The sequence below is a fragment of the Fringilla coelebs genome, assembly GCF_963513975.1.
Source record: "Fringilla coelebs genome assembly, chromosome: 15".
NCBI lineage: Eukaryota > Metazoa > Chordata > Aves > Passeriformes > Fringillidae > Fringilla > Fringilla coelebs.
In genome coordinates, this window is record NC_140041.1 from 16,447,394 (window position 1) to 16,518,351 (window position 70,958).

The 70,958-nt window shown below is 46.3% G+C and overlaps 1 protein-coding gene across 1 annotated transcript; it reads right to left on the reverse strand.

Moving 5' to 3' along the window:
- Nucleotides 1–30,088: 30,088 nt before the first annotated feature.
- NSG2 (neuronal vesicle trafficking associated 2) lies at nt 30,089–58,462 on the reverse strand (the record flags this gene model as incomplete). Its single annotated transcript, XM_084215727.1, has 4 exons — nt 30,089–30,280; nt 31,731–31,841; nt 46,102–46,221; nt 58,334–58,462. 4 exons carry the CDS (start codon nt 58,460–58,462, stop codon nt 30,089–30,091), a joined length of 552 nt encoding a protein of 183 aa, XP_084071853.1.
- Nucleotides 58,463–70,958: the final 12,496 nt, after the last annotated feature.

Here is a 70,958-nt window from a genome sequence, read left to right on the forward strand (position 1 = left end):
CCCACACACGTGGAAACCCCAGGCACTGACAGTGGCAGGAGTTAATAAAGCCAGTGCTGCAGCAGGAAATATCAACAAGCTGCAGGGCAGGGAGGAGAGCAGGGCCTCCCCAGTGCTCAGTGATGCTTTCATTCAGGCTGGAGCTGCAGAAAGCAGGGCAGGGACATTTGCAGTCCCCTGTTACCTCCCTCTGGTTTGTTGTACATCCCCAGGGCTCCCCACACACACTGCAAGGTGCTGACAAGGGGGTATTAGAGCTGACATGGTGAGGAGAAAAAGATGAGCAAGAGAGAGCAAAGCAGGCATTTAATTTTCTGAGTGGCTGCTCTTCATCTGGCTGTACACAGCTCTGAGAGGCAGCAGCTTTGCTCCCCCATCAGTGCCCAGGTCAGGGCTGTGTCCTCTCACCACCCTGGAATTCAGCTGCCTGAAATCTGCTGCTCCTGGAGAAACCCCTCCTGGGAGGGGGGAAAAGTGGGGGCTGCAGAGGCAGGAGTGGGTGAGCTCACCTGAGAGCCCCACACCAAGGGAAGGGGGGCACACAACCCTCTGTGGGCGTCTCTGCACACCAGCAGCAGCCTTGTCTCGCCTGGGCAGTCTCCTTTTCCCTCCTGATCAATCCCCAGCCACCCAGCCACTCAGGGAGGGATGATAAATCAGAGCTGAGCAGGGATGCAGGGCTGGCTCTGCTCCTTTGAACAGAGCACGGTACCAGAGCTGAGATTAAAGCCAGCTGCAGTCACTGCAGCATCCCCTGCCTGCCTCCTTTCCACCTCTAAATGTTCATTTAAGCACTGAGTGTGTGCACACAGGAAGACAAAAGCTTTTAAGAGATATCCTGAGAGTGAGAGCTGTCAATACTGCTCAGGAAAAAAAATAAAATTAAAAAAAAATTATATATGGAGTTGCTGCACCTGAAACAGAGCTCTGAAAGCAGCCCCCAGATGATGGGATTGGAGTAATGGGGTGGGATAAAGCAGGTGGGTGGCAGGACAGACCCCCAGATGAAAGGATGAACCAGGCTCTGTGCCTCCAGCTGCAGCCAGGCAATGAGCCCTCAGAGAAACAAAAAGCAGCAATTCCAATTGCCTCGGAGAATGGAAGTTTCTGTCCACAGGAAGAGCTGATTGTGGGATTCTGGGAAGCACAGGGAGCTCTGGCAGGGATTGCTCACCTCCTTCAGGACAGCCCAGCTCCCTGTTCTGAGGTGCTCAGCTGGGCACTGGCTGGGCATCCCCAGCTCTGCCCAAATGGATTGGCATGGCCCATCTGGGATTGCCAGGATTTCCAAGGAATGAAATCTCCTCCTTGGAGACAGGGAGCAGACTGCTCATCACAGCCCTGCTGGAGGGGATGGGGATGCTCCAAAACCTGACCACAAGTGACACCAGGGAAGCAGCTGGTGGCTGGCCACTTAAAATGGGATTCTAACCCTTGCAAAAACAACTGGATTAGGCATTTGAGAGGGTCTGCAATCATCATCATCTGTTGGTTTGGGATTTTGCGGTTTTTTTGCACGTCACCACAAAGAAATATCTTCTCTGCGTTTAGTTTTTGACAGCAGAGCCTCCCTGCCCACCTCACAGACTGCAGTGGGGCTCTGTTCTCACCCCCATCCCAGTGAAAATAACAGGGCTGCTTGCAAGAAAAGCCTTTGAGCTCTGTGATTTCACCCATTTGCAATGCAGGGAACCCGTGGGTATCTCAGATGAAGCCTTAACCCCAAATAAATCCGATTGTTTCTTTCCCCAAATTACTGGTTTGCACAGAGGAAGGAAAATTTACATGGAGAGAAAAAATAGGAGCAGGTTATTGGGGGTGGGAGGGAGAAGGGAAGGCAAGCTAGGCACGGAACAGGCCAGCTATTTTTCCTCCTTTCTTTCACAAATCCCTGCCAATATGCTCGCTGTGCCATCTGGCACCCGTGATAAATTTGCCTGTGTGTAATTGCAAGCTGCAGAGAATTTCAGAGGGCTTGGAAATTTCTCTGTCTAGGTCCTTGTGTAGCCATTATCATTTTAATCGTTGAATACAGGAAAGGGAAATTTTCTCCCTCCTCTCTCCTGAAATGCAAAAAGCTCCTCAGTCATTCCCTGTCCTCCTCATTTCAGTTTGTTTAATTTCAGCAGCAAAGCCAAGGTGATGTTAGTTCCCCCCTCCCCATCCTCCATGAATATTTCATGTAATTTCAAAACTATAATTTTAGTGAGACAGAGAACATAACATTAATCTATTTCTAAACAAATTCCCCACCATTACAATTCCCCATTTGAAAATGAGGCGAGAATTTTAAACTTTGAATTTACATTTCAACTTTTCTCCCTTTCTTTTGCTCCGTGTTTTCTTTACCCATTTCATTCTGAGTGATGAACCTTCATCAAGCAGCTTCACTCCTAACTATTTAAGCTACTTTCTGCTATTCATGTATTCTTTTTGCATTTCTGGCACAAGAGATTTTCTTCCCTCTGAGAAGTACAGCAGAAGCAGAGAACAGGGATTCAAAGGAGGCCTCACCAAATCCTTTTTCAGATGGATGCTTGCTGAGATGTTTTTCCATCCTAGAATTTACCCAGATGAAAGATAAAGATTTTATTAATCATTAGGTCAGGTGAAGGAGGCAGATGGGATGCAATTTAGGGATTTTTCTGCCCTGGAGAAGAGCTGGACCTCACAAAGCTCTTCTGGGGGTGCTCCATCTCTCAGTGTTTGGCCTCAATCCCCCTCTTGTTGTTCTCTCTCCAGCCCACGGGGTTTGTGCTCCTGGCCTGAGATTTGGGTCATTTGTCCTTGGTGCCCAGCTGGAGCAGGAATTGTTTTGTCTCCTGCTCTGTGATCAGAGCTCACCATCCCCTGATGTGAACCCAGACCCACACACTAAAGCAGCACAGAATGTGAAAAATAGAAAAGCTCAAACCTGAGGCATCAGTGGCACAAACCCTGTGCCACCAGCAGGTCACAGCAGCCTCCCCCTCTGCCTGCCTGGGCTCACCTGGCTGCTCTTTGGGCTGTTCCAGCCAAGATGAGCTCATTTAAATGGCAGATCCCAGCTAAATTAATGTGTTTTAACTGAAGGTCATTAGGCAGTGACCCACCAGCAGCTCAGCCACAGCCAAGGGGCAGTGGGGAGCAGGTGGCAGATGGTGGGGACACTTTCCAGCCCTCACCTGTGTCCAGCAGGGTCAGCCCCAGCTGCTCAGGGAGGTGCTGCAGATCCAGGGCTGCTTTTGCTCAAATCCTTCCCCCAATGTCTGACTGCATCAACCCTTTCCTGCTTTCTCAGAGAAACAAACCCTAAACAAAAGTGTTCTTCTGAAAGCCTTCCTGCAAAAGGGTTTTGGTGCTGAGGAGGAAAAAACCTGGGCAGGAGGGAGGGTTGGATTCTGCAGGGAAGCCAAGGCTGTGAGCCTGGAGAAAGGGAGGGGAAAAGAGAGAGGAAAAGGTGTGAGAATTGTGTGGGTGCACAGGGCAAAGGGCCCTGGGCAGTGCAGGGAGCTCCCCTTCCTGGGATCCTGTTTGAAGTGAAGCATCTCCCCTGCTCCTGATCTCTCCCAGCAAAGGCTGAGCCTCGGGGAACAGGCTCAGGAATCATCACCCAGCCTCTGTGGGGGAAAAGTCAGCATCGAGTTCAAACAATGTCCCTGCCTCCCTGCTGATAAAACAGCCACAGAAGTCAGGGATGGCTTAACAGCCTCCTTCCTCACAAGTTCCCGACCATCAAATTTCAAGGGTTGCTCCTTTGATCTCAGAAGTACCAGAAGGATGGTTTTCTTTCCTTTTTTTGCCTTCCTTTCCACATTTTTATTTAAATTTCACCAGCATGGCGTGGCTCAGTACCTGATCCTGCATAGCCCAGAAGTCTTCTGCTGCTCTGGTCAGGTTTTGTGTCCTGTCCCTCATTATTTGGGTCTTGCAGAAGAGGAAAGGGAAAGGAAAGATGGGAAGGAAGTTTGGGCAGTAAGTGAAAAGGAGAAAGCTCAGAGGGGAAAAAAAAAAAAGAAAATGGTACAGTTTGTATTTTTTTTTTTTTTTGTTCTTCAATCACTCAGGAAATAAATTGCTGTAGGGGGAAAAAAAAAGGAAAGAAGTGTCTTTGAACCTCCAAAGCAGAAGAGAGCCAATAAAGGCACTGCATTGCTTTGAAAGGCAGCCCCCTCTCCTCAGCCCATATGCACTCCTCCTCATTAGTTCAGATAACTCTCAGAACACTAATTCATCAGGCTCTTCCAGGATGATTTCCCTTCAAACAGCTGCTGAGAAAATAGAAATGATCTCCCTGTGGCTGGTGCAGCCCAGGACTGCAGCTCCAAGTGAACACCTGCCTGGGCAGTGCCAGGGCCAGCCCTGGGGTGCTGGATGAGCAGAAGAACAGAGGGAAGGAGGGCAGGAAACCTGGTTTGGGCTCAGCTTTGTGCTGGGATTGATCTCACTCCTAACTGGTGTTTCAGGGAGAATCCCTCCCTGGCTGAGAGTGGGAATGGTCTGGGAAGGGCTCCTGGAGGGGGAGGTTTAAATGGATCCTAAGCAATGTTGGGGGATCCCTTTTTCTTTTTTCCTCTTTGAACAGCACCTCAGGAGCTGTGAGTGGATTTTGCTCCCTGGGAATGGCCATTTCCCAGGGGCTCCTTCTGCATCCTTGGGGACCAGGGGAGGTCACCTGGGCTGCACCCACCTCCCACCTGAGGACCCCACTTAATGCAAAACAGGGGGAAATGGGGATTTAAAACTCCCCTTTTAAAGCCCTTTTCTTTCTCTTCTGAACCTGAAAACTGAGTTAAAGAGGCTTTTTGGTAACCCAGCACAGAGCAATGAGAGAGAAGGGGAGTGAAGTTGTTTCTCACCTCGTGTGACTGCAGCACATTTTATGGGAAGAAAAGGGACAGAGAAAACCATAAAGCAACTCCATTTTCTGGCAGTTTATTGCTGGTCTGTATAGAAACCCTCAATCCTGGCAGCAACACAGAAGAAATGAGGTGATTTATATATTTATATAAGAAATGAAGTGATTTATATATTTATATAAGAAATGAGGTGATTTATATATTTCTATAAGAAATGAGGTGATTTGTTCAATGGGTTTTTCTAATTCAAGGGGACCTGGCCCATGGTGGGATCCAGTTGGGGTTTTCCTCAGCCAGGCTCTGCCTGCCTCAGCTCCACCACCTGTGGAAGAAAAGCAGAGGGAAAAACCTGAAGTTGTGAGTTAGCAGAGGCCTGGATAAGGCCCTTGGAAAGGGAAAAGTGCTGCTCATGGGTTTCCTCTTGCACCTGCTGGGTTCCCCATGTGCAGGAACCCCCTGGTGACACAGGGGGCTCAGGACAAGGGACTAAAACCTTGTGTTCCATGGGGGGATGGCAATCATTCCTCTGCAGCTCTTTTTCACTTCTCCACCCCCTTTTCTTGCCTTCTCCCTGGTGAGATCATCCAAACCCAGGCCACAGGGAAAGGTCTCGTGGCTGTGCAAATGCCAGGAGCTTTTTATCCCACACTTGCCAGCCCTTCACGGGGTTGCTGGTGCTTCTGTGCATTCTGTGAAGCTGTTCCCAGCTCTTTTCTGGCTGGAAAGACAAATTATCACACCAGACAAATTATCAAGGATCCAAAATAGCACAAAAGGTGACACTTGATATTCATTAGCCAGCCAGATATTTCATCATGATCCCACATATCTTCTACCTATTTAAGGAAGCAGAAACACACATGTTCATATTTCCAGGCTTTTCTGGTCATAACCCAACAGCCAGAGCATCCTGGAACTGGAATATCTTCCTTCTCCCTCCCTTCCAGTGTCCATTGATCCCCCCTCTTCCCAAAAAGATAAAAATAACCCAGCATGCGAGCTGCAATTTGCTGTGAGCTTTCCAGCAGCTCTGGGATGTGTGGAAGGCAGCCAGGTAGCCTAGCAACAGGGTGCAGCTATTTGAGGCTGGTCCAGACAAAAAGGAGAGAAGGATTGATTTTCCTGGGGGTGTGGGCATCAGGACAGGCAGAGGTCTCTCCATCCATGCCCAAAAATCAGGATTTACCCAGGGCTGCTGTTTTGTTTCTGTCTCCATCCTGCTGCCAGTTTTCTGTGGAACAGAGGGGTTTTCATCTCCTTCTCAGGAATTTTGGGGTGCTGATGTGCCACTGGCACTGGAGGGGTGGGAAGCAAGACCTGAAAGGTGTCAGGGCTGGGGAGGAGAGGGTTACAGGGACAGAAACGTGCCTGTGCTGTCACACACCTTGTCACCTGTGTGCTCTGTGTCACTCGGTCTCAAACCCATCCCTCACACACACAAAGATTCAGGGATGACCAGCAGGAACCTCCTGCACTGTGTGCTCCTTGCAGGGTGGAAAATATCCACGGAAGCCTCAGTGGGGCTCCATCCTTGCCTGGCTCCCTGGTGGGGCTGCTCCTGCAGCTCCTCCCAAGTGCTCAGCTCTTCCAGCCTGCCCTCCCTCAGCCCCAGCAGGGATCAAGGCTCACCCTGTGCTCTCTGACCCTCACCTGGAGGTTCACCTGGTTTCACCTCCCCTGCTGCCCCTTCTGCCGTTTTTCAGGAGGAGCAGTGAGATCTCCCTTGTTCCTGAGCCGTTCTGTGAGCCAGACATGAGGAACACCTCTCAAGATGCAAAGCGTGGCTGTGATTTATTGAGCAGCCTCTCCAGCCCAGCCTCAGCCTCCTCATTCCCCAGACTGACAGCTGTGCTGGGTGCAATTCCTGGAACAGCCTGAGCTGCCCTGCCTGGGGAGCAGAGCCTGGCCCAGGGAGGAGTTCTGGCACTTTAGGAAAGGGTTGGCTCTGGAAAAGGAGGAACCTTTGTGCAGGGTGTGATCTGCACCCTGGGAGAGGCTGGTGCTGGCACAGCCCTTCCCTTGCACAGCCCAAATCTGCTCCAGGAGGGACAGAGGGACATGGACAAAGCAGCACAAACCCTGACATGGCCCAGGAGTCCAAACCCAGGGGTTTGATCCCTTTTCTAGACAGATTGGGCCGTTTTTTGTGTTTGCTGTCCATTAAAACAGCCTGGCTGAGGGGAAGGCTCCACTAAAGGAGCCTCTTCCCTCCTGTCCCTGCTGTGCCCAGCTTTACTCCCATCTAAAGGCACATCTACTTCCAGCCTGTGAATGAGTCTGGAATAAAAATGCCAGGAGGAGTGCATGGATGAGTGCAGGTGATTCCCTAATGCCAGTGACATTAATAACCCTCCCCAGACAGGGCACTCAGGGGCTGGATCCCAGTGAACAGGATGAGGAATCTTTTAAATGATCCCTGCACTCCCCAGCAGGGACTCCCTGCATTGTTCTGCAAAGTTGGGCATTTCATTCCCATCATTTGCCTGGGTTTCCCTCCAGGTTTCTCTAGATGTGCTTGCAGGCAGCTCTCATCTGTGCTCTGGTGTTCTGAGCTGCTCCTCAGCCCAGAGAGGAGAATTTGAAGCAGGTTTATTTTTGTGTGTGCACAGCTTCAGCCTGAATCTCTCAGTGCAGGCTGCTGGTTCAGAGATAAGTACAAACTGCAGCTGGAGAAAGGCTAAATCTCTTTTCTCCACATTGCTGTTGCTACAGCAGACAGGTCCTTGTGGACAGGTGACATCCCCTGGGACAAGTGAGTGACACAGAGACCCAGCACTTAGCTCCCTTTGTCTCCTTCCTCCTCAACTCCTCCTCTCTGCCACTGCTGAATAAAAATGCTGCAGTTCTGCACATAAATACCCAGTGCTGTGCCCTCCTCTTGTGAGCAGCCCCCTGAACAGGCAGATTCACCTCTCCTGACCTGTGGGATGGCCTCACATATTTCATAAGAAGAGCCCCCCCCAAAAAAAGCACTGAAGCAAACAAGCCTTCAATCTGTTTCACCCTGATTTCACATCAGATTTTAGGTCTGAAATGTCATCAAGTTAAGCATATAATGGTAAAACCAGCTCCCAAGGCAGCAAAGCATTTAAGCATGAGCTCTCATTTAAGTATCTGAGGAATCTCACTGGCTGTGTGCAGAAACAGACTTTTGGTGGGGAAATATTACATTGTTCTTGGAGTTGGTAGCCCAAAGTGTTCCTGTGTCAACCAGGTAGGGCAATTCAGGCATAAATCATCACCTTCAAACCTTTAGAGGGGAAATTATTCAAGTTTATGACTGTATTAGCACTTTGCTGCTGCCAATAGGTTTGAAAGTGCCCCAAATCCAGGAGTTTTATCTTTTTGCTCTTTGTGCCAACACCAACAGCCAGCACTGTCCCCTCCTGTACACCTCCTGTACCTGCTGGCTGCTCCATTCTGCAGCAGATCCCTTAGTCAATTTGCACCTTGCTCCCCAGGGGATGGAGGCTGAGATGCATTTCATGCTTTGCCTTTTCCATATTTCTTGCTCTGTCTGCAGAGTGCCTGCAAGGCTGGCCTGGCATTGGCTCCACTCAGGGAAGATTTTGAGGCTCTCTGCCTCAGCCTCCTCCCCCAAAAAAGGAGGACAGAGCTGCCTGGGTGGCCCAGGGGGGTTTTCCTGAGCATTTCAGGGCCATTTCCATAATTCACTTTTGACACACTGCTGCTTTTGCAGTGGATTTTCCTCCTTTGGGTGGTGTGTTGCTGTCTGGGTTTGAACAGACAGGTGTCTGCTAGGGAAGGCAGGAGCCTCCCTTGAAATGGAGATTGTAATCCCCCTCCCTCTGAGTTGTTATCATTTTGAAATTAAGGGGGATATCAGGCAAAGATATGGGAGCAGGAATAACAGGTTTGACATCCCCCTGCCACCTCCACCGGGCAGATTTGGGTTTGCTGAGCCCTTGGGAGCGGGGCTGCTCCTGCCTGAGCCCTTCTGTCACCCAGAGCCCCGTGGCCACCCCAGGTCCCTGTCACACATTGGCCACCAGCTACAAACAGAGGCACCAGCTCTGCTTCTCTGGAAGGGATTCATGTGCTTCCAGAAAAATGTCAAACCCACGAGCTGCTCCCTTTGTTCTGCTCCACTTCATGCACATGGTGTTTTTGCAGGGCTTTATGTTTTAAAAAAATCCCAAGAAATTAAAAAACCACAAAAACCAAACAACAAACAAACAAACAAAGAGGAAAAAAACCAAAACAAAACCTCAAAAAACCCCAAACCAACCAAACAAAAAAAGCAAAAAAACCCCCAAAACCAAAAAAAAACCCGACAAACCAGCAGGGGAGGGGGAGGAAAAGAGGCAGATTGCTCTGCTGTTGCCTGGAATTATCTCTCCTCGACTTTCTGGAGGGTGGAGTGGAGGCAGCAGTGTCAGAGCAGCAGTGGATTCCGTGGCTGGTGCAGCCTCAGCCTGCCTGAGTCAGATGTTAATAATTATTTAGCAGTTGAGTGTGCAGAGAAAGGAGTTGGGGAGGGGGAGATTGAATTTACATGCATCACTACAGTGGCCTTTAAAAGCCTTAGCATGAAAAATGCATGGCTGCCCATGCATTATTTATTCAGCAATGAATAGAATTTCCCCCGGATCAGACTGGCAGGTCAAGACTGACAAATTTGGCAGGATGAAGCCCCTGTGTGTCAGCCCAGCAGCAGGCAAGGGGGGAATGGGGCTTCAGGAAGGCACTGCTGCATAAATCTGGCTGGGGAAGGACAGGCAGGGTTTGTCCCGAGCAGCACTCCCTTGCCAGCCTGTGTTTAGCAGGAAGGAGTTCTGTTTTCCCTTCATTCCCCATTGGAATCCCTCCCTTTTTCCACAATGAAAAGCCTTTTGCTGCTGGGTCTGTGGCAGGATCCTGTGCCTTTGATCCAGGAGCATCATTTGTTTCAGCTTTTCTTGTCTTTGCTCTGTCATCAGCTTGAGCACGACCTTGAGGCTCTCAGCTGACAAATGCCTCCAAAATTCTCTCCATCTCCCTCATTTTGCCTTGCCAATGGTAATTCCTGTTTGAAAATAATTTGGTGCAGTCTCTAGCCTGGCTGCCTCCAGAATACCTGTGAAGCACATCTGAGGCAGCAGCTCCTGCCCTCATCCCCATTTGGAGACTCTTCCAAAGCCTTGTTCCCCTCCCCATCCTCTCAGGAATGCTCTCATCCCTCCTGGAATCCACTTCCCCTCCAGACCAAGCTTCCCAGCAGGAAGCTGGGGATGAGGGGATGGTTTTGGAGCTCCAAACTCCAGCCCAGCACTGCCAAACCCCCTCAGCCAATAACTGGGAGAACTCTCACCCTGGAAAGACACATCAGAAATGCTGGGAATTCTTTCCCAGCTCGGTTTTCCACCCCTCTTAGCAGCTGGTTATGAACAAGCAGGTTTAACTTGTGTGAGGGTCTCATTACAGAGTCACTTTTTAACCCTTTTTCCTTTGAGCTCTGCTGGGGAGACCCTTGATGTAGGAGAGCTCAGCTGCAGCTTTGGAAGTCTAACAAACAGCTGCCCATTGCTGGAGAGAGGAGCAGATCTGCAGGCATGGTGTTGCCCTGCCTGAACAGGGTTTTGAGGGAGAATTTCCCCTCCTGGAGCTGCTCCAGGGAGTCTGTCCCAGCAGGACCCACTGGACAGGACAGACAGACCCTGCCCCACCAGCAGGACCCAGTGCAGGAAAATGTTCTGGGGATGTGAGATGGGAAAAGGGTGTGGAAGGGCATGACTTGGATGGAAATCATCACCATTTCTAGGGCATGAGGCCAGCAGGACAGAGAAGCTGAGAGGGCAGGAAGGGACTGAAAGGGTGGCAAGGAAATCTGGGGGAAAAGGGCTGAGAAATGCTGCTGGGAGCAGGGCAGGCTGCAGCTCCTCAGGCTGTCCCATGTGCTGCTGCTCACAGAGGACAAGGGGAGAGATGAGAATCTTGATTTCAGAAATCTGATTTATTATTTTATGATATATATTATAATAAAAGAAAATGATATATTAAAACTACACTAAAAGAATAGAAGAAAGGAGTTCATCAGAAGGATGGCAAGGAATGGAAAGGAATGATAACAAAATCTTGTGGCTGCTCACAGCCTTGACACAGGTGGCTGTCATTGGTCACCAAGTAAAAACAATTTCACATGCTGGGTGAACAATTCTCCAAATCACATTCCAAAGCAGCAGAACATGGAGAAGCTGAAGCTTCTCAGGAAAAAAGATCCTAATGAAAGGATTTTTCATAAAATATGTCTGTGACATTCCCACGGGGACACAGGGCCCAGGGGCAGCTGTGTGACAGGAGGGGACAGCAAACACCCTGTGTCCTGCCACTGCGCCCCTCCTTTGTGCAGAGGGGTCTGTGCAGGAGCCCTGGCTCTGCACTCTGGAAGGAAATGAAAAATGAGGCTGTGTGGGGCACACACAGTCCCTGCACACTCTGAGGAAGTGCAGGGTTTATTAGCCTGGCACTCTGTGATTCCTGGGTAAGGCCAGTGACATTTTCCCCAGCACCACCCCTCTCACAAGTGCCATAAGTGCATAATAGCCATCCTCCAAGCACAGGAGCATCTCAGTAGCAACTTGCTCTGCAGCTTGCTTGAAAATTGCTGTTTGCTGTAACGGGGCCCAGGGGAGCTCTGCTCTCTAATATTTGTTTAAAGCAGACTGGTAAAAGTAAAGTAATGCCCTGGCTCACTTCTCAAGGCAGGCTGTTCCCCCTGACATTGGGCAGAATTGAATTGCTGGGAGAACAGCAGCAAAGGGCTCTGCTCTGGAGTGGGGGCTCCTGATCCAACCCAAACGTGCCTCTGGAGGAGCAGAGCCTCTGGAGGAGGCAAAGAACAGCTGGCATCTGCAGGGTGCTGATAGCAGGGCTGCCTGCCTGAACGTGAGCTCAGTCTCAGCTGGTTCTGTGCCTGGCTAGGATTTGGGGTTTCAAACACACTCGTGGGGTTATGAGAGCCTCAGCAGAGGGGGAAGGTGATCAGGGGAGGCTCAGCTTGTGAATGCCAGCGGGAAAGGCCAGGGGGAGGCCGCAGGGCTTGCAGGGATTTCCACAGGGAAGCTGCAGGAGAAGCAGGAATGGGATTTCCTGGGAAGAGCCAGAGGCACTGAGCGCCCCATCCCCAGAGCAGTGGGTTCCCACACCCCACTGAGAGGGTGAGGGGATGGAGGGGCTGCTCCAGCACTCACACCTCCCAGGGAAGGGCTGGGAAAGCCTGGGCAGTCCCTGCTGCCCTTTACCCACCCCCCCAGCTGCATCCAGAAAATAATAGATATATTAATTAATTAATTAAAAATAAAAATAAAAATAAAAATAAAAATAAAAATAAAAATAAAAATAAAAATAAAAATAAATATAAAATAAACATATAATATTATTGTTGCTAATAACAATTATTATTAAAATAAAATAAAATAAAATAAAATAAAATAAAATAAAATAAAATAAAATAAAAATAATACTAATACTACTACTAATAATAATAGCAGCAGCAATCCCCCATGCCTAGAACCCCCGGTGTCATGCTGAGGCTGCTGCTGCTTTCCCACTTCCCAGCCCATCTGATGGAGGTGACAGCTCCTGGCCCAGCAGTGGCTGCTCCTGGCCTTGAGTCAGCCTGTCCTTCTGTCCAGCTGCACACACTGATGCCTTTTGGGGCTACCTGACAACACAGGCCAGACAAAATTAAGGGAATAAAAAGCATTTCTATTCATTGAAGGGCCTCCAGGTACATTTTGGGCAGGTGAAGCTCCCCAGGGGTTCCCCCAAAAATGGGTGATGGGTCACAGGTTTTCACACTTTTATAAGTTTGGGCCATTTGCATACCAGGGGTTCATCTTCCAATTCCAGCTCCAGGTAATGAAGTCATTGACCCCAAGTTTGCTCCCCCCAGCTCCCTTTTGTTTCCATCTCTCAGGCTGAGGCAGTGAGGTGTCCTTGACTGCCTGGAGAGGAATGGTTGTGTCTGCCCAGAGTGGGGAAGCAGCAGCTCCCACTGCACATGGAGTTTAGAGTTACACACAAAAGAACTGCAGGATTGCAAATAGATGGAAAATAGAGAAGCTAAAATCCTGAGGCATAGCAGACCTCTCACTGAGGCTTGGTGAGATTCTCCCTCTCTGCTATCACATCCTCCCTCTCTGATATGATGTCCCCCCTCTCTGATATGATGTCCCCCCTCTCTGCTATCACATTCCCCCTCTCTGCTGCCATGCCCACCCTCTCTCCTGTCATGTTCCCCCTCTCTGATCCCAAGTGTGCCTCTCACAAGGTCCCTCAGCCCCTCTCTGCCTCTGGAACATCCTCAGCACTCATCCCTGGCACTCCCCACAACCCCGGTGCCTCTCCGCATTAATGTTTGCCCAGTGCTCAGGGATCCCAGCAGGTAAATTGCATTCCAGTGAAATATTAAACTACACAGATCCCTACAACCTTGCAGGTAATCACTCAGTGACCTGGGAGGTTTTGGTCCCTCCCCAGCCTCCTGGTTTCTCTGTACAAGCCACGCTTCGCTGGGCCCAGGATCATCTGCAGTTCAGGTGTAAGGAATACCTCCACTCCACTTCCAGGCAGGGACAGGGCAGATAATAGAATGTAATGCAAAATCTTTTCCTTGCTCTGGCTGTATTTATCATCAATTCAACTCCTATTTGCAGATGCAAAGAGAGAACTAAAATTACTCTCTTTAAAAAACAGATATTGGTGGAAACAAATCTGGGCGTTGTTATTGCCATTGCTCTCTGCTGTGTTCTTGTTCCCCAAATGTTTCTGTGGAGCTGCTGTGGCTGTTCAGGGCCATTTCCATAATTCACTTTTGACACACTGCTGCTTCTGCTGTGGATTTTCCTCCTTTGGGTGGTGAGTTGCTGTCTGGGTTTGAACAGACAGGTGTCTGCTGAGGAAGGCAGGAGCCTCCCTTGAAATGGAGATTGTAAACCCCCTCCCTCTGAATTGTTATCATTTTGAAATTAAGGGGGGCTCTCAGGCAAAAATATGGGAGCAGGAATAACAGTTCTGCTCTTTATTAGGGGGGAAAAAACCCTAAAATAAAAATGCAGCAATACAAAATAACCCAGATGGAGTCAGACTGGACCCTGGCACCCTGTGGGTCAGGGTGGTGGCAGCACTGCCATTAAATGGTGGCTGCAGCCCTCCTGCAAAATAGGAAAAACAGTTCTTTATTTGGAAAATTAAAAGTACAAATGCAATAGTACAAAAAAAAAAAAAAAAAAAAGAAAACAAACCACTGCCAGAGTCAGAATACACCTGACACCCCAGGGTGGCTCAGCCCTCCTGCAGTGCCAGCTGTGGTTCCAGGCAGCTGTGGGCTCAGGAATTCTCAAGGAACACCAAATCATCCCAAAAATGCTTCTTCTTTCATGCATTTAGTGGGATGTGAAGGTTGTGTCTGTGCTGCCCCCAGATCTCTGAGAGCTGGGGGTACCTGCTCAGGTAACCCCAGAGTTCCCCTGTGAACCCTGCAGAGCTGAGAGTTGTTTGTGTCCCCGCAGCCAGAGTCAATCAGTGCTTTTTAATTCCAGAGCTGTTCCTTTTGTGTCCACCTCTTCCTAACCTTCAATTATGTCTTCATGCTCCCTCTGTAATTGCCCACAAATTCAGTTGTGTGGCCCAAATCAAAGGCAAAGGCAGGGAGCTGTGTTAAGGTCAATTATCTCCTGCAAAGGGAGCAGCTTCTGGTGAACTCTGTTATTAAACAGGAGCTTATTCCACACTCAGCTTGCCCCAGCTGGGCTTTCTCCTCCAAGGAGCACTAACAGGTCACCAGGATGCCTGAGGATTCCAGCCTTGGAGGCATCAAGGCAGCCCAGCCCCACTGCTCAGGGCTGGGAGTTCATTAGAAAGGAAGAGCTGATGGCTTTATCTGCTTCACAGCCCCTTCTTCTGGAAGGTCTCACCTCTGAGCCCATCAAAGGCCTGCAATATTAATTAAACCATCTAATACCCTGCCAAATTAGTGAGCATTTCCCAAATGGAAAGGGAGTCCTCAAAGCCCAGTTTGTCCAAAGCCGTTCTGAGCATCAGTGGGCAAAGATCATAAAAGCCAAGGGAGGGGAAAAGCCTGTGAGAACATGGAGTCACTCCCCTTTTAAAGCAGGATTGTCCTCCAAGAATAATGGGCTGCACTGCAGGCAGCAGAGGGTTTTAAAACTCCTTTAAACAAACAAACAAATTAAGAGCCTTTGGGTGATTTTTCTGTGCTGCCGAGTGAGAAATCAATCTGGACACTTATTTTATATCTTAAAAAATGCCCTAGAAACAAAACCTCCTCATAAACTTGGGGCACTGTTGGCTGGTCAGGGAACTCCCAGATGTGTCAGTGACAAGTTCTCCCTTCCAGGCAGCAGCAGAGATTTCAGGGGATTTCTGCACTGCATTTCTGAATCGCACCAGGTTCCCATGAGATTCCCAAGGGAAACCCAAACTGAGAGCTCCTCGTGCTGGACACGACACCCAACAGCCCCAAAACCCTGGGCTGGTGCTTTCCATCCCCAGGCAGGAGGAAGTTTGTGTGCACACTGGATTTGGGGGCAGTGAGGGGTCAGGGAGGGGCTGGAGCAGCCAGGGATGGTTTCTGTCAGAGCTGGGATCACTTTGCACCTATTGCAGATATTCCTCATCTCTGCCGTGCTCCCAGCCTGGTATTTGGAGTTCCAGATGATTCTCCTCCACGTTAAAACCCCTTGCTGTGTGTGGCCAGGCAGTGGGGTTTATTTATCAGCTGGAAGCACCTGCAGGGAGCAGCTGCATTTCCCATTCTGCTGTGCTGGGAAGTGTCCCTCAGATTGATTCTTTTTAATAAACATCACACAGATGGGGGGAAATCCACATGGAAAATGCTGCTGTTTTCATTTGCACAGCCCAGTGCAGCAACTTTTAAGAGGGAGATAAGGAAATGGTACCACTGTGTCAAAATCTACTTGGAAACGGAATCAGAAAATAATCACAGTTTAAGGGAAAACTGCATCAAATTCCAGAAATAAAGGGCACCTTTTTATGAGCTGGAGGTTTCTGAATAATCCATTATCTGGAATCTACAGAGGATTCAATAGGAGAGCCATTGCTGTATTTCCTTTATACTTACTGGAATTCAATTTCATTTTGTATTCTTCTTTGACATTAAAATATTGATGTTTACATCACTGCTACACCCCAGTGCCAAAGCTGGGAATGGGAAGAGGGTGGACTGCAGATAAAATGCAAATTAGGGGGGGAAATAAGTTCTCTTCTGGGAGATTTATGGCTCCCAGTGGTTTGTACTGCTCAGAAAAGGAATCTCCTGTTTTTACAGCTCAGGATGGGAATCTGTTTAGGATTTCACACCTTGGCTGAAAGAGCCTTGCACTTTCTTTTTAATTTCCTTGCAGTCAATGTTTCTGGTCAGGATAATCCTTGAATTGACAGGGCTGGAGAGTGTCATCTCTCTGACAGAATAATTCAGGTTCTGTGTGATGCACATCAAACCTCCCCAGCTCCCCCAGGCTGTTCAGAGTGAGCCTGGATTCAGGATTCAGGATGCAGGATTCAGGATTCAGGATTCAGGATTCAGGTCCCATCTTTCCAAGGCACAGCCTGGGAGAGTGGAAGGTGTCCCTGCCCAAGGGGGGATTTCTGGGGTCCCTCCCCACCCAAACCATTCTGGGATTCCATGTTCCACAGTCAGCACTTCCCAACCCTCACCCTGAGCAACTCTGGGAATCCAGCACACAGCTCACCTCAGCCTGATCTAAATCAGGATTTCCTGACTGCCTTAATCACTTGTTACAATGGTAAAGTGCCCTGGTTAAAAAAAATAATAGTAATTTTATTTCTAATTTAATTTTGCTAAATTCAGCTGGTAACTCAATGCCTCTGCCTGCTGAAGAATGCTCTTGTATCAAATGTTCTCCCTGTGTATGTACTCACAAACTGGGATTAAATTGTCACTTAATCTTCTTTCAATGAGCTTCATTGAACATTGTAATATCAGCTGAATCTCCCCCAAAAAGGCCTCCTCCTGATAACTGATTTTCCAAAGAACCTTACAGCCACAAGAGCAAGGAAAGTGTCCCAATTCCTCCCTCTTCTTTTTTTTTTTTATTTCTGGCCTCTACTAAATAAAACCAAAAGATTTGGCAAGGAATATCTCTCATTTCCAAGGCAGGTTGATGATGTGAGGAATCAAAACATTGGAAATCCCCCATGGAGCCAAGGCTGGCACTGAATTCAGAATTAATAGGAATAATGAAAGGAATTGAATGAATTCTGAGAAAAGTGGATAGGAGAGATCCTCAAAGATCTCTGGGAAGAGCCATTAATGCTGGCTGGCTCTCTGTTAGCACTTTCACACTTTGTAATTGCTTTTCCCTCTTTGGGGCTGTTCAGGGCATCTCTGGCTCCCATTCCTGGTGGCAGCAGAGCTCCTGCCAGGTTCCCTCTCCTCTCAGAGTGGGAAAATCCTTCCTGAGTGCCTCTCAGTCCCTCCCCTGGGATTTCCTGGGGCAGGAATTGCTGTCCTGGCTGTGCCAGAGCAGGGCTGGGTCTGGAATCACGGTTTAATCAGAGTTCTGTGGTGTGGCTCTGGGTTTTGCTGGAATATGGGAAGGGAGACACCAAAACTGCTATCCATGGGCCAGGGGACATGTGTGACCTGTGCATTTGTCACAGCTGCTTGGAGAAGGGGCTGCTGTTTGCTCCAGAGCTGTGGCAATCTCCTGCACAGGTGGCCAAAGCCCTCCACCAGCACAGGGAAGAATAATTGGATGGACCCCTTTTTTAAACTGCATGTAACCAACCATACCAAATTTATCACTAAATGTCACATTTTATCATAATCTAATCACCAGAGAGCAAGAAAAATGAGCAGACTTGTCTCCATCAATAAACAAATGATTACTCAGACAATAACCAGGTTTATTTTCTTTATGTCTGTAAATGTTTGAAGTCTTATGAAGATGCTCTGGAGAAAGGATTATTATTTATTTTGGCATGCAGACAGTTCAATGATGGGAGGCTTAGAAAAGCTGAAGCTGTTGATTTAGAAAGGATCCTAAAAGTCTTACTCATTTTCATTCTGCAGGAGGAATCTGGGACATCAGATTATTTATCAGATTAAACATGCACTGCCTGTTCCATCTTGCAGCATGCAAGTCTTGTGCAGAATGGCATCCCTGGAAAGCCAAAATTTCTACTTTAGCTTTTATTTTTAAGCTCACCCAGCTGTTCTCCTGCCAACTGGCCCTTCTTCCAGGTCCCATTTTTGGGCCATCAAATGCTGATGTGGCAAAAGGCAACCCCTCCACTCACAACAGGAGAAATAGATTTGATCAGCACCAGGAAAATAAAAAAAATTATAAAATATAGCTGTGGGAAATGGATTTGTAGAGAATTTTTAAAGCTTGATAGAAGATTTACACAGTATGTATTTGTATTTGTGAGCTTTCTATCCAGTTTGGAAATTCTCTACAAATCCATTTCCCACATTTGGCCACAATTCCTGAGGATGCTCTGGCAGGGGGAAGCCAAGGGGGTGACAAGGGGCAGCCCTGGTGGCAGGGCAGACCTGAGGCTGCTCTGCTGTGGCATTTCACTGTCCCACATGTCCCCAGGCTCTCTGAGCCTCTCCTGGAAATGGAGATGTCAGGGAAGGAAAAGCACTTCCCAGTGATCTGTGTGCCTTCATAACCTAAAGAAATCAATAAAATAGCTAAAAACATAAAACTTCTCCAACCTAAACCTCCTTTTTTCTCAATAATCCCCAAATCCCCCAATTTTAACAATTCCCACACCTCAGGGCCATTCCTCACACCCCGGGGAGCCCCGAGGACATCAGGAGGCTCTGGGGGCGTTTGAGGAAGGATTTTTGTGGCCAGGAGAGGAATTCTGTGTCCTTTAGCTGGGCTGGGTGATGGAAGAGAAGGACTCCTTTTGTTTTTCTGGCTCAGGTAGCAGTGAGAGCAGTGAGAGCAGCCAGGGAACCTTGGCCAGGCTCAGCTGCCAGGGGGCTGGCAGGGCACTGCTGCTTACTCAGAGCCAGGGCATGGCTGGGCTGGGAAGGCACCTCAAGGATTATTTCTGTCTTCACCCACCAGAGCATTTCCCCTCCTTTTCCTGGGAAGCACAGGGAAACCCCAGGAGCTCCTCAGCCCTCTCCAGAGTGAGTTCAGAGTCCAAACCCTGCCCTGCTTCCCTCTCCCTTCACAATTCTCTCTCTCCTGCCCTGAATTTTGAAGCCTCTCTAGACACAAGATCCCAGAGCCAAAATGACTCCTCCCTGCCCCTGCTCTATTTTTTTCCTATTTCAAATCTAAGGAGCTCTGAGCAACAAAAAAAAAAGTTCTTTTCAGTGCTGCTCTGACATAACAAGACTGCTCTGTGTATCTCCTCCTAAGGTTTTCTGCAATTTTCTGTGACTCTGGTTTTCCTGGAAGCACTTGAGCTGCAAAATAGAGCCATCAGTCCTTAGAAAAAGTTAGATTACAACTGAGGGAAGTTGAGATCTGGATTCATGGCTTGGGTCTGTAGCTGCTGGGGATCTTTGAAAATGACCTTTAACCCCTTTAAAACATTCATTTTAAAGCTTCTGCTACCTGACATTTCTGTGATAACATCACTGCAAAATTTCTTCTAAACAGCTGCTGGCTGCTCAGGGGGTCTTGGTGACCCTAAAGCTGGTTTTGTGCAGCACTGACCTGCAAACAGCAAATGCTCTGAATTATTTTACACTTCCTGAAGTCAAACAAGGTAAAATAAACTGGTGGGAAGAGGGGAAGGGGAGCTGGTGACAGGAGAGGGGACAGGAGGCATTTCTGTCCCAAGAAGCAGAGTCTGCCCCTCACCTGGGCCAGCAGAACCAAGACCAAGAGGTTTCTGCTTCCCTCTTTTTAATTCCTTCATGCAAAATGAGCTGAATGTCCATTTGATCTCGCCAGGGAACAATGCTTTTAAAAAAGGCAGACAGTGCTTTCTTCTTGCCTTTTTCAATTAAGTTTACAACTATTTTCTACTGCATTCACAAACTGCTTCAAAAGCTTGGAATTCATTCACCCCAGAGTGGTTTGGCTGTGGTACAAACCAAGAAATGGAGAAAAAAAAAGTGCAGTGAAAAAATAATTAAAAAACCCTCGACAACTTGCAGGTTAATAAGATTTCAGATGGTAGAAAAAACCAATAGCTCAGAGCTGCTGGGTGAGAGACTTTGGGCCTATTTAGTTCTGTTCTCCCCTTTATTTTAATGTATCAGAGCTGAATTAGCCTTGGCAGAATTTACAGCCCTTTTGGATTGCTGGGTCTGCAATGGCCCAAATGGTTCTGGGATCTGTTCCTTGAGCTCTCTGGGGCTGCTTCTCTCCAAGAATTCTGTGTCAGGATCAGGCTGGATCTGAGCCCCCTTTTGGGGTGTTGAGTAAAATCCTCTGCCAGGGTTCACTCAGCCCCTTGCAGGGTGAAGAAAATGACCAAAGTGACCCTTGGAGCCATCCCTGCTCCCATCCTGGACCCCCTGAAAGGTGCAGGAGAACGGTTCACATTTTGCATCCCATTTGGACATTCCCTCCCCTTTCCTTTTTCCCTCCTTTGGGACAGCTCTGGTGCTTGGCTGTGCAGGAATGAGCAGCAGAGCTGAGGCAGGAGAGCATCAGCCTGTTCCTCTGAGCCAGAGGGGCTGGGATGGGCACAGGAGCTGTGGGGTTTGTCCATCATGGACAGCCCTGAGCAGAGACAGAGGGGATGTGGGGATGGAGGGAAGGGAAAGGAGCTGCAGGAGCTGGAAAGGGGCTCAGCCTGGAGAAAAGGAGGCTCAGGGAGAACTCTGCACAATCCCTGACAGGAGGGGACAGCCAGGATAGAGGAACAGTGGGTTTGTCTTTCCTAACAGGCTGTGGGGCTGATGGTGGATAAAACCAGCACTGGGAGATAAAAGAAACAATGGGAAGGGTTCCACTGATTGATGAATGGAAAAAGAGATTTGCTTTTACAAATGAACTTTAGGTTTGCTGATAAATGAAATTAGACATTGAGAGATGAAAGGAACAATGGGGAAGAAAAACCCCTGAACTCTGTAAGAATTAAAAAGGAAAAGGGAGGGTTGTACATTAGAGGGGAATCTTTGGTATCAGGTGTTTTGGGAAGTCTGAACCTCTCAAGTACCTCAGCCAATGGGGAAAGAGAGAAGGGAAATGTGACTGGAAATTGGGATAAAAAGGAGGCTGTGTCCTCCAAAAATCTGAGACCCCAGGGGAATGCCCCATGCCTGTCCCTTTATTGGAATAAAGCCAGAGAGGCTCCTCTGTCTCCTCTTTGGACATAAACCTCTGGTGTTTGTGGGTTAGTTTTCCTAACAAGGAGCAGAGGGAGCGGCCCCAGGCTGGGCCAGGGCAGGCTCAGGGTGGGCACAGCAGGAATTTCCCCATGGAAAGGGAGCTCAGGCACTGGAACTGCCCAGGGAGGGTTGGATCCCCATCCCTGGGTGTCCCAGGCAGGGATCTCCCAGCCCAGCCCAAGCCCGGGCTGCTCCTGCCCATCCCTGTCCATCAGTGGGGTCAGATGGGAAGGACCAGAGGATATTTGGGGCATCCCCCATTTAAGAGAAGCACAAATGCTTTTTAAATCTCCTGGATCTCATCCTGATATTTGTCAGCGCTCACACAAGGCAGAACAGGCTGGAACAAAAGGCAGCCACAAAAAAAAACCCCTCAAAACCCTAAAAACCCTCTCTTTTTCCTAACCCCCCGCTGGGAGTGGGTGGAAGCGCTAAACTTTCCGGCACTCGGAGAAAAGGGAGAAGGGTGATGTGAAAAGGAAAGTGTCAGAGAAACATCCTCCATCCCCAGCTCCTCCCCCGGCTTTGAACGCCCTTCCACCACCTCCTCCCGCTGCGGGATCGCGGAGAACTTTCAGACTTTAAAAAAAAAATAAAAATGAGCTGTTCTTCTAAAAAGGGAGGGGTAAAAAAAACCAGTGGGAGGTTTTCCCGCAGAATTTCCCAACGTGCTGGGACTGCACATCCTCGTTTGCCGTGGCAAAGAGGGAGAAATTCCGTAAAATTCCATAAACTTGGAATTTTCACAACTCAGTTGGAGACTCCCGTGGCTGCAGCAAACGGAGCAAGGTCAGAGGAAATGTCTCATTTCAGGCCCCATCAGAAATCCTTTCACCTTGAGCATTAATGCAATTAATATGGGATCAAAGTGTTTGCTCTGCTACCTCGTGTTGCTATTTTCACAAAACGCAGGTGCTGAGAGCAGAGAATAAAAAGACTTTAATGAACAGGAGGAATAATTGCTCTTTATTGTAAACCTCTCCAAGTTAAATCATTTCCTTTCAGTTTTCTCAGCTCTCGAGCAGGAAGATTGCAGAAAATGGACAAAACTATTAAAGAGAGTTATAGCTGGCATAAAGGGACCTTGGAGGGCAGAAATGATGGGGCTGTATTAGGAAAATGGATCTGAGTGCAGCCCAGTTTGGGTTTACATTCTAATTTGCAAAAGCTGCAGGTGACTGCAGGAATACAGACAGGGGGAAAAATCAATGGTGTGAATTATTAAAAACCAGAGGGCCTGTTCCTCTGTTAATGTGAATTCACTTGGTCCTCAGCATTGCTAGGATACACAGAGAGCCACAAGGAGATTCAGCAAGACAATTTTGAAGGGGAATGCAGGAATGAGTAAAAAACCTGCCTCGTTGTATTTGGGATGAGCACAGAATTCCCTAGCAGGGAAGTTGGGAGTAAATCACTCTGACTCTTAGAAGAAGCTGAAAATTTCCTTCAGCCACTCTGCTTCATCCCAGACATTGTGTGTGGCACCAAAAACAAATTTGAGAAATGTTTTGTGAAACTAAAAATAAATCCTTTGTGCAATTTGCCCCTGAAGCCTGCAGCAAGGTTTCTCAGCATCAGGCAGGAGCCCAAGAGAAGCATTTGAAACACCTGAAACTACTTAAAAATAGTAATTCTAGATCTGAAAATCAGGCAGGAAGAAGTCTGGGGGGTTTCAGTCAATGGAGGATTTTCTGCTGATCTCAACACATCCAAGAGCTGCCTCTCTGTCTCAGAGCAGGACAAAAGCTCTCCTAAACTTCCCTCTCCTCTTGCCAGCCAGTCAATGTGAAATTATGGGAGTTAAATGGGATTTTTTTTTTTTTCCAATTCTGGAACCAAACCTTGTTCTAATGGCATTCCCAGTCCAGGTGGGTGAGATCCTGGGATGAATGAAAAAGGAAAAGGAAAAGGAAGGGATGGCTCTCCTTCAGCTTCCTGCTGTGAGCAGAACTAAAGGGATGCATCTGGGGGCCTGGGCTTAAATGGGGATGGAAATGGTCATTCTGTGCCTCACAAATATTAAAAAGTTCAGTCAAAATGAAGAAAATCCAGAGTCAGGTGAGAGCTTTGAGCAGGGAGAGGAGAGGGTGGCTGTGCCTGGTTTAGGGAAACCCCTGCTCAGGGCATCCAGCCCAGAGGGAATGGGTCTGGGGCAGGCACAGAGTTGGGTTTGTGATTTCTCACCCCCTGGAGTGGGGCCAAAAGGGGCTCTTTGCCTTCTATTCCTTGGGCTGTTTTTAAATCCTGATCCTGAGAGAGAAGCAGGAGCAGACTTACAAAACAAGGGGAGGCAGAAGTGTTAGGAAATCCAGAGCTTTTGTGAAGATGTGCACACTTTAAAGGATGGGAGGGAAGTTCTATTTAATCAGTTTAATAATGGGATAGATAGAGATATATGAATATATTTATACAAAATATATGAATTTTCCCATCACAATCCCTTGCCCCATCCCTGGAAGTGTCCAAGGCCAGGCTGGACAGGGCTTGGGGCAATCTGGGATAGTGGAAGGTGTCCCTGCCCACCCCAAACCACTCTGGGATTCTGGGATTCTGTTATTAAGATGTGCCCACACAAAAATCAACAGCTTCTCCATCATGTAATGCCAAAAGTTCTCTGGAAATACAAGGGCTGAAGAGCCTTTTTCACAGGCAGCCAGGGAAAAACAATAAACCCAGAGCTGGGTAAGGCATGGAAGAGATTTTTCTCCCCTTTTTTGTTTATTTAGCTTGGGGAGGTTAAAGTGGCATGTCTTAGTTGGTTTTTATTTTAAGAAAAAGCTTCATTGGTATTTTTTTAAAGCATGGCCAAGGCACAGAAGGGAGCAGATCGTGGGGTGGGCTGCAGGGAGGGGTGACACAGATTAATGCAATTTGTATGAGCCAAAGCCTTGAACGTCTTAATTACTCATCTGAAGGTCTCAGTGATGATGCCAATTGATCAAAACTACCAGCAAAATTCCTTCTCCAGGGATGGCAGGGGGCAGGGAGGGAATGCTGCATCTTTAAACATGAAGGGACTGCAGCACCTCGGTGAACTGAGCCTGAGTCAGCTGAGCTGGAGCCCCATGGGACCCTCTGCTGCTGACAGAGCCTTTTCCTCTGAAAACCCCAAACCTGCTTCCCTCCCTCTGCTGGGCTCCTCCAGTCTGAGGAGGTGATGGGGAAAAGGGATCCTGTGGAACATCCTTTACTGCAGGCACTAAAAATCTGCTCCAGGGAGTTTGTGCCACCTGAATAGTCTAAAATAAAATAAAATAAAATAAAATAAAATAAAATAAAATAAAATAAAATAAAATAAAATAAAATAAAATAAAATAAAATAAAATAAAATAAAATAAAAATAAAAAAAAATAAAAAATAAAATAAAATAAAATAAAATAAAATATAAAATAAAATAAAATAAAATAAAATAAAATAAAATAAAATAAAATAAAATAAAAATAAAATAAAATAAAATAAAATATTTTTATTCCTAAATTAAATCTATTTCTATTAAAATAAAAACATCATATTGTCAACCCAGGACATTCATTTACACCCCTGGCTGGGTGAGGCAGCTGGGATTTGCTGAAGGTAAAGGGGGAAAAGTGTTGGGAATGTTGGTGCTTCAAATGTTTTTGGGAAAAGCCAGGTTCAGTTTCCCCTTCATACATGAATTTATGAAAACATATCTGAAAAAATAGGTGGGTTTTTTCCTCAGTTTCATTCCTAGCACTATCATTTCAAAATTCCCTTCATCTTTTAATTTTTTCCTCAGCATTTATACTTGTAAATCCCCAAAGATTTTTCAGCTCTACCACAAAAATTCTATATTTATCAGGAGAAATCTTCTTCCTTCCCACTGCAACAATTCCTTATTTTATTTTTTTATTGATGGTTAGCAGAAGTTGTTTTTCCAGCAGGCCAAACTCCATAATTCACCCAGTAATTCTGCTATAAAGTAGCCCCATCTTCCCTGTGGATTGAGCTCTCTTGCACACCAGACCAGCCAGTCCTGCCTGCTGCCAAATGCTATATTTACATTTCCAAACTAAAATCTGTTTCTAATACACTTTTATGGGGAGTTGTGACCCTTTATATTTATTGTTAATGAGCTTTCATCTCTGTAATAGCCTTTCATCCCAAAGGATCCTGAAGAGTAATTGTAATAACCTGGCACACAAAATATACACAGAAATCAATTTAGCCAGCCCTGAAATGTGGCTGTGGCTGGTGGGGCTGGCAGGGAGGGCTCAGCAGAGCCTGCAGAGGGTGGAGAAGGAATTTCACAGAAATCACAGAATTCCTGGGTTGGGAGAGACCTTCAGGATCATCGAGTCCAACCCAGCCCCAACCCCTCACCCAAACCCCGGCAGGTTCCCACTCCTGCTCCCCCCGTGGGGCTCACACTCTGGAGCAGGGGAAGGTCCAGGGCTGCTGATTCTGCCCCTGGATGGAGCAGCACACCCAGCACACCCAGCACACCCAGCACACCCAGCACACCCAGCACACCCAGCACACCCAGCACACAGACCCCTGCAGTGGAATTGGGATTGGGATTGGGACCAGGTGATCCCACTGGGGCAGGGCAGGGCACTGGCTGTGCCAGGATGAACTGTGTGCCCTGCTGCTAAGAGGCTTTTCCATGTCCTCTCTCTCTGCTTTTCCCCATCACCATCTGCCTGCTGCAGGACAAATCCTGCCCTAATCCTGCCCAGCCTTCCCCAGCAACAGCAATTCAGCCACAGTGGAGCTGCACTGCCTGCCCTCCTGGGCTTCCCATGGATTATTTCCTGTGAGGAAGCAACCCACAGCCTCTGAAATGGCTTGTCATCCACCTCCCCAGTGAAAAACTCATTTTATCCTTTTAAATCAAAAGGATTTGATTTTTTTTTGCCCCTCAAAGGGCACCAGTGCAGGTGAGAAGGAGAACAGAGTGCCAAAGCCCCCAGCCCTGCCCCAGTGCTCCCAGTGGGATCCCTGTAGTGCCCCTGCCACTGCTGGCATTTTAAAAAACCAAAGGCCAAAGAGATGGAAGGAAAGAGCCTTTCCTTCCTCCATCTCCTCCTGCAAGTCATTTTCCCTGGCCTATTTTACAGGAACTGAAAATCTATTAGAGGAATGGCTTAATCCGGTTTGACTGTAATAATTAGGGTGCTTTAAAAACCCCTGACTAATTGTATAAAATGTGATTGTAGACAGCTCAGTGCACGACCCTTACACTTATCACTGGAGGTATTATTACAAACCAGAAACAGCTGGCAAGCACGGGGGAGGATAAAGGGAATAAAAAATCACATGCAAAGGGACAGGGCCTGTTCCTTTTCTGATCTCAGGGCAGCGCCTGGAGCTGTCCCTGGAACCCAAAGTCACCTCCAGTACCCGACAGACACAGCTCAGCCCTGGGGGCACCTCTTTTCCTCTTTGCCCTGGTTTTGCAGGCAGAGGATTGGAGTCAGTCATTCCCTCAGGGCACTGCAGATGTTTGGAGAGGCTTTTCCAAAGCAAGGCAGGCTCCATCAGGGAGGAGGATGCAGGGGTTCAGGGTCACGGGGTTACAGCACCAAAGCAGCTCTGCTTCCACGCCTTGCCTGCTGCCAGTCTCCTTTTCTCTTGCTCTCCATCTTCCTGAGCTCCAGCAGTTTCTCCCTCCCCTTCTGTTTCTGGGTCTGGGCTCAGCTGAGTTCCCACCATGCCACCACAACACCTTGGGGTTATTTTTTCCCACCTGTCCTGCCAGTTGTTGCCCAGGGTTGCTGCCTGCCCAGGGTGCCTGGTCCTGCCAGCTGAGCTCATCCCTGTGCTGCCAGTTCTCCTTGCACCCTTCCCACTGCTCCAGGGGGGCAGACACACAGCCCAGCACCCACCCAGAGCACTGACAGCTCTTCCAGCCCAGGGGCCCACAAGGGAATTTTGGGGGGAGCTCAAACTCTGCCATAAGGAGATGACCCAAGGAGATCCCTGCTGCAGCAGGGTCAGGCACAGGGTGGGAAGCTGGGGCTAAGGGACCTGGCCAGCACAGAGAGGCACAGGGAGGGCTCTTGTTCCTCAGATCAGGGCTGAGGCTGAGTCCTCACCCAGGCACAGCTCAGGAGAACATTGCTCTCCAGAGCCCCTCAAGGCTGCACAGAGAGCCCACAGCCCTGATGAGCCCGGGCTGTCACCACCACGCTCTTTAATCAGAGCTGAAAACTCACTATCAACCTTGAAGGAGGCTTTTAAAGACTGAAATAATAAGATGATGCACTACAATTCCAATTTTCTCTCTGTTCCTGTGATTAAAATACGTGGCTGAATCTTGGAAGCTCAACTGCAGCTTGCACAGGAGCTGTAATAACAATATTCACAGTGGTGGCACTTGCAGCAGGAGTTTGGTTTCTTTTACTTTCCCCCTGAGTCTTTCTTGCTTGTTTTTTTTATTCTGCTTTATACAGATTTTGATCTTTCCCTTATTAAATAGGAATGGTTATCCCCACTGACTCACTTATCTAGTAATAGCTAGAACCCTTTTAATTCAAGTGATTTGATTCCTGGGTTTTTCTGATTCAAGTAAACACACAGAGTATTACTGGGAGACTGGCAATAGAATTGCATGGTTAAATTATCCCCTGACTCAATCCTGCACAGCACTGGATCCTTTCAATATATTTCACAAGTACTCAGTGCTGACCTCTAACACCAGAGTGGTTTCTCTCCTGTGGTAGCTCAATTTCACAACTCTGAATACACTTTTTTTTTTGAAGGAAAGCTATCCGAAGGTTTTACAAAATGTTCTTTAGCCTTTGGGAATGAGTCAATTTAATGCCAGGCTATCATTCCATTTCAAAGAGCCAAAGGATTTGAGGCAACACAATCTGCTTGCTGAAGCATGTGAGATGAATACAGCTGTGGGTTTGTTACAAATCAAGCTGTGGAGTTTGGGTACAGAGCTCAACTTTCCCAAAGTTCAGCTGTGGCCCTTGGTTTGCCAGCTGGATTTCCTTTAACCCCCCATTCCAAGGAATGCCTGCAGCAGGAGAAGATGGCAAGGGGGACACTGCTGCCAGGAAAATTCCTGTAATCCACTGGTTTTAAAATGGGAAGGGAGTCCATGGGAAGGAACTCCCATTAAAATGGGAATGGAGCTCCACTGTAAAGCAGTAGAAGATGAGCTGCAGTTTAATTACTATTTTCCTATTGGAAATGGGTGAGAACACACAGGCATTAAAAGGGGAAAATGGGAAGCTCTGGAAATGCCTCCTGAAATCCAGAGTCACCCTGGGGCTGGTGCAAGGTGCAGCCTCTGCCTGGCAGCAGCACACAAATGCCACCCACCACCTGCAAGAAAACCCACGGGAGCCACTCTCAGTCACATCGAACTTTATTTTAATCCCGTCAGAAAAGTTCAAGAATTACACCAAAAAATACTTCAGTCTCTGCTACCTACTGACAAAAAATACACCACAAAATTATAAACTGTTCAGTGGTTTGCTGGAGTTGGGGTCGTTGGTGGAGGGGGTGGTTTGTACATTTTGAGTGAGAAATGAATTTACAGGTGGAAAGGGAAGGGAGGAGAGGGAGTCAGACAATGGTGTTTGGCACTACAGTTTTAGCTACACTATACAGTTATTTATCATGATGCCTGCAGGACTGAGGAGTTCTGCCCTCACACACTGCCCAGAGTCTCTGACATGGAGGACAAAACTGCCCAATGCGAGGGAAGAAGGGGCCAGTTCCTAATTTCCATCCCAGTCTAGCCAAAAATGTGAAAAAGCAGCTCAGACAAGGTGAGCCTTGCCCTGCCTGTGCACTCTGCTCTTGCAGCTCTGGAAAAAGAGAATCCTTGGGGGTTTTTTAAATCCCACAGCCTGCACTAATCTCAAGTGCCATTTGTGAGGAGAGGATGTGTTAGTCTAGGCAGGACTGGATTAAGCTTGGGGTCTGCTCTGGGTTTGCAAGGAGAGATTTGATTTTTACCTCTTTCTAGTGACCTGGAATGACAGGAAATGCTGAAGGAGCTGAAGGAGGGAAGCAGAAGCACCCCATTTCATGGCAAAATCGGGGGCTGAAAATTGGAGGCTCAATACTATCAGAATTTTTGAGATGCTCTTCTGATCATAATGGCATGTCTTTGAGTTTCGGTGACCCAGGAGAGAGGTCCCAAAGGATGAAGCCTCATGGAAGTTGCCAAAGCTCATGCAGGCAATCTATGCCAGAAGCAGAGTCCTGAACTCCTGACTCTGAGTCCTGTGCTCAAAAGTTTATTTGAGATTTCACTGCAGCAGCCTCTGCCTGCCCCCATCCTGCTCCTTCTCCAGGCAGCAGCCTGGATTTCAGCCTCAGAGCCTGGCCAGGACCAGCAGCACTCTGGTGGCTCATTAGGAACACCAGGAACATTCTGGGTTTCCTTGGGGCGCTGTGCAGGGTTTGTGTTTGCACGTGAGCATGTCTGGGGAAGGAGGGGATGCCTGTATTTCTCTGTCAGTGAATGAACACTGACACTGGATTCAATCTGACAGCAAAATATCTCCCCTTTGGCAAATCAAACAGCACCACAATGTCTTTGTACCAGGTTCTCTCTACCCCTCCTGAAAGGATTCCAGCTCTTCCTTCACTGCATGTGGAGCCTCTGTCACAGCTTTCCAGCACTGACAAAACTTGGTGGGATTCTCTTTGCTGCTTTTATCCTCTCTGGCTGTTTACCTAACTTGCTTTTTTTGTTTTTTAATTTATTTTTCTAACAAATAGTTAAGCAATGATTTAAAAATATTTTTACATCGTTAAGGTACAGTCAACATCAAACATGCCTTTGTACAAGAGCTCGACTCGGTTACAAATCAACGAGAACAACGCACAAAAAGAAATATCCATGAAGCTGCTCCTGCCCTGGGGTCGGATTCCCTCCTGCCCCGCCGGGCACGCTCAGGTGTTGTCCCCCCGCCCACCCGCTCCAGCTCCGCCCAGCTCGTTCCCTTTAATGCCCTTCTGTCTTGGCAGCCTTGTTGTCGTGGCTGGCCGAGCCCGAGGGCAGCCAGGGGGACACGGCCCGGGAGCTGGTCTGCTTGGCCATGCTGTAGTGGCTGATGACGGTGTAGAACCGGCCCCGGGAGTTGGAATCCTGTGCCGAGTAGTAGGCGTCCAGCGAGGCGGGGATGCAGCGCTTGTGCTGGGAGGGGAGAGCACAAAGAGAAGCAGAGTGATGCCACCAGTGATGCTCTCAGGGCTCCTGTTTGCACTCACACTGCTGCAGGGCACTCACACGGGTGCCCTGGAGAGCGCCAAGCCGGGCATGGCCTTCCAAACCTGTTGCTATTGGCAACAGATGGCAGCAGATCTCAGAGATCCGGGGCTGTGGAATGAGGGAAGGACCAAACTGGGCAGGCTGGGCTGGGCTGGCTGAGCAGCTCTGCTCACCTGCTGGTCCCAGGCCAGAATTCATCCCCAGACAGGCAGAAGCAGCAAAAGCTGTTTTGTGCTGCTCTGTTAAAGAGTGTTACCTTGACCTGGGGACAGCAGGAGGCACAGCCCAATGGGGCAGCCCTTTTCACAAGTTCAGGTTTGGATTTGATTCTGAAATTCATGACTCTATGAAGGGACCTCAATACTCATCTCATTCCAAGCCTCTGCCATGGGCAGGGACACCTTCCACTGTCCCAGAGCTCTCCAAGCTCTATCCAGCCTGGCCTTGGGCATTTCCTGGGATCCAGGGGCAGCCACAGCTGCTCTGAGCACGCTGTGCCACGGCCTCCCCATCCTCTCCAGGAAGGATTTCTTCCCAATATCCAACTAAACCTTCTCTCTGTCACTTTGAAGCGATTCCCCCTTGTCAAGAGTCTCTCTCCATCTCTCTTGTAGCTCCTTCAGATACTGGAGGCCACAATTAGGTCACCCCAAAGCCTTTTCTTTTCCAGTCTGAACAATCCCAATTCTCCCTTTTTATATAACCTAAGAGAATAATTCACAATGATTAATACGCCAATATCTTACTCTGTTTTCCAGCTTACATATTATCCCCAGTGTGGTCAAGACTCCTGTGAATTTATGAGTTTATTCACAGTGAGAAGTCAGTGAATTATTTTGCAAAATACATTTTTTTATCTCAGCAGACCAGGCAAACAGTTCTGTGAGTATTCAGTACAAAATCACTGGGTTTTAGCAATTGTTACATGGGTTTGCTCTTGATAAAGGCTCAAGAGCACCTAGAAGTGAACTACTTGGGCAAATTTGGATTTCTTTCACAAAGGACAGAGTGTCAGCACTGCAGCAGTTTGCTTTGCATTACAATGTATGCCAGTAAACATCAGTTACTTGGGAGTGTGGGAAGCAAATGCAGGATCCCAGCTGCAATAAATCCATTCACAAATATGAGGGATTGTTGCTGAACATCTGTCTGTAGTGTTCACCAAATGCTAATCCCAACAATTACACTGTAACAGTAGCTGATGGAGGCAGATGCGTGTCCACATTTCCCAGAACACTTTTTCCATTTCAACACATTCCTGCCAAATGTTCTGTTTGGCCTGGTCAAAATGAAAAAAAGCAGCCTGGGCTGTAACCATGCAGGCAATTAGAGCCTGTCATTAGCTCAGGCAATTCATCCTTCTGAAGTTCCTTACCTTATAAACAAATCCATCTGGGCAACTGTGGTCATAAGTGAAGGCTTTGTACACCACAAGGAACACTATGCAGGCAAGGAATGCAAGAGCCAGGCTTATGAGGATGGTGACCTACAAAAGAGGGATAATGTTACTGTACATATGTTAAAATGGCATATGAGCAACCTCATAATTAAATGACTTATAGGAACAGACATTCTAACAGACTGCAGCCTTCACTCCACCGTGCAGTACCTAACTAAGCATGGTAATTGACTGAATGCTGGATCCAATATCCTGGATACCCACATCATTCCCATCCCCCCACAGACTTTCAACATTCCTGTGTTTAACCCCTTGCAAATGTATAGATTTTGCTGTAGTATTTGGTGCTCTCAGCTCTGGCCCAGCAGGACCCAGCAGCAGCCAGAATTCCCATTCCAGGTCTGATGTGTGTGGATGAAGTGCCCTGTGGCCAGGGCAGATCCCACTTTTCTGGGAGCAGAGCAGGTGAGCAGGGAGGAGCAAGGAGATCTTTGTAGCTCACATCCCTTTGTGCCTCCTGGGCAACTCCACCAGGACAAATTGTGCCCTGCAGGAGAAAGAGGATCCTCCTCTGTTTCTCCAAGCTGTAAAAGGACAATATCCTGACTACTGACAAAACCCCACAGCATGTCCAAGAGCAGATGCTGGTGCTGGAAGTACCAGACTCAATTCCCTCTTTGGGGCTTAAATATTTCCCCTCTCCTCATTGCCCAGCAGATCACCCTGTCTGTTTCTTTGCTGGAGCTCCCTTCTCTCCAGCTTCTCCAGGTCCCTCCTAAATAGTTCATCCAACAGCAAGTTTTCTGTTCCTACTCCATGTCTGGATGGAGGAACTGATCACTGATTTTTGCTCAGCTGTCTGCTCCTCAAGGACTGAGCAAGGAGCTGTGAAACACTCCCATCCTCCCCTTTCCCAAAGCTTTCTTGGTCTCGTAATTCCACAAAAAACCAATCACATCCAAAACTCAGGCAAGAGAGAGCTGTGGAGACTTATGTAGCAGGAGAGATTCCTGAATTCATTGTTAAATCAGAATATTTTAGAATAAAAGGTTAAAAGGTGAGACTGGGGCTAAGAGGCTTTGCCAAGGACAAAGAGTTCACTGAAGCCCAGACCTGCCTTTTAATGTTCCTGCTTGGTTTAACCTCTCCTTGGGGCCTCATCTGCTGCAAAATGGGTCAATTAAGCCAAAGGCAGCAACAGAGGGAGCAGAATTTACTGCTGGAGTTGGAAGAACACTGTTAGGGAGTCCTGAAGTGCTGCAGAGGGATCTGGAACTACAGGAGTGCAGTTGTATGAACTGCATCGGTCTGATCAAGAAAATTTGAGATCCACCTCCTCTCAGAGCCCCCTCAGAGGGGTGGATAGAAATACTTCAGAGCAGCTTTATGGCAGCCCTTGGGTTCCCAACCTGGGGGAGTCTGTCCCTTTTCATGGTGAGAAAGGCTCAGCTGGATTCAAGGCAGATGCAAATGGAATTTGACATGATTTGTGTCCCCAAAAGAATTTGTATTACACATGGAAAAAAAAAATTAAGTCCATTTGGTATGGTAAAAAAGAGAGACTTCCTGCATTAAATATACTCTACTTTTTCCAACAGGAGACCTGGGAAAATCAGATCCCTCCCCATAAAGAGCCACCACAATCCTGCTGGCAGGTCAGTGTGGAGGAGCATTTCCCCTGTAGAACACAGGTCCATCACCTCCTCCCCATTTAAAAGGGCAGCCTGCTAGGCCTGGCACTCCCTCTAATTCCAGTACTAAACCACGAGGACAGTGACACAAGTGTCCTTTGAGGTTAATTTAAAGGCATTAGAGCAAGATGTTAATCTTGTTCTACCAAAGCCAATGCTGAGGGGCAGCCCAGGCTAGAAATTCAGAAATAAGAAATGTTCAGCTTTCCAGTCTGGCTACTGTGCCCCAAATTAAATGTACAATGAGAAAAATAAATGTTGCTTGAAACTCAGCCTCCAGAAGCAGAAAGAACTGAGCTGTCTGCAGTGAGAATAAATATCTCTTCATGGCTCTTCTGCTAAATCCCACGTGCATGCACAGCCTATGGAAATAACCATTAGAACTGCAATTTGAGGGGTTCTTTCCTCTTGTCCTCCCACTGAGTCCCTAAAAATAACAAATTCCCCTCTGTTCTGGCCAAGTGCTGACACCCAGTTGATCATGGCCCAGTGCTGAGCTCTCCCCTCCCTCCAGGCTGTAACTGAGCCCATTCTCACCCTCCTGCCTTTCCTGCACTCACAGAATTGCTGTAACAATATTACACCTGCTGATAAATGGTGGAAAATTGCTCCAGATGAAATGTCATGTAAGATGCTAAAACCCAAAGAGAAGAGAAATCCACCCCCGGATATTCTGCCATGCCAGAGCTAAGATCCACCTCTCCAACTCTTCCAGAGCATACAAAGCTTCATTAACATTCAAACACCAAAGAATCACAGAGCTGCAATACCTAATAAACCTCCACTTTTTTTTTATGATTAACACGAACCTTGGCAGTCTCTAAGCAATATAAACACTCACAGAGGGGAAATAAAATTTAGTGAGCAGATAAAACCTAGAAGTGCTGCCGGCATGAATCTGTCACATGTGACTGCTCGAGTGGGTGAAAGAAGGGGGGGGGATTTGCCTGCCCTCTCCTCAAAATCTCACCTGATTCCCAAAGGTTCCCTTAAGAGGGAGCAGAGAAGAGAGAACATCATTACCACACCAAAACATTCCCCCCATCCTCCAAAAAATGTGGGAGAGGCCCTTAACATCCATGAAGGATGACGTTGAGCTCCCATCAATGGCAGCACACTTGGGGTGGTTCCCCCCTTTTCCCACAGATAAAAAACTTTTTTTGCATTTTCACACAGCACAGATGAATAAAAGGATCCATCCTCATCAGGCAGCAGGAGATCAGATGCCAGCAGGTTTTGTGCCAGGCAGAGGATGCCTAATTGCAGTGGTGTTCCAGCTAACCTGGCTTTCATGCAGCCCATGGAAGCATCCTCCCTGCTCTCTTTGATTTCATCAGCTGCCCAGGATCTCCTTTTTCATCAAAAATTCCCTTTTTCCCTCTCTCACTCCAGTACAAAGCCTTATTTAAAAGGCAACCAGAGAACAATGGCACATCCAAACAGCAGGGCATTTATTTAACAGCTTTTTTCCATTGCAAGGTTTTTACAGTTTTATTCCTTATTCATACAATGTATAATCATGGAATGGCTTGGTTTAGAAGGGACCTCAAAGATCATCTCATTCTATGGGCAGGGACCCCTTCCACTCCCAGCCCTGTCCATCCTGGCCTTGGGCACTGCCAGGGATCCAGGGGCAGCCACAGCTGCTCTGGGCACTGTGTGTCAGGGCCTGCCCACCCCCACAAGGAAGAATTTCTTGCCAGCATCCAACCTAAATTTCCCCTCTTTCAGAGTGGGTGGCACTTCTTAGATACCAGGCATGATTATATTTCTAAATTTCTGGTAAATCTGTGTTTGACTCTGGACACTTTTCTCCCTGCTTATACACTTAAACCAGGAGCAGAGCCAAGAAGATGCCAACCAAGAAAAGCCTTCCTGCCTACAGGAAAAGCAGCCAGGCCCAGAGAAGAGATAAAAATCATTTATCACAGAAAAATTCCTACAAAATTCTGCACCACTTTCCTACTCTCTACAGCTGCAACATGAATTAGGGATCTCAGAAGCCTCTGCTGCCTATTTTTGTTCCCGCACTCTTCTCAGCCTCTTCACAAAATTCCAGTTTCTCAGGAAAGGACCCTTCTGCTGCTGCCATGTCTGGTTCTACAAGATACCTTCAGTGCTGCTGGGTAGTGGGAATTTTTCTGACCTTTAATAGGCAACTTAGCTGAAGAAGTTCTCTTGGTTTTAATTTTAGTCTTTGTAGAAGAAGAAAGGCAAAGAACAAGGCAAAATTTGTTATGAACAAAACTGGCAAAAATTCTGTCAAGGTTATTTCAGAGAGGAGCTTAAGAGCTGCGCTTGGAGAGGCAGCAAAGCTTTTCCTGTAGTTTATGGCAATTCCATTACACCTAAAAACCCATCAGTCCCTGACAACCCAGTTAACTTGCAGAAAAAAAAAATCACAAAATCATCTAAGGGCATCCAAATACATCCGTGCACTCCTGAATCCATTATATGGATTTCTGCTTGACAATGAAAAATTCAGGAGGGCAATTTTTTCCCCTTCATGCCATAACTTGTTCAGCTGATAATGAGATGGAAGATTGACACCATCATATTTCCACATGGAAAGTACAGTTAAAGGATCAGGAGCTCCTGGATCCAGCTAGCCTGGTGGCCTCTGTGTATTCCAGGGTGGAATCCAAGTGCAAACAGCCAAATGCAGGTTGTTCTTGCAAGGAAACTCTGGTGTGTCAGCAGGGAGGGAGCCACAGGCTGCCAAGACACTGAGATGGATCAGGTATGATGAGGTACCCCCCAAACTCACCCCAGGAAGAGCTGCCCCACTGTTCAAACTCTGTCAAAGAACTGCTGTGGTGCCTTGCCCAGCAGCCAGACACCCTGATCTACCCTGGCAGTGAAAATGATCTGACTGCACTTCTTCAAAAATGTCATTTTACTTCCCACTGTTAAAAATATTTTTGTAATAAGTTGCTGATTTTGCTGATCTTCTGGCAACAGCTTTGCCTCCGAAATTTTGAAAGGCTAACTGCAAAAAAAGTGACACAATTGGGTCTTCAGATTTGCTTAGTACTGCTCAAGGAGATGTAGGATTTGTTCTTTATTATTACAGCACAGCTTTCTTCCAGATGGTGTCCAGATTCTTATGAAGAATTGTTTAGGAAATGCTTTGTAAGAGGAAAATATCCTTAGTCATGTCTCTACATTTTCAGGGCTATAGGAAAATACTCCTTAGTGCTGTGAGGTTTCTTAATGAAGTTTTAAGGTGGGTGGGATTTTTTGGCCCTTTAACTTATATTTCATGACCATAAACCAATCTGGCCCTAGTTCTCATAAGAACAGATGGGGATGGGATTATCCTGGGGGCCAGGAACTTCTCCCATCTGCTCCAGGGCTGATCCCCAGTGGGCAGCAGGGAGGGGCTGGGATTGTGCCCCACTCAGGTGAGACCCCACCTGCAGAGCTGCCCCAGCCCTGGCCCAGCACAGGAGGGACCTGGAGCTGCTGGAGAGAGCCCAGAGGAGGCACCAGGGGATCAGAGGGATGGAGCAGCTCTGCTGGGAGAGCTGGGATTGTTCACCTGAACAGGAGAAGCTTTGGGGCAACCTCATTGTGGCTTTTTTGTACCTGGAGAAGCTACCAGGAAGACGGAGAGAGACTTTACAAGAGCCTGAAGCGACAGGACCAGGAGGAATGGCTTCACACTGACAGAGAGTAGGGTTAGATTGGATTTTAGGGAAAATAAAATTACTATGAGGGTGGGGAAGCCCTGGCACAGGGTGCCCAGAGAGAGAAGCTGTGGCTGCCTGGATCCCTGGCTGGAGAGGGCTGGGAGTCACCTGGGACAGTGGGAGGTGTCCCTGCCCATGGCAGGTGGTGGCACTGGATGATTTTTAAGGTCCCTTCCAAGGCAAACCATTCTGTGAATCTCTGCTCCACTATTCCATGGGTTCCTTTCAGCCTATACAGCCAAGCAATGAAATCCCAAAACACTCAGAGAGTGCAGAGAGGCTCATTTATCCAAGTACCCCAAAGCCTCAGAAGAGTGCGCTTGAAACAGCACTGGCTGTCTCTGAGCCAATTTCCCCTCCCAGCCATGTCCCCCTGGGCTCTACCCATCTCTGCACACCCCAGCCCACCGTGGCAACACCAGAGAACCTCTCCAAGTCTGAAAATCTTAAAAAGAAACATCTCTTTTCCAGGATAGCCAGCAGCAATTCCTCTGCTCTGCGCCTCCTAAAGCTGTGCGAGCAGCACGAGTGTGGAAGGAACACACCATGTTTCTAAGCAATTTGTCAAATAATTAAATTATGCACACAATAACTAGCTGGCTCAATTATATTAGCCAGTCTCCATCATGTAATATAATTTCTAGTGGCTGTTTAGGCACTAATAGCCTCAGATCTTTTTAACAGTGTCTGGTGCCAGCTGTGGGCTGCGTGACATCTCCCTGTGCCAAGTCAAACCCCTTGGATGGAAAATTCATGGCTCTGTTTCCAAGCCCCCGTTCCTTATGGAAGTTCTAAATGCCATTTTAAATAAAGCTCCTGCACCAATGAGTATCAGTGAATTTCCATTTAGGTAAATAAAAAGCTCTGTTGGGTTTGCTTTCTCTTTTCTGCTATTTAATGCCATAAAAAATTCCTTCATCAAGCAGGCAGGTATAGTGAGATGGGGTGATGTTGTTTCTAGGAACACCAAATAAATACATGGCCATTTTGGCAGACCAGACAGGTTTTTAAAGGTGTTTTTCCCCTACTCCTATAAGAATATTTTCTTTCTTTTTCAATTGTCAGAAGCCTTCCCACTGCAACTAGGTGATCCTTCAGGTCCCTCCTGCCCAGCCCAGGCCATTCAATGATTCTGTGTCTGTTACCTCCAAAAGAAATGGAGCAGAGCCCCCAAATTAAACAAGGGGATGACTCAAGAACTGCTCAGAAAGGACCTTTTCTTCCCAAAGCCACATCCTGAGAACACCTGGCAGCCCATTTCAGGAGCTGAGCAATACTGGAAGAGGCTTCCTTCCAGATCCCTAATTTGAGGTGTTTTTTCAATTAGTGGGACTGCAGCAGACAGGAACATCCTCTCCAAGGCTTCCTGACGTGCAGCCCTTCCCTGCTGCCCTGGCACAGCCTTGGCTGTGACATTTCCTCTGGTCACTCCACGTGGGACATGGCAATGGATGCCTCAGTTCATCACAGGCTCTTTTTAAATGCATTAACAGGAACACAAGATAAATCAAGTCATCAATAAACTGTCTCCTCGCCTGCCAAGACTCAACCTCTGCACAGTCTCATGAATGCAAAATCGTCCCCTCTCACTCCTCCCTGATGTTGGATTTGGTGCAGGGAAAGCTTTGGGAGCTCTGAGCAAGAATGGATTCAGGGATTAGTTCCTAGCAACACACCTGGAACTCCAGGTTGTGTTCCCTGCTCTGCTACTGCCGTTTTCTGACACCTGACATCCCTCCAAACCCAGCTCCGAGCTCACTCGCCACTCAGAAAACCCCAGCCACAGCCACCCACGGCTGCAAACATCTAAATTCCCCAAATCTTGGTTTTTTCTGAGGCAAAACCACCCAAAGATCACCACTCTACCCCCAGCCAAGGATCAGGCTGGCTCTAGGGAAAAGCTGAGGTGCATCTGCTTTGTGAAATTACCTTCTTCCAAAGGTCAGGCTTGCATGAATTAAAGCACCTCTGTTCAGTGCATTCTAGTGCTTGAGGAAAATAATCACTTGGAAGTTGTTCCTTCAAGAAGGGCAACAAATTCACCTGTATTTCAGCATTTATGTCTCCCATCATGAGTAGGAAATAATATTTCTGCATTCATGGCTCAGTACACCCATTTCTCCTTAAAAACTTATTATGTGGGTGCTTTATAGGAGAACGAAGTGAGGACTTGGTGAGCAAAGTGTCCCCTGGGTAACTTAAGAATTAAAAGCCTTTCCATTTTGAATTAGAAAGATGAGGCTTTATTGCTGCAAATGACTTACAAGAGCTACTCTTTTAAAAGCAAACAAGAGAAATGAGTAATCGAGGTGATTATGCTGCCTCCAAAGGCACCAGGCCAGTTCCATTAGCTGTGGATCCGACCCAACAGGCTTTAATACATCTGCAAGTACCAACAAGAGGCAGCTCAGCTCTGCTTAACATTCAATCACAGCCTCTGCTGCTTTAGAGAGAGTGAAACATTGCATGGAGAAATTTGTGTCACTGAAGCTTTGCACTTCCTTGATTATTTTTTTTTTTTTAGCATTCAGTGGTCTGGCTACAAGACTCCAAATGCACTTCCCAACAGGCAATAAACTTTGCTTTGGTTTCACTCAGCTGAAAATTCTTTCCTGCTCCTCCATCCTGCTTGGTTTCTTTTGCTGAAGTGGCCACATCAGCATTAAATATCTTTCATTTAACCTCAAATGCTGACAGGAAAATTGCCCAACACGCAGATTTCCTGTGGGGTGCCAGAGGTAAGTGTAGAGTGGTGTTAGAGACAGAGATGCAGTGTAAGAAATCCTCCAGGCCCAATGGGAACTGCAATTACATCCTGGAATTAGCACCAGGGGTATCTCCATGTGGTCACTTATGGAAATATTTTCAAGCATTTTGCTCCAAAGCCAAGAGTCAATTGAGGTTTCTGCTCTGTAAATCTTATTCCTTCAATATATCCTGGTTTGAAGAATGAACTTTCAGCAAGTGTACCCCACAAAAATTTAGGCATAAGAATATTCTCTGTGACTTTCACTTTTAGAGATTTTCTGCAGAACAATTCACTTTCTTTTTCTCTCCAAAAATCAATTAAATGAAAAAAAAAAAAACCCTAATCAAGACTGAACAAATCTCTTCAGCTGACTATTCTGTTAGTGCTTACAGATGGCAAAAATAAATACAGTCAAGGCTTTTCCTGACTTTGTAAAAGAGTATCTATGTGTGTAAAACGAACATAAAACAAGAATGCACTGTAAGGAATGGTCCATTTCCTATTAAAAAATCATATTTGGTTTTCTTTTTTTCTTTGCTTTGTTAAGTGGTCCCTAAGCCAGTAGAGAGCATTCCAGTTAAATCAAAATAGATTTTTCTTTTGTGTTTTAGACAGAGATGTGACATTTTTGGGCCCTTGCCTGTACAAAACAATTAAGGAATTAGCTGGGAGTACTTACAAAGCCCCCAGACTCCTAGCCAGACAGGGGAAACCCTGCAGGGTTTATAGCAATACCTGGGGCTGTGATCAGACAGATCTGTTCCCTGGCAGCTGAGCCACAAATCCCCACTCAGTTCATCCTCACAGCTCCTGATTGTCACTGATGATCACAAACGACTCCATCAATCTGCCTCCTGCAGCCTGGGAGAGCCACTGGGACAGATGTGACCTGTCCTCTTCTCAGAAATCCTCAGAAGAAGGATTTCTGAGCTCAGGCAGAAAGATGAGGAGCACCATTTCTCACCTGCTTGCATGCACACCACGAGTGAGAGCCTGGAACCACACAGGTGAGACTTTGCATCAAGGCCAGGCAGAGCTGGGCAGTGGTTTTTGGGAAAAAAGAACCCGTGACCTTCGGAATGCACTGGAAATAATCAGCCTCCACAGAGGCAGCTTTGGCTCTGCACTCAGATCATCCACCAGTCTGGAGAACACTTAGGAGCAGTGAGAGCTGCCTGAAACCCTTGCAGGAACTCACCCACTGCATCCACAGGGAGAGGAGATTGCCTGGAGACAGCTGGGAGCTCCCAAAGGGAGGGAGTATTCCTCCAAATCAAGCCCTTCCTGCTGACACTCTCTGAGTGCAAGGTCCCAGAGAAAACCCCGGTGCCAGCCCTGCTGCTGGTGCCAGTGCCTGCTCCCTGTGCCTGCCACATCTCTGCTTCTCCCCTGCTTTGTCCCTTGTTCTCCTGGATCCTGAAAACAGCATCTGAGCCCCGGCAGCAATTCCCAGCAGAGGGAGAAATCCCTGCGTACAGCCCCGGGCACCGCTGCCATTAGTCAGGGTAATGGGATCCTCCAGGGCCACTCCGCAGCTCAGATAACCGATGGGATGTGGCAGTTGCCATGGTAACGCTGGTACTGATAGGATGGAAAAGCAGAGGGAGTCCTTTCACCAGGAGTTGCTCCTGCCCCCTGGGAACTAAACAATTAAAGGAGAGTTTAAAATGTATTTACCTATGAACGGGTACAATGAAAAGCCTCAGCTGTTTTTGCGGGATTTCTTTGCAGGTTAGAGGAAGAACTGTCAGCATAAAGCAACAGCCTACAGGTGAAAGTAGAACATCCCAGGAGGAGTCTGAAGGATCCATGGCATGGATGGGAATTTTGGGAAGGGGGAGCAGGAATGGCACATTTGGGGCTCCATGTGTGCAGCAAAGTGTGAATTCCCTGGCATTTGATGGCTTACCTTCCAGTGGGGGCACCAGGGGAGCATCTTCCATTTAGCAAAGCTGTTACCAACAGGAAATTATTCCCTGGCCCAGAAAAACCTTTGTTAATTAGGAGCCAAGAATTTCAGGTATTGGCTTGGGTTTGATCATGAACAATTCTTGCATCATTGTTTTGTAGGGTGCAGTTGGAGACAAAGAGATTTTGTTCTATACCTTCCACGTTAAGTCAGAGGAAAAGAATTGTTCCAGTATGAGCATTTCAACAACAGAAGCACTTGAATGGGTTCCACTACATTTTAGGGACCTGATGAAAAGTGTGGGCAAGAATGACATCCACTGGTCTCTGGATCTGCATGTGTCAGAGCAGTTTCAGGGTGGAGGGAGGAGAGGGGTGATCTAATGATGAGAAATAATTGTCATTGGACACTCAACAGGGACAGATGACACAGCCAGTGACTCTGAAAATGCATCTTGCCAAATTGCAGCAAGAAGAATGAAGTTCTCAGTCTTCATCAATACTGGCAGATGATTTCTCCAGGTAGATAAATTGCTTGCAAAAAACATCTTAAATACCTCAACTTCTCCCCCGTACACCCACTCCCAACTTGTTCTGTTAAAGACAAGTACTGAATTTAATTATTCCAACTCTGAAAACATAAACTTTAAAAAAAAACCTGATCCATGAAAAGGAAAGATCTGTAGAAGATTTGAGAAGTCAGATAACTATGGGAGCTAATTATCACCCAGCTAACAGTCAATAAATCATTACCTTCCTGAAAATATTTAATAGTTCTGTGGCAGTGGTGAGGAAGGGCTCAGACTGGTGTAACAAAGAGACCAGTTTGTGTAAAACCAGTAAGGGGCCAGCAGTTCCAGGTGTCCACCCAATGCTCTGTAGGCCTACACAGAAAGGCCACTCCAGACCTCTCCTGGTGCTATCCAAATAAATCCATGCTGCTGGATGATATCTGGGCTGGTTGGAAGAGAAAAGGAGTCAGTGAAACCCTGCTCTCCAGAAGTAACAAGACTTCATTTGGTGAGGAATCTGCCTAAAAAGCAAAAGGGATTCAATCTCTTCTCAGTACTGATAGAAATAAGGGCAGAATGGTTACTCACATACGAGAGATTGTTCTTTAAAGATGTACAATGGGGCATCACTGGTGAGAAGGAGCAGGAAGCCTCAGAGGCAGAGGGTTAGAGCTGTCACCTCACAGAGGAATCAGAGGCACATTTACAAACCCTCTCTAAGGCACCTCAGTGTTGTCACAGGATGGCAAAGCCCAGGAACAGGAGCTGCCTTCAAAGCACTGCAAATGAAAGGCAAACAGCAGCCACCCTTCCCCCTCAGCCTGGGAAACCTCAGCTCACAGAGCTACTGCAGAACAAGATCTCTGCAGCTCAAAAACCTCCTAGAGGAACACACTCCAAAGGCAGAAGCAGTTGGGAGAAGGCAAGGTCTATAAATCACTGCCTGTCAGCTTAGAAAAATGTTCTCTTTGCTTCTCTGTGGAGGAGTAAAATGAGAAAAGAAATTTCTTTTCTGTATAGATGGCTCAACCATAAGGTTATTTTAACATCATTTTCTCATAACCCATCTACACACAACTATTTAAACAGTTTTATAAAGGAGGTATGAGCTGACTCATGCAGCTGAAGAATCAGCCTAATTGGTCAAACTTCCAGGACAGTGTGTGCTGAGCTGGAGAGAATCATAATCTCATCTATTAGGGGATGTGACAAGAGGCAGGAGCTAGCTCAGATTCCTGGAAGAGCTGGTGTGAAATAAGAACCGTTGCCTAGGGACAGTCTCTTCTTTATGATAATTAAAGAGCTCTGATCTGGGCTATTCTGCATGGATGAAAAATATGCAAGCATAAGCTTAAATTCTGGCTTGGGCTTGTTCATGTGAGAAAGTTGTCTAATAATTCATTAGTTTCTTCAATAAAAGATACCCAAAAGGCAGGGAAAAGGGCATCTGTGGACTTGGCTGGCAGGTTCATGTGGTCTCAAAACTTTTTCCAGATATCTTGATCTTCTGCAGCACAAAACCACAGAATTGCAGCCTCTTTTCCCAGGCAGCCGGCCCCAGGACAGGGGGAAATGGCCTCAGGCCAGGCCAGGGCAGGCTCAGGGTGGGCACAGCAGGAATTTCCCCATGGAAAGGGAGCTCAGGCACTGGAACTGCACAGGGAGGGTTGGATCCCCATCCCTGGAGGTGGCACTTGGTGTTCTGGGCTGGGGACAGGGCGGGGATGTGGCACAGCTTGGGCTTGATGGTCTTGGAGGGCTTTTCCAGCCTCAAAAGAACAGAGAATATGATGATCACAGTGATATCATCTTTTTTAAAGCTTTTAAAAACATAGCCAAAGTAAGATCATAAAAGTTAAGCATTTACTGTGATTTGCTCTTACAAAAAACAAATGTAAGATGATTTCATCAGTACCAGATAATAGGGCAGCTTATAACCAGAGGGCAGGGTTTTTAATAACTTCACTAAAAATATGCATCGAGACAAAAATCTGGTGCAATAAAAAGTACAAAAGGTAATAAATATTAGCTATTATCTCAGCTCATTTTGTCAGGAAATAATACTACAAATTTAATGGGATACACGGAAGCCTTATGAAAAGCAGGCAGGGAGAGGCTTAGAGTCTTATCCAGTATTAGAGCAGAGGCTGCCTGATGAATAAGTTGACATCGAAGAGCAGAGAATGAAAATCATATGGATTTCAGGGAAGGGAAATAGCTCAAAAATGAAACTGTGATGCTGCCAGGCTCTATAGGAAGAGGCCCAGCTCCCACCTCTGCCAGGGCTCCCAGCTGAAGCTGTGAAATGAGAAAACTGCACCAAAAACAGGATGAGAAGAGGAAAAATGCATGAAAGGTTTGAATGCAACAGCAAGTTGGGAATTTAAATAGGAAAAACAAGATACTCAGTAGAAGGAGCAGATGAAATAGGATTTATCCATGAGCTATAGGTGTGCAAGCAGGAGATGTTCTTGAGTGCTTTTTTAAAACAACAAAGCCCAATCTTTCCTGGTTTTACTCTGCCTTTCACACCCTTCAGGGCTGCAGGACTGAGTGTGAAATACACAGCGAGGCACCAGAATTTACAACACCAACAAGGCCATTTACTGCGGGTTAAAGCCAACACATCAGTGCCAGAGGCTCTCAATTTATTGTTGGTTCTCAGGCACATTGTGTCCGGTTCAGATTTGTGTGGGACACTGGAAATGTTTACAAGACTGGGATTTAACCATGGTTAATTCACTTTACTCTGGTACAATAGAGAGTTACCACTGGTGGTAAATGGTTACTACACACAATAAGCTCAGGGAAGAATTCAGTAAGTACCAACAGCAGGTAAGAAATTTTAGGTCAAATTGTGATGTCCATGGAAAAATAAAACAGCCAAGAACCATAAACATTTATTCCCACAACTCTCAGGAGTAAATGATGCTTTAGAGGGAGCAGGAATGTCACTGGGCACTGCTCACTTTCTCTGTTTTCTACTCAAAATCATTGCTATTTCCTCTGACTTTGAAAATGAGCAATCACATCTCCCATTTCTACCACTGCCATGCTCTGTGGTTTAGAAAAAGCACCAGGTCTTCCCAGTGCAAAGGGAAGAAAAACTAGCAGCTACACATTTGGAGTCTAATTTTAGGAGGAACTGAGCCATTCTAATGTGCTGCAGTCAACAGGAACCGACAGCACTCAATAATTCATGAGTTTCTTTCCATGTTTGAGTAGAGCCTGTTGAAAATTTCCCAAGGAAACATTTTCCATCAGAAAATTCCAATTCCTGTGAAGCAAAACTGCTTACAGAACAGGATATGCTTGGATTCTTTTCTAATACCTTTTTTCCTATGCATTTTGAAGTAGTTTTTAACTGTAGTAATATAATAATGATAACAGAGTATTTTAAATATGAAAAAGGTTGACTGGCTATGAGACAAAAGGAATTTTAAAAGGCTAAACAAAATTTTTCAACCAATCTTCACTTGCATTTTTAAAAATTATTTTTAAACACCAGTGTTTGGGAAGAAAAAGGATTCAAACTTGGTTTATTTTCAGTTTGGGCTGGAATATATTTTCATCATTTTCTTGGGAAAGAAAAGGATTTTCTACTTGAGATGTAGCTAAGAAGGTATTTTCATGCCAGTCCTAAAAAAACTCTTAACACTCATGCAGATAAACCTCTCTTTGACCCTGATGATGAGTGAATTGTTAAATTTGCTACGTCTTTCCTGTCACTTTGATTCAGTTATTATAAAATGAATGGAATTTGCTTCAGAAGGCGGCAGAACAACCATTTCTTACCTTTAGTCTTTCTGTTACCCCATCAGTGAAACTGACTGTGAATTCAGCAATTTTGGGCACTCTGAGTTTTCCTTTGTTCTTCTGGTCAGGCTGATATTCTGTTCTTGTTTTCACAATTACCTGAAAAATAACAACACTTTTGAGGCTTCTGCCCACAGCAGAGATTTTTGAATTGTTATCAAAGCTTTTCTATATAAACCATGCCCTGGACCTACACAAGCACCATAAATGAACACAAACCATCACCCCCTCAGGAATAAGAGAGGCAGATAAATCAGCAGATACACAGAACTAGGACAGTGAGCTTATCACACTGAGCCTTAAAATAGCTGACAGCAAAATGTTTGACACCCACTTTTGTTTAGGAGTGTTTAGTTTTTATATCCTGCTCAACAGGCAGAAGAACAGTCCATCCTAAAGAAGAGACTCACTAATTAAAAGCTCTGTCCAAACAAGTTCTGCTGAAGCCAATTTAAATTTAGGCCATTTGGTGCTCATTCATTCAGGCTCCAGATTATCAATATTTATCTTGTGTTATCACCTTGGCTTTTCCCCTAAGATCTGTGTCTGATTAATCCACGTCCTACTAATTTTATAAAATGAGGTGGTTTACACCAGTGCAGAAGACCCTTCCCTTTCTGGCTCTCCATTTGGAGCTGCAGCCTGGTGGAAATGAGAAACTCCAGGAGTGGAGGCTGCTCCAGATGAGAGTGACAAGAGTGATCCTAAAGCTCTTAGTTAGAAACAAAACGGTGGTGAAGGATTGGAACAGATTAAGTGATGCACAAGGTTGAGTTCCCAGCTAATCAAGGACTTATTTCCAAATGGAGACAGCAAAGTCTGCTTTGGACCAAAGAGAACCCCAGGTATTTAATCCTCCTGCATTTAATGCATGTGGAAATCAGAGGGAGAGAAAAGCACTGAGGAGTCATAAGCCAATTTTCTGGATTCAAATGCAAATCATTAAAGGCTGATGAATATTTACATCCTCCAGCGAATCCCTCTCAATAGTATTTATTACAGGAGCATTTGCAATATTAATACTTGCTGAGAAGAAGGGACAAAAAGCCACACAAATATGTTTCTGTGAGCAGCTGGGAGCTCAGGATTTGTGATGACACAATGTTAGAGTTCTAGATACTAAATATTTTAAACTTTCTGTACTGACAGACTCTTGACTCCCAAGGGAACATTACATTTAATCAGAGGCCATTAAAAAAAACTTCCAAAATTGATTGATAACACTAAGATTACAAGTGTTTAGGTAATTAGTAGTGTGTAATATCACATGGTGAAAAATGCAGAATTTGAAGTTTTAGACTATAGTAATATAAATTGTTAACAATAGGTTAGAAACTGTTGTAAAACAGTTGATAGATTCTTAACATACATGAAACAAGATAGAAATTTTAGGGTAGAGGCAAGTTGTTCTTTACCTTCTTCTTTCTTCTTCCTAAGTTTAAGTAATATTTGTAATTAGAAAAGTCTGCACTGCGGACTTCAAGTAATTAGTTTCTGAGTTAAAAGAAAAAATAATTGACGTGTCATTTCTTAATTAGACATTTTAGCCTTAAAAAACCTTGTAACAAAAAGCAGTTAACCACTTTATTCCTAATAAATGAAAAACTACAAGAATGCAGCACAGAAGAGAAATGACCAATGGGGACAAGCCTGGGCAGGTTTGGGGTGAATCCTGACCCTGCTCTGAACCCACTGTTCAATCAAACCCCATTTTGCCCACCCTGCCCAGCACATTGTGGGCAAAATAAAGCAAAGCTCCCTCTGCAGCCGGGACAAACTGGCCCAGGTCAGCTCTGAGCTCCAAACAAGCAATGACCTCATTTTCTCCCTCCAAAGGAGGCAAATGCACCCAGCGCAGCTGGCCAGCCTTCAGTCTGCTCCCTGGCCTTTTGTACACCCAGTACAGTAAATTATAGAGCATCAGCCAGCAGCACCTGCCAGCCAGTGTTTAGAAATTGCTCTCTTTCTGTTTTCAGACAATATCCAATTCTCCCATTCATGGTTCCTGCTTGATATAAATCTTAGCAGCAGACAATTTTTAAAATTTATACGAGAGCTTTTTCACAAATTGTAACACTGGGTCTTAATGAAATACCATGAAGGCAGATTATAAGAAAAAAAATCAAATTAAAAACTTTCTTTGTTTCTAGCTATAATTTAATTTTCTTCATCATCAACACCAATTTTGTTATTGCATTTTTTTAACTGTTCCATTGCACCAATAAACAGGAAAGCTTGAATCATGCTGTCTGCAGGGATACTGAAAATGACCCACACAGCCCTTTCTTCACCAGGCATCAGATTCAGGTCCGGCAGCAATTCTATCACATCTGGGAATAAGTAAGCAAGCTCAAGCCCCAGCCAGATCAGAAGGTACTTGAAACACAATTTGCTGACTGTGCCAGCAGTGAAATGAGTGTGCACAGAGCCAGAGTCACTCTGGGCAGTGTTTTGCAAAGGTATCAAAAAGCTGTGGTAGAAGAGGGAAGAAGCACCTTTGCTAAAAGGCTTTTAGCAAGCAAAAGTTAAAAACCTGCTCTCCAGAAGTGTCTTTGTCAGACACCCACTGGAATTACTCAGCAGCAGAAAGGGCAGGCAGTGAAGTCTCCTTTTTAGAGGAGAGCACAGAAATCAAATGACAAAGGTCAAACAGAAAACTGAAAACCTGCAGTGGGGGGGACCATTCAATATCGTGGCAGCAACGATAAAAATACAATTTTGCTGAGGGCATGGGGTGTACAGTGAGAAGAACAGAGCTCCTTCTTGCTCAGTCCTCCACAGGCTAAATAAATCAGCCTGAGCATGGATCCCACTCTTGCAGAGTTAAAAGTGCAAATTTAAAAAAGGAATAATCAATCTCCTAAAGAAACCTTTCTGCATTTTTAGCCTTTTTTTTTTTTTTTTTTTTTTTTGCTGTATCCGTTTTCATTTTCCAGCCTTCTGATTTGAGTTGGGTGGGAAAGATTTGCCTTCCCCCATTCCCTGCCATCACTCCTTTTCCACCTTCTTTTTCCATTCTGTCAGCGTGAAAAAAAAATAAATCCTGGCAGTGACGTCTTCCAGAAATTCTACCCAAATTGCTGCTGAACGTCGAGTAATAAAAGCCTCCTGACTCCGCAGTCGGGCAATGCTCAGCGCTCGTTTATCAGCGGCTGCCCCCGAGCAGCTGCAGCCAGCCCGGATCCCACTGCTCCCATGCAAACAAGGAACATCCATCTCACACCAGGACAGCTTTCCTGGGAGAGCTGCTGCCCTTCATTACAGCCCACAGCACCAGAATCATCCCCAGCCGCTCTCCTTGGCTGCTCTCTGCTGGCTTGGGAATTGTTCTGGATTGAAATCAGGGAAAGGGAGGGGACATTTGGGGTCCTGGGGAGCTGCAATTCCAAGGAAACTGAAGGGAATGACATTCCATCTCCTTCCCTCCTCTGGGATGTTGGAAAAGAGCTGCTCTAAAGGGGAACTTTCAGATGGATTTAGCTCAGGGAATCTCCCTGCAGATAATCTTGCTCCTGTGATCTGTTCTTAAAGTTTTCACACCATTTCCCAGAGATACAGCACCTTCAAGTTGCAACTGAGCTGTTCTTGCATATGCAGTAAAGGTGACACCAATAAATTACCTGGGACTTTCTTCATCTTACATCCAAAATAAAGCTGTTCAAAGTTGCTTCCCAAGTGGGGTTTGCAGATTGTGAGAATATGAGCAGAGAGAAAAGGGTTATGGACCAGCAAAAAGTCACATCTAATTATGGAAACCCTCACTGCAGTCCTTGCAGCTTCCTCCCTAACCAGGTTTGTTTAGAATTTGAGCTAATTAACCATCAATTCAGCAAAGCACTTAAGCATGCAAGTAGTCCTATTAACATCAGCAGGATGAGGCAGATATTTCGAGTTAAGTGTGCATTTAAGGGCTTTGGCCTATGGAGCTGGCTTCAGGCTCCTTCCCACAGCCACTTCCAACAGGATGCTTGGGGATCCTGGGGAATTCTTCATCGATGGCTCAGGGGCTCTGCACACAGCACGACCCCAGCATCCCATATTACTCATGGAGGGGTAGAGAAAAAAGACCAAAAAAAAAGAATCTCAGTAATGTGCTGAGTCCCACTTGGTGGCTGAGTCAGGAGTTCACACCAGGGTTGGTTCACTGCTCACAATGCACTGTTTTCTCAGACCTTCATTAATGAGAGAGAATGGCAACTCCAGCAGATTCTCCATATAAATGTGACATTTTTGGGATTAGGGGCTAGCAAAGGGTGATGGGGTGGGATGGCAGTCAGACAACCTGTGGAAAATGGCAGCTCTGCAGAATTGTCCCCAGCCATCCCACGTCAGCAGATGCAGCAACATTCCATGTCTGTACAGGTTTTGACATTCTGTTCTCTTCCTTGGATCTACTGGTTCCTCATTCCAGTCCCTCAAACACTTCTGAAGAGCTCAGAGCAGCCTGCAGGGAATGGCCTGGAAATTGTGAAACCCCACCACAACAGGACCACGAGCCACATCCATCACCCTGCTCCACGCAAAATGTTTCTAATGATGCTGTTTGTTAATACATTTATTGAGTTCCAAACCTAAATGCTCTTATTATTCCAGGCTTAATGCCAGTGCCATGACTGGGATCAATAGGAAATCTCTCCTCAGCTTTAATGGATGCAGGACCATGCACCCTCTCTGTAGTGACGCTTTGGAAAATTATTGGTGTGCCGAGGTGAGAAACAACAGATGAGAGTCTGCCTACACCAGCAGGAAATCCATCATTGACAACCTTGAGAAGGTAAACAGTGGGAGAGTGCTGGGAAATCCAGGGATTTGGGCTGCTGAAAGGGAAAAGAAAGCAAGCTTCTAACCAAGTGGGCTATATTAAAAGCATTTGCTGTAAGGAGGAAGGAGCAGAGTAGATGTGAAATGTGACAAATTGAAAAATATCCCATTAAGCATGGAACCTTGAAAAGGATTTTCCAGCAAAGGGATGAAGTAAGTGTTTCAGAAAATGAACTGATATGAATTCTGAGCCTTGTCTCCAACTGGCTAAATGTAACATCATTTATTGCCACTTTATATATGCATTTGAGCTCTATGGTTTTCCCTGAAGAAATGAGTAATAATATTTAACATAACTGGCATTGTGAAAACTTTAAATTATTCATTTGGAAAAGGACATGCTGCTCTGCTGTAATTCCCACTCCACTGCCTCGGTGCGTGTAATATATTGTGGTTCAGGTGCTGCAAAGCGCAAACCATAAAAATTTAAAATACAACTTCCTGGGATTATTAATAATGAAGAGTCTCTCAGTCAGAGTAGCTGTCAGATTGACAGAAGTGATAAACAAAATGTGTTGCTGCTACCAAGGAGAAAGGTTCCCTCCAAGTTCAAAGCTGGACTTTGTAGTCTCACAAAATGGTTGTAACACCCCCACCTGTTTCCAGGTGGATTAGTCAGGCTCACTTTTAAATGAAAATGAGATTCAGTTTCCTTCCTTTCCACACCTTTCTTCATTCCTTGCAGAAACAGAAGAGGAAAATATCAACTTCTCACTGGCACCAATGTCATGGTTTCCTTTGCCTTTGTTACCCAACAAAGCACCAGAAGCTGAGCAGGACCTCAGGGTGCAGCAGGGGCCAGGTGCCAGCAAAAGGTGCCCCCAGCCTAAAGCTGGCACTAAACCCGCTGAGACTGGGGCAGGTTCTCCCCTCGTGTGCTCCAAGACAAGCAATGGCCAGAACCCACCACCTGTACACACAATTCTCCAGCTTAATCCTCACCCAGAGCCTGCTCCAAAGAGCAAATGAGTTGTGCACATTGCCAACAGCAGCTGAAGTTAAAATACTTAGCACTAAAAGAATAGAGGAAAAGAGATGGGAAAATCATGTTCCAGGGTTTAAAACAATCTCTGGCCTTGCAGGCTTAGGATGAAACATTGATAGGCATGAGCAGCTCCCTGCAGCATCTCCTGTACCTCCTCCTGACTGTTGCCCTGGCTACTACCAGAAACTGGATAAAGTGGACAAATCTCAGATTATCTGGCAATCCCCATGCTGCAAATTCCCAAATTTTTAAAGAATTAGGTCTTTAAAGCTTCCTGAAATGGTTATGGCTACATCCCATCCTACAGGAGTGGCAGCTATGCTTCCAAATCTACAGGATGGACGCATCTCAACAGGCAGGCTTCCCAAAGGCTGATATTAAAATTGGCATTTGGGATGTAGATAATGGCATCCTAGTCATTTGTTAAATACATAAAGTGCCTGAAATATCAAGCAACAAACAAAGTAAAAATTAAAAAAAAAAAAAAAGAAAAAGATGCCTTGGATCAAATCCATAGTCCCTGGAGAAAACCAGGGTCAGTACTCTATTTTTTTACCCTGCATCAGCTCATTTAATGGGTGTTGTGCTGGAAATGAGTTTCACAGAGGGTGGTAGGAAAAAAGTGCTCTCCTGACTCAGTGCCAGGAGGATATTCCAGGCATAAGGAACATCGCAAAAGGACAAAGACAGCAAATGTAATCAGCCCTGGCATCACCAGTGAAAGGCAGCACAGAATGCAAAGGCTGCACTGGGAGCTGAAAGCAGCTGAGAAGGGCAAGGCACAGCCCCAAGAACAAAAGTGGCTCAGAATTTACTCAGCCAAGTCTCTCTACAAATCCCAGCGTGCCCATAACCACCAGGAACCCACAGGAGGTGGGTGAGAAAAACTGATTTCAGTAGGTTCATCCAGGAGAGGGTTTAGCAAAGCAGACAAAAGAATCAATCACAAATTGGCCAGGCTGGATTAGCAGAGCTCCACTGATTTCCCTTCAGCTGCCCTGATTTACAGCAGCCAAGATTCCTGCCCAGTTCTCCTTTCCAGACCAGTAAGGAACTGGTATGTGGGGTTCCTTTGGCAGTCTTGCTGAAATCCACCCTCAGCAGTGAGCTTTCATGGTAGAAAAAAGAACAGGCTCAGCCAAGCCTCCATAGCCCAAATTCAGGAATGGACTCAGCCCATTCCCTGAGTCCATTCCTGCTGTTTCTGCAGGATGCAGCTCCAGAAATTACAGTGCAGACATAGCTGGGCTTAAGAGAGGTAATGGAGCTCACAAACCCAGGCAGCTTTAAAGCCCCTAATTCAGACACTGATGGCAGAGCTGTTAAGGAGGGAGATTTCTGTCCAGGCTACACAAATCCTGGGATGTTCAGAGTGAAGCTCTGCTGCAGCGGCACATTCTCTGGATGATGGGAGGCTGTTGGAAGCTGCTCCAGGTCCTAGTGAGCATCCTGTGAACAGCCCTAGTGGAGGGGTTGCTGTGTGAGAGGAAGGCCAGCACAGAGTGACATCCAAACAGGAGCAGAAACTGCCAAGGACACGAGCAGGGCTGTCCAAATCGTGCAAACCACATCAAGGAGGCTCCCCAAACCCCCAAATGCTGCTCTGCCCGAGTGGGATGCTGCAAGGATTTATTACAGCCTAATGAGCAGGGGTGGTGCCCAGTTCTAATACACATCCAGAGGACAAAGGAATTTGCAAAGTGTAGGAGGGGGACACAGAAGAAGGCTCAGACTTTGCTATTTATGGGGATGAGGCAGAGTATCCCAAGTGGAGAGAAAAAAGGATGAGGAAAGGCAAGACAGCTTTTTATTTGTTATTCTCTTCCTTTGTTTTATCCTTGCTTTCTTTCCATTTGCATCCCCCTCCTCCCTCTTCCTTCCTCCCCCTGCCTCATCACTATCCCTGCCCCATCCCTCCTTTTGTTGCATCCCACCAGCCGAGGAGCATGAGCCGCCTGTCCCCAGCTCCTGCAGAGCTCCCACAGCTTCCCAGGAATGCTCAGCCGGGAATACTGAGCTGCCTGCAGCCCCAGCCCGAGCAGCATCTCCCCAAGAGCAGCCCCACGCTGCCTTCAGGCTGCACAGAGGGCAGGCTGACACTGCTACCCAGGACTGAGCTCCAAGCAGTCCCCGAGGTACAGGAGCACTCATCCAGCTACTCTGAATTATTCCTGCTCAGCTGGCCAGGACCAAACGTTATTTTCTGTTAAACCAACAGGGACAGGCTGTGAACACCAGGGACCCCCCAGCTCTCCAGGAACTCTGTGTAAATGAATAGCCTCAGCCACTCAGAGAGGGATGTGGCCAGGGGCAGGAGCAGAGGGTGGGGAAAGCATTTGAAGAGAGCTGTTACATCTATTTTTTTTTTTTGCTTTCCTGGGCTGGTGGCAGGAATTTGCCACTAGAGAAATTAATTCTCGAGCCTCCTGATGCATTCAAAATAAAGAACAATGGATCACATGATAAGCCTTCTGCAGCGTTCACCACAGAAGAGGTGCCGGATGTTTTTTACAGCCTGACAAGAGCTTTCATGCACTTTTGTGTTATGTAAAATTAGGATTTTACTGCCAGAACAGAGGTATTTCCTGATGGATTACACTGAAGCGAGCCAAGAGACCAAGGGGTCCCCAGTTGTTGGTTTCATTTCACATTTCAGTGAACAGAATGGTCCCTGAAAAGCTGCACATCTTTCAGCATTATCATTGGCAGGATACAATCACAGCTGAATCTGTTTGTCTATGCCTTGGAAAACAAGGCAACAGCTCCTCTTTTTCCCTTTGGTCCTAAAAGATAAAAGACTTCTGTTGGTTTTTGTTTTTTTTTTTTTTTTGCTTTCTGAATCAGAAGAAATGAAATTCAGAGACATAAAAAGCCAGGTCAAGGGCTTATCATTGTTGATGGGGCTATTATTGCTGTTACATGGATGGATTTCACCAAAAAGGCCATGCAAAAATGATTTAGGAGCACTGACTTTGCCTTCTGCTCCAGCAAGGGAACAGGGGCAAGGGAAATGCTTGAAGATTGTCAATAAATATAAATGCACAGCAGGCTTAGCACCTTAGGGGGACAATTTCTGTCCTGGGTCCGTTTGTCTTCCTGCAGCCACACAAGTGCTGACAGAAGATGAGAATGCTGATGCTGCAGGAGGAGCAGCACAAGGAGGGGACATCCTCCTTTGGTGAGAGGAGGAAGAAGACATTCCAGTGGCCGGCAATTTTAAAAAAGAAAGGTTGCCACATTGAAGCCTCCTGAAATCCTGCCTGCATTTTTCCAACAGCAGCAAGGTGGAAGTCAGAGGGAGCTGCTAAGCTCTCAGTGCTTTGGAGAACAAATCTGTTAGGAAAGCACCCCCAAAAGGACAGACAGGAAATTTAAGCACACCTTTAAGAGTTTTCCTTTCTCACCCTCCATATGATTTCTTCAAGGAACTATCTGAAAGGAGCAGGCTTTACAACACATCAGTAAAAGCCTCATTCTTATACTCTGTCTCTGCATCTGTTCTCTGACAGGGGAACCAGACACAAAAAACACTTGGCAAGAGGTGATGGAAGCTCCTTAAAATAAAGAAAAAAACCCAGAAATTCAAGGTCCTTAAACCACCATTTTCAGTCTGTAGATTCCACAGGCTTTGTGGGGTGCTTTTAAGGATCCAACAAACAACAGGTTTGATGGTCTTCAACTTGCATGCAGGTATCTTAGGACTCAACTGAAACAAAAAGCCTATAAAGGAACAGAACTTGCAAATACACACTAGGTGAAGGCATTATCATAGGGACAGCAGCTGAGCTGCCCAGCACAAGCCCTTGTACACTCTTGGATCATTCTCCAAAGCTGTTACTACTCCTCCTCTAGACAGAGCCCTGAGCTGCACCCAAACCTCCCTGCCCTGGTTTTAACGCATCCTGGATTGCCCTCACCCCAGGGTTAGATGCAGGTCAAAAGCTCGGAGTTTCCTAAATGAAGATGCCTTCTGACAGCGAAGAGAAGCCCAGAAAGGGAAATACTCAGCAGGGTTGGATTTTCTTAGAGGCTTCACTTACAGTGGCTGCCAGGACAATGCACGCTGTCTGCAGAGGGCCGAGGATGCGATGCAGGAGCTGGCCGGCAGCATTGCCTCCCTGTGGATGGCAGGAAAGCCCCGAGGCTGGAGAGCCCCATGGAGCTGTCCCTCACACGGACACCGGAGCTGTCCCTCTCACGGACACCGGAGCTGTCCCTCACACGGACACCGGAGCTGTCCCTCACAGCCGCGGGGCTCGTCGGGCTTTGCTTGTTCCTGCAGCATCCCATGCACCAGGCACAGGAAGCCTCATGATCTCATTCTCCCGGGCAAAAATCAACTACTCGGGGAGAAAAGTCAATTTTAGGTGTTTTCTTAACCCAGTCTTCTGAGAGCAAGGCAAGTCCAAACAAGAATATACCCTGAAAGACCTAAAGTCCGTGTCTACTCCTCCTCAAGGGGACAGCCTGCCTGAATTCAGCAGCAGCTTTGCTTTCTCAAGAAAAAAGCTGCAATTTGCCCCACTCACTTAACCTCTGCCCAAGCTTTTCACCTGAGGCTCAGCTCCTTATTAGCAGCTCTTTAAACAGCCCCTCTGCCCCAAGGTGAACTCACCCCACCGGAACCCCTTCTACAGAGAGCAAAGGAAACAGGTCGTGAATTATTTTGCTTTTATCATAAATAACCTCTCCTCCTGGTGAAGGGATTTCCAGCCCGTTAACTGCGGGCCTGCTGCACGGAGGAGATGAACCACAGCCTGCAGAAATCAATAGCTCTGACTCTAATGAGTTCTGAATCACGCTCAGCAAGCCCGGAGATACATCCCACACTTCCAGCAAAGAAAAATATGGATGTTGGTAGATGCATTGGCAGTAATATATGCTAATGAAGGTAATGTAACCTAACAACACGTGAATTATTGATGTGGGCATGTTTAAACAGAAAAACCAGCAAGGAATCACACCACACTGATCCACGCCAGTGTTTGCTCACCAACAGGCAACTGGAACTGTGGTGGTCCTGAGAACACTCATTACTTGATCAGCTTGGAAAGATCTCTGTTGGGTAATCCATGTCTCACCTGCTCCACAAGTCATTTAAATTCCACGTTGCCACGTGACACTGGGTGATCTCAACGAGCCCTTTGTATTGGCATCAAAGGAGTGACTTTTACACACCTACGGTGCCCCTAAACTTTTCAGACATTTATGACAAATCATATTGCTTTGCCCGAATTATTTTGCTTCATCTTATTTTTCAGACTCACAAATAAGGGCTGGCTTAGCCTGTTTCACAACAATTCGCAGAAGTTCAACTCTCCTGAATGCAGCCAGGTTGCTCCTGATTGCCATGAGGCACGTGCAGAATGGAACCAGTTCCTTTGTCTGGCACAGCTCTGGTTCCCAGGATGTCAAGGCAGTTGACTCAGCTGTATCCTAAAATAAACACGGTTTGTCTACCTAGACAGGTTTATCCCATCCATCACCATGTTCTCCTAACGTATTTAGGGAAAATTCATTTTGTACCCTGGTAAATGCAGGATATATGTTCAATAACCATCAGTGTTAATTTTGCTGTTATTCCATTATCGTGCGAGATCTAATCATTCTGTCTGTACTTTGGGGAGGGCTGGCTCCACCTCTGTGGTATCTGGGAACTACATTGCAGACAGGCTTTGTTTTGGTGATGGCTGTTGGGGAATACGGATTTTTACAGTCTCATCATGTCCTCACCAGGTTATACTGATATGCATCATCCCCACGGGGATGTAGACAAAAGATTTCCTAGTTCAAGCTGCAGCCAAAAAATCCCAACACAACCCGCAGCCAATCGCATGTTCCTGGGGGTTTTAGTGCTGCATTCAGGTGTGAGAGACTTGAGAGGGCAGGGGAGAACAATGTCCCCTGCCCGGGGCCAAACGAGCCCCTGGGCTGGCCCCAGGAACTCAGCCACTCTCCCCAGAGAAATCAGCATCCTCAGTGCCCAAATCAGCTTTGCAAAGCCACAGAGAAGAAAACGGAGCTTAACTGAGATAATTAAAACAGCTGCTTATTTCGGCAGAGTTATCACATTACGTCCTCTCAAAGCAGGCCATTAATCTTACTGATAATAACATATTGCACACTGCCCCTCAGTTTCCCCAGCGCTTGCTAGAGAAACCCACCAAGCTTTTTTTCCCAGTTGTATTTAGGAATATTTGGGGTTCTTTTATTGAGGAGGGAGGGCACTGGGGGACTCCTGCGTGCTTATTTGCCACGTTTAAACAGATAAGCACACAGTGAAAGATAACCCCTGTTTGTTTATCGAATAAATGTGCCACAATTCCCATCACCAGAGCCCAGTGACAACCAAGGAGCACGTCCGTGTGCGCAACCATGCAGGAGCACATTCTGATTTTGTTTTACCTTTTCCGGAGCCGGGAACTGCAGGTGATTTACTTCCAAAGGCGTGATCAAAGGAACTGTCTGAAAACCATCTTCGTTGGATGGTTGTTTGTTGTTCTTGTCGTTCAAATTACTCCCCAGCTTCACCATCCTTGCACCCGGCTTTCCAGACCTGAAACCGGGGGAGATGAGCAATGTCACCGGGGCAGAGGGAAGGGGACAATTCCTGCCTTGCCCTGCTCGCTTTGGGTTCAGGTGTCGGTGCCTGGGTTACAGGGAATGTCACTTCACGACACCAAAGCATTTGCCTTACACAGACACCCCACAAACACCCTCTAAACGCCACAAACACCCTCTAAATCCCACAAACAGCCTCTAAACCCCACAAACAGCCTCTAAATCTCACAATCAGCCTTTAAGCCCCTCGCTGTCAGCCCTAACACGGCGGACCCCAAAGAGCCGGGAGAGCCACAGGCACTGGTGGGAATGCCACCAACACGACTGGGAATGTCACCGGCACCACCGGGAGAGCCACCAGCACCACCGGGAATGTCACCAGCACCACCGGGAGTGCCACCAGCATCGCCACCACCGCGGACACGCAGCGGGACACGGCGCGTCTCCCACTGACCCCAGGAGGGTTTTTGATCCCCCTCTCCCATTTTTGCAGCCCCCTTGAGGGTTCGGAACCCTCTCCCCTGCACATCCCGGAGCGCTCGGAGGTCCCCCTTCCCAGCTCCCCAGGAGCCGGCGGTAAAGGACGGCGGTTCTGCGGGCACGGCTGCGCTACTTACTGCCAAGCAGGCGGCGAGAGGCGGCGGCGGGGCCGGTGTGGAGCCCGCGGTGTCCGCGGGGGGAGCGGTGCTGAAGGGACAGCGCTGCGCTCGCTGCGGCTCCGCCGGTGACTGAGGCGGGCGGGGCGGCGGCTCCTTCCCCCCCGCTCCCCCGCCCTCAGCGCCATGGCCGCGGCCCCGCGCGCCCCCTGGCGGCCGCGTCGCGCGCACAGCGCACAGCGCCCCCTGCAGGCCGCGCGCGTGAGGGAGCGGCCGTGCCGCCATGGCCGGGGAAGGGACACCGCTACCCGCGACACTGCCACGGCACTGCCCGGGCACGGACAGCTGCACGGCACTGCCCGGGCACGGACAGCTCCACGGCACTGCCCGGGCACGGACAGCTGCACGGCAACGGACAGCACCGCGGAGGGGATCCTGGGCGGCTTCACGGCGACAGGAGCCCTGCTGTCACCGTTTGGCCCTCGGTGGCGTTAAGCGCTGCGTCCCTCACAGTGGGAGTGTGTCCCATTGTGTGTGGGTGTCACACAATGACATGGCCTTATGGAATGGTTTGGGTTGGAAGGGACCTTAAAGATCCCCCTCTGACATTGGCAGGGACACCTCCCACTGTCCCAGGTTGCTCTGAGCCCCTGTCCTTGCAGGGATCCAGGGGCAGCCACAGCAGCTCTGGGCACCCTGTGCCAGGGCCTGCCCACCCTCCCAGGGAGGAATTTCTGCCCAATATCCCCTCTTCTAAATTTCCCCTCTCTGTGTGTGAAGCCATTCCCCTTTATCCTGTCACTCCAGTTTCTGATGCAGAATCCCTCTCCTGCTTCCTTGCAGCCCCTTCAGACACTGGAAAGTGCTGTGGGGTCTCCACACAACCTTCTCCAGGTTGAACATCCCTAATTTTCTCACCCTGTCCCCACAGGGAAGGTTTCCCAATCCCTTTTCCAGCTTCCTGGCCCTCAGGCACTCTCCCAGGAGCCAGCTGGGGTCAGTCACTTCTCCCAGCCAACAAGGATGAGAGGAAACAGCCTCAGGTTGTACCAAGGCAGGTTGAGATTGGATATTAGGAATAATTTCTTCACTGAAAGGCTGGCCAGGGAGAGGCTGCTAAGGGCAGAGATGGAATCACCATCCCTGGAGTTATTAAAAAACCATTTGGCCATGCATTTACAGTGTAACAGACCCTGCTGAATTGATGGTTGGACTCAATGATCTTGGAGGCCTTTTCCACCCCTAGGGATTCTGTGATTCTCAAATGCTGGGATGGCAGGACAGGACCACAGCCACCATCTCCTACAGCAGGAGGCTGAGCACTCCTCTTGGAGACATGGGATACTTTGGGATGACTTGTTTATAAATTTAGAATTTGCCTTCAGAGCTCGCAACTTGGCATTTTTCACAAGACCTAAATATACTCCTTGAAGGCGTGAACTGTTTCCATAATAAAGCCTTTTAGAATTGACTTGTGAAAACTCATTTAAAGCTGTATTTTGGCAGAGTGAGGGGAAGTGCTGACTGCAGTGGTAGAGCTTGTTCACAGTACAGAGGGAAGAGCTGAGAGGAAGGGAGTAGACAAGGGCAGCTAAAACTACCTGCTACTAACATCACCTTACACGGCCCATTAAAGATCCCGTTTCCAACAGTTTCACCAGTTTTTCATGCTTGGGTTGGAATTTTCTCTATCACATTTCTGGATCAGGCCAAACTTCTACAGTAAATTTCACCCAAGAGGTTTTTTTTCTGGGTTTAAGAATAAAGTTGTGCCACAGATACAATTTAACCTTGAACAACTTTTGCTTGGAGCGTTACAAATTTTTGGCAGGTAGTTTTTTGAAGTTCTCAGAATATCTGGGGGAAAAAAAAATCACTCACATCAGAAGGTTTGGGGAGTTCACATTCAGGAAATTCAGGAACGATTTCTTAAGGAGGGATCCCCTTAGATCTGATCCATCAGAGGTTTGTTCAGCTCAAGATTTCCACTGAAATTACAGCTCCAGGCTGCTGCAGAGCAGACCAGGGAGAGATGCCTACAAGGAAAGCTGGCCTCCTACAGATAGAGAAAGTGTAGGATTTAGGCTCTATAGGTCTGAGGAAGCACATAAAAAACCCACTCACTAAGGATTATTGATTAAATTACTGTGATGTAATGTTTAAATAGTGCAGTAATACCAGAAATCAGCCATCCATGCCCACCTGGGATAGGATCTGTGCAGAGACGCAGTAAGTTATACACCCTGCAAAGTCCTTTTCTCATGTCCCTGTGCTGGTTTGGCCCAGGATGATCATTAGGACCTTCAAAACGTGGAGGCTGTAAGAAAACCCAAGAGCACACACTTTGCAAGTGATGCCAGAAGTTTGGTCTCATCGCAGACCCTGAGCCAAAGCCCCAAAGGCTCCTGTCAGAACATTTGGTGCTCCTTGTGCCCAGCATCACTGGGGCTGGAGGGAGCCCTGGAGCCCAGGCAGTGCCCAAGGCAGGGTCAGCAAGGGCAGGAGGCTCAGGGCTCTTTCCAGTTGGGCCTTTTGTCTCTTTTGCTGTCACTGGGCACAGCTGAGAAGAGGCTTCTCCAGCCTGAGCAATCCCAGCTCCATCAGCCTCTCCCAGAGGGGTAGATGCTCCAACCAAGACAGTGAAATTACAGCAACTCTTTCTCCAAATTCCAGTATATTACGTTATAGGATCTGAAGTGATTTCACCATCCACAGAGATTAACAGATCTATACTTACCTCCCATTGAACATACGGATTTGAACTACTCTAGCTCCTCTGTCAGCAAAATGGCTATTTTTAATGGAGGCAATAGGAAATATTATTAAATAGTGCAAAGGAAACATTGCATTGCAACTCCATGAAAATGGCATTGGGGTTTTCCACCTTTATCTGGTAATTACCAACTTGAGGGCTCTGCTGAAATGCAAAGTGGTGTCTTTCATAGCTTTCAAATGCATTCTGTGATCTAAAAGCCAAATAACTTTCATCCACGTCAACACTGGCAATGAATATCCTGCTTAGCCAAAATATGACATTAATGACACCTAAGCTGGTACTCTGACTTCAGAGAGGTCTTAAGCAACACTTCACAAACACAGTGATGTGAAATCTCCAGAGTCACCTGTGCAAACCCATGAAAACCGGGATTGCATAATGAAAAAATAAGATTGCAAATAAGGTTACCTGCTTGTTCCACACCTCTACTCAGTTGAACTCACAGAGTTTAATATATTAACTTTTTTTTAGTTATGCCTGAATACTCTTCATGGTAACAAACCTAAGGGGCAATGAGAGGAATCCCCTTCCTTCTTGTGCATTGCTCCCACTGTAAAACACCTTTCCTGTAGCTGCAAATTTCCTGATAACTAAAACCAGAGCTCAGCTCTGCTGGAGATATTCCATGTGACCCAGAGAACCCAGCTCGGCATGGCCAGCACTCCAGCACTGGCACCAGGAGCCACTTTTCTACCAAAAGCCTCTCTTGCCAGCAGCAAGAACCTGTGAAAAATGAGCAGATGCTGCTTTTACCTTTTGACTTTTCAGGGTAGAAGCACATTTTTAGCAACCTTTTTCAGTGGCACCATCTGAGAATTTTGGCAGTGTGGTTGAGGGAGATGAGCAGAGAGATATCCAAAGCCTCTCTTGGAATTACATCCAGCAACTTCCATTTCCTCCACGAGACTGAACCAGCCCTGTGACTACTTTGGGTCAGTGTGGCCCATTCCAGTTTGAAAATACTGCTTGCAAAATCCCTCTCTCATAAACAAACAAACAAACAAACAAACAAACAAACAAAGACACTACCAGGAGTAAATTTACTTAGCAGGATGCTTCATGGCAGAAATAGATGTCTGAAGTTGCCAGCAAGATACTAAAAGTGAACGTTCTGTAGGGACAACATTAAAGCAAGCCCAAGTGAGTATGAGAAATCAGAGTAACACACAGATTTTCTTACAGAGCCAATTCAGAGCCTGACATTTCCGCCCACACAGCACAGCTCAGTGACAGGCAATAAGGCACAGCAGCAATATGAGCAACAGGAGACTCCAGAGGAATAAACAATATATTTCTTCTGTCAACAAAAATATATGCCTCTCTTTATTCCTTTCATAAGTCTCCCACAATTATTAATGCTCTGGGTTTATGGGTTTGTGTGGCAGGGAGGGCTTCTGTGAGAAGCTGCTGGAAGCTTCTGCCCCATGTCCCACAGAGTGGGTCCAAGTGGGTAATACCTCTGGAAAACAGATTTAAGAATGGAGGGTAGAACTGCACAGCTTCAGGTAGGAGAGAGGAGTGAGAATGTGTGAGAGGAACAGCTCTGCAGACACCCAGGATGAGGGGAAGGAGATGCTCCAGGTGCCAAAGCTGAGATCCCCCTGAAGCCCAAGGTGAAGCGCAAGTGAAGCTGAGCCCAGGAAGAAAGGAGAGTAACAGGGCTTGGGTATAAACATTTCATTTCAATGCAGCTTGTAAACAAAACATCAGTCACAGCACAGTTCAGCCTCTCCCCACTTCAAGCCTGAACACATAAATTAACTTCTCTTCAATGTTAATGAATATTATTCTACTCACTTGCTCCTTGATCTATGAAACACTTATTGTCTCACTTCATAAAATACGTTTCCTGCACACCAAGCATTTTTTCTCTATAATGTATCTGCTCATTAGTATAAGGAACAATATTTTATCTGGTTTCATTTATTGAAAATCTGGGACCAGGCTTTCAATGAAAGCACTAAAAAATGTGTGAACAGGAAGTAGAGGTTACTAAGAAGAGAAACTACAAAACTTAAAGGCACTGAGTGAGGACAAATTTTCCGGAAGTCACAATAGTCATGATAGGGCAATCCTAGGAGTAACATCATCCACCTCAGACAGTTCTACCAAAATATTGTGTTTGTTTCTCAAACTTTCACCTGAGTTCATGTCAAAATTAGTCCAATACAGCAGTGAAAACCAGTACAGTGTTCATCTCCTTGGGAGATCACAGACAACTTAGCATCATATTCAAATTTTTTACCCTTTCTGTAGCTGAAGGAATTTAAATACCAGGAGGTATATAAAGTGACCACATCTGTTCTGAACTGGGTTTAACTACTTGTAGTCACTGCTGGAAGGAGTTAATCCATTCCACAGAGTTCCACCAGCACCACTGACTTCCTGTCACACACAGTAGAAACCAGAAAACAATCATAGAGAACAGGGGAAAAAACTAAAAGCCATGTTAGTTTATTACTAATTTCAAAGTCCGGGAGATTACAAAGATTCTGGAAGAGAGGGAACATTTGTCAGTGCCATCCTGAGCCTTCCTGCACAGCTCTTTCAATCTGCCTCTGTTCCTCCTCAAGCAGGACTGCCAGGAGTGCAATAAATTTCACACATTCCCAGCATGGAGGGATCCTGTCCTGACCCCTGGGAGATGACACAGATCAGATTTGTTCACAGCCCAGCCGAGCAACATCCACAGCTCAGCTGAGCACCTTGGCTGAGACACCAATGTGGAGTCCAAATTTAGAGGAAGAAGAGATCCTCTCTTAATCTGCTCCACATATTCAGCACAAGAGACAGATAAAGAGGTGCCACAGTCACTGGGAGGTCAAAGCACTCAGCATCTTCTGGGAGGTGATCACCTCCCTGAATCAAGGTATATTCCTTTTTCCCTTAGGGGCCTCCATAACTTTCCCCCAATAAAATGAAAGTGCAGCTATCCACATTAATTTTTCCTGGGCTGAAGCTTTCAAATGTGAATTTTTCTGCCTCAGATCAGAGGGTCCTGATGCCGTCACTAACGAGTGAGAAACTTCCAGTGAATATGTATTAAAAATCCACTGTGGCTTAATATACTTCAATAAAACTTGCTCTTTTCCTCTGAAAGAAAAACTCCTCTTAAGCCATAGGCTCTCCTGCTGCTTCAGTTTGCTGGAAAGCCCATGATGTTAAACCCATCCATGGTTGCTTTGGTTATTATGCAAATTCCAACCATCAGAGTTATGTAAGTGCTTATGCAATGAAAAGAAACATAATACACAAACCTGCCCATGTCACTGAGAGTTATTTACAAGAGCTATAAATCAAAGTTCTGTTTTGCTTTATATTTAAGGGCCTACTGCACAGGCAAAATGTCATATATGCCCAAAATTTGCTTTCACTCACTTCTCCCTCCCAAAGAAAAAGAAAACTACAGCTGCCTGCTGAAGGCTATTCCTTAGTCAGAGTCCATGCAAAATTGTATTAGAAGCTTTGAAGTTAAAACATGAACATTGACTACCAGGGAGGGCCCTAAAGACAAAGACATTTACTGGATGCAAATGTTCAGTGAAGATAAAGGTCACCTTCTACTTTCCCCAAATCAAGCCATGTTGGAAACTCCACAGCCTGCTCTCAAGTTTTGCTTCAGAGCTGAAATCTTTTCATGGAAGGAATCAGCAGTGCACAAATATTATTAACATTGGTGATTGATTATGTTGTAATGTCCAAGTTATGATAACCTCAGAGGCCATGGGACTCTCAGCAGAGCCTCAGCTGGTGGGACACAGGAATCTGATTCATCCCAGCTCCAGAGTAGATGGGGCATGAGCAGAGGAGCTGCTGGGCAAGCCAAGCCTCCAGCCTGCAGGAAATGAGGTTTTATTTCAACTGGTGGCTTTGGGCCAAATCAAGCAGGAAACAAACCTTTTTGAAAAATGCCCACAAAGTGGAGATTCCCAGAAGGGTCACTTCAGAAACATAAAAACACCATTCCCAAGTTCCCAAGGCTCAGCTGATCGGTGACATCGTCTCCAGCAGCAGCAGCACACAGCAGCTGAAGGAGCTCCCAAAGCTCCCTGGCTCCTGTGCAGAGGGTGCTGAGGACACCCTGGCAAGGCTGCCCAGGGCCACAGCTCCCCAGCAGGGAGTGCAGGAGCTCCAGCAGTACAGCCTCAGCCAAACCCTCAGTGCTTCCAGACCTGGAAATCACTGTGGAGCTCAGGCTCCCAGCACATCCCTGCTTTCAGCTTCACAACCTTTGGAAGTGGTAGCCCAGGGCCACCAGCTGGAGTTTCGAGCCCCCAGGCCCTAGACAGAGAACTCCAAGGCAGAGTTGCCTGGGTTGAGCTGCTCCAGGAACCAGGCAGGAGCTCCTCAAATGGGATAACTTCAACCAAAACATGTCAGGATGTGCTATTTCCAGCTAAACTTGGACCAATTAATCTCCAGGTAGCATGGAACTGTGACACAAACCCCAAAGGCTTTACTCTCCACTGCTAACTTTCACCCAAAGTCTTTTGTATTTATGACACACGCGGAGAAGAGCTTATCCAGACCAGCTTTTGGATCATGAGATAAGTGTCTGACACCATTATTTACAAATAACAGAAATTCAGCAGCAATGCCTTTGGCTATTCTGCGTGCCCTGGCTGTTCCCTTCCAGCTCTGCACCACAAGGAGCCTCCTCAGATCTCCTGGCAACTGTTCACAGAGTTGAGATGAAGAAATGTCAAACTTTGGGAATAAGCTGGAGTTTGTGTTCTGTATAGAAAAGTAAATTATGCACTGAGAGCAAGGCAAAGCAAAGACAAAGTGTGACCTCTGTATTTGCACATCTGCTTCAGTTCACACTCCAAGGGAGATTTGTTATTAAAAACTTCAGGTAACTGATCTGCATTTTGAAGAATGTGAAGGAAAAGCAGGGCTGCCCAGGAGCCACAGCAGGACAGTGTGACACTTGCTCTTGGCTCTGCAGTGAAGATCAAAGTCTTCAGAGAAGAATCAGTTCTTTTCTGAATCTCTACTCTGTGATCCAGTGCCCTGAAGGTCCCTTATTTACTTCTCACCCCTTCTAATAAAGAGGGTTTCAATGAAGTTTTTCATGTTTATCCAACCCTTTTTCTCCTTGTTGAGCACATTACTTACTTGGAAATATTTTAATGCAACACTGCAATTACATTTCTTTTGCATTTTACACTTACATGATCACATGAATTAAAAAGGAATGCACAGAGGTCTGAGTGGATTGGGGTAGTGATCTGGTTTGCCCAGCTTGAGCTGGGTTCTTCTCCAGGCCCGTTTTTCAGCAGTTTAACTGCTCTGATGACCTTTGTTCCCAACTGTACCTTTGAAATCTGGTCACTACAGCAGAAAGCCAGATTTCCTTACCCAAAAAGTCAAAAACTGAACCTGAATCAGCAGTTTTTCCCCACTGCAACAGCTGTTCTGGCCCAAAGATATTTGAAAAATCTAAGAGCCTTTCAAAGTACTGCCAAATGAAAGCTCTGGTTTAGTAGATCTCAACCAATTAATTATCTCATCATCACCACACAGACCCTTTAGACTGAAGGAGGTACATAGGGATGATTTAAGGCCATACTTATCTTTTATAATTTATTTTAAAACAGCCCCACAGACAGAGGTCTGTATTTATCCAAAGAATCTTAATGTGCTGGCTAAACTTCAGGCAGAGATTTAGGTTAATGCACCTCATCTATCCTGTTAAAGTAGCAATTATGCATCTGGAAGAAAAGTGTTTCCAGGGCCCCTGAAGTCCGTGCCAGTAAAGCACCAACTGCAGCTGCAATTTACAAGAAAAGAAAAGAGCAACAACTCTACAATTTACAAACCAGGATTATAAACTAAATATTCCCAATGCAAACATTTCATTGATAGAACTGTGGGGACAGGGAGATCATCTCATTTAGTAAAAAAAACCTCAACCCCCAACCAAAATCCCACGTGTGACTCTAAACATGTGTTTTGAAAATACCAAAGAACTATGACATTTTTGTTCTGCCAGAAAAATGATCACATCTTGATTGAATACTTTGCCTTCTCATTTCCTTTTCCAAGCTGAAATGTCAACTATTTTAAGTAAAATCCAAATATTACCCAACCACAAACCAGAGAGAACCTTGCTGCCACAGCTGTCCCTGAAAAGGTGCATTCCAGTTCCACACTTGCAGTTTTACCATGAAGAAAACAGAGATGAAACCTTTCCAAGTGCTTTGCTGCCTAATGACACCATCACCAGCATGTTATTAAAGCTCAGCACTCTGACACTACAGTCATTATATCTGCAAACACCAAGACATTATGGCAGGAGAAAACAATCCTTTTATTGAAAGCAAGGAGGTCTCATTGTGACAGGTGAATGTTTTACTCCTGAGATGAACCCCATATACATAACTATTTTTATGCAGTTTTCATGTTCCATTTACACAATTTGCTGGCTTAAAAGGCTTTAACAGTCAATCAAGGGTTCAAGTATTAAGCTGCAGAACAGAAGAAAATTATATTGTGTTATTGAAGTCAGGTAGATAAACAACACCTCCTGATTGTGATGGTACCATTATGTGCCTCAGGATGAACAGAGAGAGAAAACATTCACCTGGTTTCATATTCCAGATACTTGCTGAGATTCATGTATAAATGGATGAAAGAACAGAGAGGGTTATTGTGTAATATTTTAATATCATAAAGTCAAATTTATGCAAACCAGGAAAAAAGGAAAGTGGGGTTTATGTCTTGTGTGGAGTTCTGCCTTACTGAATTTGTGTTTATTATTCTGACAAGCTAGAAAAATAAAAGATATAAATACAGAAACAACAGTAAATGTGTGTCTCTTCTTTTGCAAGAAAACTGTCACAATATTATGCTCATTAAAAAGCTTTCTAAAACTAATAGCGGAGTGAAACACTAGACTTAAGGGTTGAGATAAATATCTTGCAACAGAGCTGTTTAAGCCACTGTAAAAACAAACCTCTTAAACAGCAGAAGCACAAACACCAAGCAAACAACAGAGAACCTGTGTTCCCTGAAGTCACTTTGCAGTCTTGCACTGACTCCAGGAAGAACTAGATCAAAATAAAAGCTTTCACTTTGTTTATATTTCCTTTGGGGCTGAATCTTCCTTTATTTCCTTGCTACACCCAGCCAAAGATGGACTCATCCTAGAGGAAAAAAGTGATAAAAGTGAGTTGGTACATTCCCATTAATAGTAAAAAAAAAGTCTCTATATCAAGTGGGACAAATAAAGACTGTTCAGATTCTTCAGATTGTACTTTAGACCACCAGGGAAGGATTTAGCTCAAGAAGAAGGCAAAAAACCTCCCTTTGCCCTGGCAAAGCACAGAGCCCTCCCTGTGAGGATGGAGCTGCTCTGGCCCCAAATCTGAAATCTTGAAAATATTTGAGCTCAATGTCAGTAATGCTTTAGAATATATCTGGCACTTATTATAAACATTAAACAAGGTCAGTATATGTTTTTGATATTATTAATTTAATATTTTAGGGTTTTTTTGGCCTTTAATAGACTGTCCACATACCCTGTCCAGGTATGCCCCATTCTGTGACTGCTGGATCCTGTCAGAGCCTGCAGGAGAACATCAGGTGGAGGAAAATCATCATTTGCAGTCACATGGAATCTAATCTTAATTACAACATTCCAAGGAGTAAATAGGTAGCATTAAAATTCAAGTAGACTTTTGTTCTCCCAAAAAACCTATTTATAGAGGCAATAAAATGCAGCATTAATTTTCTAGATTTATTAATCTAGGGAAAATAAAAAAGAAGATAAAAATGAACCCAGTTTATTCAGACTTGTTGATCCCTATCTAAATAGCTTCTAGAATTATTCCATTTGCTTCTTGATTAATGAAAAATTCAAATCAATAGGAGACTTATCTCCTACATTTGATGTTGAGCAAAATCTGCTAATTAGCAAGAAGGTATTAGAATTGATGGTTTTCACTGAAATAGGCCTTAATAGGAGATTCTCAGTTAAAGCTCCTGAGAAAGAGGGTAAAATTACAATTAAGGATAGAGGAAGAGGGGAGGAGGAGGGATTGGTTGCTTGGTGAGGTTTTCCAAGTCACTGGAAATTGTACATAAAGAAAATGCTCTTTCTCTAAAAGAAATCAGCGTCTGAATAGGGGACAGGCCCTGTCCATAAACCCAAGGTAAAACAGCACATGGTGATCCATAACAAACAGAAAAGCAGCCATTAGGGTAAGATGGCAAATCCACACTGGAAATCATATATAAGCAGAATTTGGGGGTTTTTTCTTACAATAACTTGAAATCTAATAACCTGTTAAAATTTCTCCTCCTTTTTTCTCGATACTTGTTCTTCTTTCTCTTGAAATCAAACAGATAAATCCAGGAAGATTTTTTTTTTAATTCACTGTCCTACACATCCATGGACATGTGTGTTGTAGACATGGATATATGTCCAACATATACATGAATAGCTTTGCACACACACTTTTGCAATGATCTCAGCTGTCGGAGCAAGCACATGGAACAGCTTCCATGGGAGGAGAGATTTATTAGGTTGGAACTTCTTAGCACAGAAATACGACAGAGGCCAATGGAACCTTGAATATGAATGTGAATAGCACATGATGAATAATTAATATCATGTAGTAATTCCAGAATTAATCAGGAATTGGGTTTAAAGCCAACAGAAAAAGCATTTTTGCACACAATGCAGAATATTTGCACAATAATTGCAGAAGAAGTTGTTGAAGCATATTTCAGTGGAATTTCTCCTATTCAATAACATCCACTGGGGTAGAGATTTCTGTTCTGAACCAGAACTACACTTCTTTTGTTCTCATGAAGAAGATTTTTGAGGGTGTATTTTCTTGCCATGTGTGTGGAAATCTAATCCAACATTTTACCAAATAAGACACTGCCTAGAATGGTCCTACATTTTGGGATACACCCCAACATGCCCCCACGTAGAAGACTTCCATCAGCACCAATGCAAAGGAAGAAAAAGTGCTGTGGCTGAAAGTGGCATTTTAAACTTGCCTAGTAGCTCTTCATGGATTAGTATATTCTTTTTCCTAATAATTCATCCAACTGTGAAGCCAGAAATTCCAATTCCATTTGTAAG